At 36.9% G+C, this 60,119-nt stretch overlaps 2 protein-coding genes across 4 annotated transcripts; both read right to left on the bottom strand.

The window, feature by feature from the left end:
• Positions 1-7,495: 7,495 nt before the first annotated feature.
• On the bottom strand, positions 7,496-13,628 carry aldh8a1 (aldehyde dehydrogenase 8 family, member A1). Its single transcript, XM_067445850.1, has 7 exons — positions 13,390-13,628; positions 12,577-12,724; positions 11,188-11,343; positions 10,947-11,096; positions 10,555-10,811; positions 9,425-9,586; positions 7,496-9,237 (listed from the first exon to the last, which is right to left on the bottom strand). Exons 1-7 carry the CDS (start codon positions 13,525-13,527, stop codon positions 8,785-8,787), a joined length of 1,464 nt encoding a protein of 487 aa, XP_067301951.1. The 5' UTR covers positions 13,528-13,628; the 3' UTR covers positions 7,496-8,784.
• A 3,968-nt stretch (positions 13,629-17,596) lies between these two features.
• On the bottom strand, positions 17,597-58,915 carry hbs1l (HBS1-like translational GTPase). 3 transcript variants are annotated; one of them, XM_067445843.1, is made up of 18 exons: positions 58,735-58,907; positions 58,109-58,174; positions 57,053-57,193; positions 49,871-50,080; positions 35,449-35,557; positions 32,233-32,459; positions 31,875-32,040; positions 31,666-31,783; positions 29,775-29,921; positions 29,557-29,631; positions 25,799-25,916; positions 23,053-23,121; positions 22,619-22,723; positions 19,695-19,785; positions 19,412-19,520; positions 19,234-19,334; positions 18,595-18,739; positions 17,597-18,452 (listed from the first exon to the last, which is right to left on the bottom strand). In XM_067445843.1, the coding sequence occupies exons 1-18, from the start codon at positions 58,775-58,777 to the stop codon at positions 18,441-18,443; spliced, it is 2,052 nt and encodes a 683-aa protein (XP_067301944.1). In that variant the 5' UTR covers positions 58,778-58,907; the 3' UTR covers positions 17,597-18,440. The 3 variants fall into 3 exon arrangements, with proteins under 3 accessions (XP_067301944.1, XP_067301946.1, XP_067301945.1); XM_067445845.1 differs by lacking the exons at positions 49,871-50,080; positions 57,053-57,193; positions 58,109-58,174; positions 58,735-58,907 and adding an exon at positions 49,041-49,155; XM_067445844.1 differs by lacking the exons at positions 17,597-18,452; positions 18,595-18,739; positions 19,234-19,334; ... (9 more) ...; positions 32,233-32,459; positions 35,449-35,557 and adding an exon at positions 46,769-49,035 and having other exon boundaries at positions 58,735-58,915.
• Between the last annotated feature and the right edge of the window lie 1,204 nt (positions 58,916-60,119).

Below are 60,119 nucleotides of genomic sequence, written 5' to 3'. Positions count from 1 at the left end.
CAAAGGTCTCAAATTCAAGTAAATTCTTCACATCAATGGGATCGCCTGACAAAAAAAGTTTGGGAGTCCTTAAAGCAGATTTTATGATAGTGTTGTGAAGCATAAGAGAAGCAGTTAATGAGTCAAAAAGAGAACAAATCCAAACATTTAAAATTGGAAATGATCCATCGATCAACCACTATCTAAATATCGGCGAAACGTGTTCTTCTCCACGCAGAGGTAAAAATGTTAATAAAAGCAATGACGCACTCAGTATCGAGGACAAGGTCAGCCAGTCACTTGTGTGTTTGCAGTGGGTGGGTTTATGTGTTGGGAATGTTAAGGGAGGTGTGTCACTGTCCACCAATTCAGAGAGATCTAGCTGTCTGTCTGTATTTCTTCACAAGCATGTATTAGCTTGACCTAGAAAATCATCTTTGTGTTTATTCCATATCATCCCATTCTGTGCATCCTTTGAAGGATCAGAAACTCCTTAAAATTGCAGTAATAACTTCCCCTATCAACAATGGGAATTACGCACAAGCCTTTATCATTTCATCATAATTGCCTGTATATTGTTTACATATCCAGTACGAATATCCATTCATCACGAGAGTGTAAGTGGTCCAATAACAGAGTTTGGAATCAGTGGAGTGCATTCAGGATGCTGACAGGCCGTCTCTCTGTCTTCAGAGTGCTATGCTGATTCATTATGACGCAGGACTTTGATAGAAGCATTTAGATGTAATTTCATGTGATCGACTGTGTGCGAGTGTCGTCATGTCACATGACTAAATGTTTTGTGAAACTGGCGCTCTTGAATTGCGTGGGATATTTCTGATTGTTACATTTGATGACCCATTGAGGATGTTATCATAGTTTGGGTAAGATGGAGGTCAGTAAAATGTCTATGATGGGAACTCTCATTTGAATCTCATCGCATCTTAAATAAACTGATAGCAGGAAAATGAATGAACCGGTAATGAGTAGATAAAGCCCTGAGAAAGAAAAACCCATAGTAAAGAAAAAAAGATCTTTTTAATATCTAAAATGTTGGATATCATCAATGAGATTAAATGGTGGAAAAAGTCTGCATTTCAAACTTCAACATTTGTTATCTAATTCAAAGCCAAAAGGTCTGAGCTATAGCATCCATTTTATAGGATTATGCTCTTACTGTGTCAACATTTTTTCTCATTGGGTCATTTTTATCTTTAATTTAAGGAAAAACATCAGATGATGATGCAATCAAACTATTTAAAGAAATTGACTTTTATCATGGTTTGAGTAAGATGAAAAGCAGTAAAATGTCTATGAAGTCAACTAATCTAAACACACACACATCACGCACACACGCGCACACACACACACACACACACACACACACACACACACACACACACACACACACACACACACACACACACACACACACACACACACACACACACACACACACACACACACACACACACACACACACACACACACACACACACACACACACACACACACACACAACAAAGCGGTTTAATGAAACAACAGTGCTGAAGATCTCAACTATTTCTCCTAAATAATAGTTTTTTTTAAGTCTTCTGCTTTTCAGATTTGTCTCCTGAGAAAAAGCCCTATAATCTCACTTCTTCCACTGTAAAATCCAACAGTGATTCTAAGACATTTTAGTTAACTTCACTTAATGTCTTAATTGTAAAAATCTAGTAATCTGTACTATTCACATAGTGTTGCTCTGAAAGCCCAAGTTAAATTGATTGTTTAAGGGCCATTTTGTCAAGAAAAAAAAAGAAAAAGAAAAAAAAAGAAAAAAAACCTTACCATTATGGTGATTAGTGTTTACTTTGGATGAGCACTTGGAACATTAATATTATTAACAAGAAATTAGTTATTTTATTTCCAAGGGAGATAAGTAATAGATAAGTAAATAGATTGCTTCTAAAAGTTGACCTAGCTTCTGACTGAAAAATTAACTATAGTTAATTATTTAGTTGGAGATTAGGTCACTTTTTAAAATTAACCTATATGGAATATTTCCATAATGATCGTTTACAATTTTATTCTTAACACTTACATCATAAACACCTGTGAAACTTTTAACTGGGTGATGTAATCTCTCTATATTTGTGACTATCTTGCAGTTGATCATGCTTGTGTCACACACAGACTTCAACATTTAGCATGCAGAACACATCAGTGGTAACAACAATTGTAACTACTAAGTCAAGAGTAAAATAAAAGATCAAGTACTCTCTACAGTTCTTTTTTAGTAACTGGAACTCTTGTGTAAGTGAACTATACAAACAAAGCATTTGTTAGAAACATACTATTATAAGATTCATAATTCAATAGTAACATAACCATAATAAGATTCATAACCGCACAGTGAAAGAGCGAATTATGGACTGAAAGTTTTGAGCATGACAGTACTCCAAGCTTCTGACTGAAATTATGTTAAATTATGTTATGTTACTATTTCACTTAATTTGGATTTCATTTTCTTTTTTTTCTTTTAAGTAACTAACTAATATGATTTTACAGTGAGGAGTGTGGAGATCTAAAAAACAGCTCAAAATGTGCTTAAAATTGCCAGTACACAAATGTCTGAGATCGAAAGTCAGATATTTAAACGTGAACTCAAACATTTCAATCCAGCATTAAACTCCCAATTTCATTTTATAGTTACATTACTTTTTATTCCCTCAATGTAATGTCTATGTCTTATATTTTAGGAGAAATATCTGAGACAAAGTTCATACTGAAATTAAAAATAACTGAAAATTCCATTAAGTCTCCCAAACGATAAACCTTAGAATATTAAAACCATCATGGTGACGGGTGGTGCATGAGATTTGGGTTCCAATTCGGATTTACAGTGTTATAAGCACAAATAAAACACTTATTTTGGTATTTCAGTTAGCTTAATTTCTTTCTCACTTCCATAAAGTCCTTATGTCCTCACATTCAGTATAGATCTCTCATCTTAGAAATTCAAATCAGATACAAACAGAAGAATGCTGAGCATGATTTCATCATCATGCAAAAATGTGTCCGTGTGTATTGTCTTTTCTGTTGCTGTGTGTGTGGTGTTGTTTCCATGGAGCGAGACCATCTGGTTTTAATGGTAAAACACTAGTCAGCAGAAAGTGATCCAACACTTGGATTCATTTGAGCATCGACACCAACAGAGCATGTCACAAGACCCGTGGTCATGCTGAGAACTACGGCCCCCATATGACTGATAAATGAAGGAGGATGTCAGAACTGAGAGGTCAACCTCTCTCTTATATAAACTCAATGTGTCCTGACACAGCATTATGGGAAAATGCATTTTAATGTTTGCCCAGACAAAATCCAAATAGGTTCACAAACATGTTTAAACATACAATCATTAATGTTTGACTTGTTTGACCCAAATCTATTTTTTGGCATTTTATATGTGTCACATGGAGCTTAAATTTTAGCAATAGGCCAACAGACACAATTACATAAGTCCCGAGTCATGTGTAGGCCAGCATGGAATCAGAAGACTTTATTCACAATTTCTGTGATAATTGTAGCTTTGGAAATAATGGCGGGACGGATTTTAAATGTGTTCAAAGTTAAATCAGTAAGGGCACAACCGGTTATCATGATCAAACTAGACAAAATATCTAAAAAACAAACTGGCGAGGGACACATTTAGAATTTTTTTAAATGGAAAATACAGACACAGATATGCAGACATAGATTACATATAGGCCTAATCATGAGTCTCATAACTGCTGCTTTCAGAAAGCTGGACAGTAAATGCATGTCTATATCCCTCAAGATATGAAAACTAATATCAGACAGGCTTCAAAGGCACCATAACTTTATATCTGTTGACCTACAACAAATGAAGTGTGCTTTATGATATTTAGTGAATACAATAATTATTTTTACTGAATGAAAGCCTGTTTCCACCTCAGAGTAAAAATACTTGTAGGATAATTGTTTTAGGATATTTTTTAAAAGTCACACTGAGCAAAACAAAACCTATAAATTATGGAAAGTAGCACATTTTGGGGTATAAAGTCACAAATCCGAGATAAATTTGCAATTGTGATATTATATAAATAGAAATAAAGTCACAATTATTCATCATTACATGGGCGTAGATTACGCGGGGGACGCGGGGGACATGTCCCCCTCACTTTTAATAAAATGTATTTTCGTCCCCCGCACTTTTACTGGGTCTCACCGATCCTAGTCGACCCGCTCCGAGCGGGATTCGATCCGGCGTTACCCTGCGCGGCGACGGCCAAGTTAACAGGGACACTAAAAACAGCCTTCTCTAACCTCGGTTTATAGCGCGCTTCTTGAGGTCACGGGCAAGTGTATTTACATAGAAACCAATGTGAATACATCAAGATTTAAATTCAGAGACAAAAAATAATCTATGCATGACCTGTAATTTTTTTCGATTCCTAATATGAGGAGGGCGCTCACATAGAAAGTCCAATAGTGGATTCGTAATACCCAGTCACGCTGCTGAAGGAAAACAATCGTTATGAGAGATTAAACGTGACGACGACAATCAGACGATTGCGACAATATTATGTGTGTTTTTCAAGTCATCTCGATGTAGGCTATTTATTGACAATAAAGTAGGCTATCATGTGATTAATGTTTAGTATCTTCTGCTCACCAAGGCTGCATTTATGTAATGAAAAATAGTTAAAAAAGTAATATTTCGAAACATTATTACAAATTAAAACAGCTTTTTTCCTATGTGAATATATAGTAATTTATTCCTGTGATCAAAGCTGTATTTATCATCATTACTCCAGTCTTCAGTGTCACATGATCCTTCACTAATTATTCATATATGAGGATTTCATAATCAAGAAACATTTATGATTATTATCTGTGTTGAAAACAGTTGTGCTGCTTAAAAATGTTGTGGAAACCATGATAGCCTACATGTTATTTTTCAGGATTCTATAGAATTTTTGAATATAATTTTTTGAATAGAAAGTTCAATGGACAGCATTTATTTGCATTTATTAAATCAATTATTATCTAATTTGTAATATTAAAAATATCACTTGTGATCAATTTAATGCATGTCTGATCAATAAAAGTATTAATTTAGCTCTTTTTAAAATTTTACCACAAATGTTTAGATGGTTTCCACAAAAATTAAGCATCACCATGAGCAGCATAACTGATAATAATCATAAATGTGTGTTGATCATCAGATCCTCATATGGGAATGATTAGTGAAGGATCATGTGACACTGAAGACTGGAGTAATGATGATAAATTCAGCTTTGATCACAGGAATAAATTGCATTTTACTATATATTCACATAGAGAACAGCATGGTTTACATTAGAATACTTTTTTTTTATTTTTACATTGCATAAAATCTGCAAAGTCTTAATGCAGAAGTGTTTGTAGTATATAAACCAATCATAAAATTGGCATAAAAAAATAGGAGAATAACATAATAGATATTAATTAATGGTTATTGTTCAGCAGTGTATTTGATATCTTGCCCAATTAAAAGCAAGAGATGCGATAAATTATATTGGTCCAAAAAAAAAAAATGTCATTACGACATTTCTGTCCCCCTCACTTCTGAAAAGATGGCTACGCCCCTGCATCATTAGCAATCACCGTTTCGTTCTCCCACCCCTCTCCACGCCTCTGTTGGCAAGAAGGCTGGACTGGGTGGGTGTACTACAAAACACACACATACACGTATTCCATGCTTTTTTCTTTTGCAGAAAGTTTTACAAGCTACGTGATCTTCCGCCCTTTTCTTCCTGGGTCACGCACACCAGAGCCAAATTAATGAATGGGGAGAGATAGACTTAGAGGGCAGTTTATTTAACCTGTTTACACTTGTGATATTTCTCACAACTTGGCAATTCATCAGCGCATTAGATGCCCTCCACCCACCAAGAGCCTCAACAGAAAATTGCTGTTCTGGGTTCAAACACTTTTACACACACACACATTTGTCTGGGTATTTAATGGAAACATGTCATAGGTATAAAACAAAATTATAGACTAACCATAATACTAACACTATAAAAAAATAAAAATAAAAAACTTTGTATGCACCCCGTTAAAGGGTTATAGTTCACCCAAAAATACAAATTCTGTAATTAATTACTTACCTTCATGTTGTTGGACACCCGTAAGACCTCATCTTCCCTTGCCACCAGGTCATTTCCTCTCTCAAGACCCATAAAAGGCACTAAAGACGTTGTTAAAAGTCCATCTCACTACAGTGATTCTACAATAATTTTATGAAGCGACGAGAATAGTTTTTGTGCGCAAAAAAACCTAAATAACTGATGGGACGATTTCAAAACAAAGCTTTGAACCGTTATGAAAATCAGTCTATCATTCATGATTTGAATCGCCAGTCACGTGACGCGCTTTACACGCGATCCGAATCTTGAATCGATACGCTGATTCATAACGGTTCAAAGCTTTGGTTTAAAATCGGCCCGTCACTATAAGTCGATATTTATTTATTTTTGCACACAAAAACTAGTATGGTTGCTTCATAAACCACTGTAGTGAGATGGGCTTTGTAACGACGTCTTTAGTGCCTTTTATGGGTCTTGAGAGAGGAATGACATTAGTGTCAATGAAGGCCTTACTGAGCCTTCGGATTTCAACAAAAATATCTTCATTTGTGGATATCTTCAACACAGGTTCACCTTCGACATGAGGGTACGTAATTAATGACAGCATTTTAATTTTGGGGTGAACTAATCCTTTAAGAGCATATGAAACATTAAAAAAATGCGTCAAAACTTTTAACAGATATTGGTATGCACACACACACACATTTTATTACAGTAACCTAAGGTTTTATATTTTAACTATAGGCCACACTATGCAACGAACTGTAAAATAACTTTTGATTTAGAAAAATTACAATTTTTAATGTTTTTAAAAGAAGCCTCTTTTATGCTAATCAAGCTTGTATTTATTTGATCAAAAATACAGAACAAAAACTAATATTGTGAAATAGTATTACAATTTAAAATAATTTTTAAATATAATTTATTTCTGAATGCTGAATTTTTATCAGCCATTATTCAAATCTTCGGCGTCACATGATCCTTCAGAAATCATTCTAAAATTAATTATTTTTAATAACCTGTGAATCTTTTTTCAGGATTCTTTCATAAATAAGGTTAACAAAAACAGCTTTTTAAATTCATTTTTTAAATTTAAACTTCTGTAACACTACCGTTCAAAAGTATTTTTTTCTTTCTTTAAAAAAAGAAAAGAAATGAATACTTTCAGCATAGATGTGTTAAATAGATTGATTGATTGTATTTTTGATCAAATAAAAGCAGGCTTGATGAGCCTAAAAGACTTCTTTCAAAAACATTAAAAATAATAATGTTTCCAAACTTTTGACTGGTACTATATATGTATATAGTAAAAGTTTAAGAACCTAGGCCCATGGTTATTATGGGTTAAATGCTTTTGTGCGTGTGTGTGTGTGTGTGTGTGTGTGTGTGTGTGTGTGTGTGTGTGTGTGTGTGTGTGTGTGTGTGTGTGTGTGTGTGTGCGTATACAGGGTGGTATGGGGCATTGCCTGTGCCTTGTGGTCAAGTCAAAATAAAAGCTGCCAGTGAGGGCTCTGCCCTTTGAGCACGGATGCTATGTGAGCACGCAGAGACGTGACTGAACACATTCACATTTTTCCCTCAGTTTTTTCACACAAATGTGCACACACCCCTCATTAACTGAGAAAACTTTTCAATATAGATGCAAGATATCACTGCTGGAGCTTTCCACTTGCTTCTGTTGTGCTTTCCTGCACCACAGACACGTAGACTGTTCCTGGCATTTCTGTCTTTTTCAAACACCCATTTTAAAGAATATAATCTATAGCCAATGAAATACCTTAGAGCTGAACATACCAAGAAAACGCACCAGAACTATTTAAACGAGTCAAATTCAATGTTTTTTATTTATTTTTTATTTTTTTAAGTTTGTGTTAATTCACATGACTTTTCCTGGCCTACAAATCACATTTTTTAAGGCATTCGAGATTTACCCTGAAGAGCAGAGAGGCCCGATCAGAGATGAAAAACACAAAGATCTATCTTGTGTCCATCACTTTGCTGTTCTGACTCATATGAAACATTCTGAAGCACAGAACAGTTGTGGGATTTTGCAGAGATTAGGCCGAATTGTGTATGTGTGTGCTGTGCTATGCGTCAGATTTCCCACTTCCCACACTGGGTAAAACTCAAACACAGATAATTCTTGGAAACGGCACATTAATACATGCACCCAGCTGTGAGAAAGTAACACACAGAAGTCTGAAGACCTAATAGGATTAATCCCAATCTTTGCACACATATGGCGTCCCAATAGGATCTAAAATCCCATGTAAGATCTCTTTGATATCTCAGTTGTTTCTCCTAGAAAGCAATATGATGAAATGGAGAGCAAATGGAGCCCTCCTGCTATTCTGAACTCCAAGACGCAGTCTTCAATCAAGTCACATTCATCTAATTCAAGGGTGTCTTTTTTGTTTTTCCTAAAATATTTTAGGGAAAACTTTTAAAGCCGATAATTAAAACAGAACTGAAAACTCCAGTAAGTCTCTAAGCTATGAAACTGCAACTTCCAAACAATACAATTTAACCCTGGTTTGTCTTAAAATGATTCACCCACATTCAAACTTTATTCCCAATCATATTATGTCTGATTGCTTCCTCTACATAATATTCACACAGATTTGAAATGACTCATGAATCACAGAGTGCATTGCTTCATCCTGAGTCAGTGTTTGATGGTGATAGCTTTAACCTCTGTGAAGAAGTGATATGAGTCTTTCCCCCCCTCTCGACCAATGCCAGAGTTTTTCATGCCACCGAATGGAAGATTTAAATCTCTGACCAGCCAGCAGTTGGTCCACACCAACCCAGCCTGCAGTTTCCTAGCAACCCTGTGTACGCGCCCCACATCTTGGGACCACACAGTGGCGGATAAACCGTAACGCACTCCGTTGGCCCTTGATATCACTTCCTCCTCTTCATCGAAGGGTGTCACACAGGTTACGGGACCGAAAATCTCTTCCTGCATCAATGCGGAGGAGTCTTTTATCCCGGAAATGACGGTGGGCAACATGAAATAGCCATTCGCATTATGCTGTGGAAGGGTAAGGTTGTCCACACCCTCCCCACAATGCACCTGCGCACCTTCTGCCAGCGCCAAAGCAACATAACCTTTAACCTGTAAAAGTTAGCAGGCAATTTAGATGTTTTAAAAGCATTTTTCTGTTTGCAAACATAGAAATAGGATTTTATACGAACAGAGATAGAGAGAGAGATAAGGAATGTAGTCCCACACACACACACACACACACTTAACATTGCTGCATGTTATAACAATAAAAACATGTTTGTGATTATCATCCAACCTTCTGTAGATGCTCTTTGCTGATGAGCGCTCCATTGTCGTTGGAGGGGTCAGAGGGCACTCCAGTTTTCCACCGACGAGCCGCCTCCACGAAACGAGTGAGGAATTCTGGGTAAATGCTCCGTTCAACGAATATTCTGCTGGTACACAGACAGATCTCTCCCTGAAAAAGAAGAGGAAAAGATGCAAATAAGTTCTTAAGTAAATCTCACAATTAACACTGGGCTGTGTAAAGTAATTATATATGGACACTTTAAATATTAGCACAGCGATGATGTGTTTGTGTGAGTATGGTGTGAAGGCCTGAGAGAGAAAAAGAGATGGAGAGGGAAAGAGTGTGAGAACACAATGTTCAATGCTGTATTCTGAGCACCACAGTGTGGCAGAAAATAGAACTGCATGGCGTTACTGTTATCCCGTTAAAAAAAGGTTTGTGACAGTATAATAAACATTTCCCAATTGAGGATCAATGGAGTATCATAATTGATGTTACTGTAAACTAAAACTATTTAAAAAAAAACAACTTTTAGCTAAATTAAATAAAGCTGAAATAGAATAGAATACATTTTAGATGAAAAGCCTCAACCAAATAAGAAATGTTAAAATGCTAAAAAATGTAAAGCCAATTAAAAATATTAATAAACACTATAATGGTGCAACAATACTAAAATAACACTGGCTGTTATTATTATTACATATTATTATATATTACAATAATACATTAATAATAATATAATATAGTGTAAATAATACTAAAATAGCACTTGCTATTATTATATTATATTACAATTAATATAACAATTAAACATTTAATAAATACTAAAATAGTGCAAATAATACTAAATAACAATGGCTATTACTATATTACATTATTATATTATAGAAAAGTACCTTTTTACACCCATTAATCATACTGTATAGAAACATTTCAAACTGTTTAGTAGTATGTTATTCAGCACTAGGCTAAAGTCATTTAAAGTCAATGCCAATTGTGATATCTGCAATATTTTGATTGGATGATCTCAGTAATGGCATACTTTTTTTTTGCAAATGGACAAAAGAAAGCATTAGTGTAATTGACGAAGCTAAATGAAAATATAACCTGATTGGTCGAGCTGTGCATGAGCCTACCTGATTGGAGAAGCTAGATCGTACAGTAGTGCTGATGCATTGCTCCATGTCAGCATCAGCAAATATAACAGCTGGGTTTTTTCCACCAAGCTCCAATGAAAGCTTCTTACAATATGGCGCACTGCGTTCTGTTATTAGTCTTGCTGTAGCCGTGCTCCCTGTAAATGAGATCAACGGTACGTCAGGGTGAGACACCAGTGCATCTCCGGCTCGTGGGCCCGTACCAAAGACAATGTTGACGACACCGGGTGGAAAGCCTGGAAGACACAAACACATATTTTATAGAAACATTCACTCAATTCAGATGTAATAAGAAAAAAACAAAGCTATCAATGTACCCTGAGAAGAGCTAATTAACAAATCTGTCCCAGACACACATACAAATCACTCACCGGCTTCCTCCAATAGCTGACACATCATCCAGGCAGTGACTGAGGTCATTTCACTAGGTTTTGCAACCACAGTGTTGCCTGTAGCAACAGCTGGGGCAATCTTCCAGGTCAGGAGATACAGTGGCAGGTTCCATGGGCTAATAAGACCAGCTATAGACAGGGAATTAACTTATATTAACCATCCGAAAAGAGTGATTTACAAAAAAGAGCAATAGAACTGTATGTAGAGACTGACACATACCCACTCCTACAGGACAGCGAACTGTGTAGTTGAGACAGCCCATGTGATCCATCTGACTGCAGTCATTAGTGTGATGCAGGACAGATGAAGCAAAAAAACGAAAGTTGGACGCAGACCGAGGAATGTCCACATTTCGGGCAAAAGTTATGGTCTTCCCTGGAAAAAAAACAAAAATGAATCCATTTTCATGCTTTGAGAGCCCTACAAAGAACTGAATAAACCAAATTAAATTGTAGTGTGACACAGTGTAACAAACTGATATAATGTCCAATAATTTTTTTGTTTTGAAATATTTTAGCAATTATTGTCTAAAATACTGTTAACAAATATTCTGTTAATATTATAACTATAAATCTGTGTTAGTGAGCACTTCTCCTTTGCTGAGATAATCCATCCACCTCACAGGTGTGGCATATGATTGTTGATGATGATTATTGCACAAGTGTGCCTTAGGCTGGCCACAAAAAAGGCCACTCTAAAATCACACAGCACAATGCCACAGATGTCACAAGATTTGAGCAATTGTCATGCTGACTGCAGAAATGTCCACCAGAGCTGTTGCCTGTGAACTGATTGTTCATTTCTCTACCATAAGCCGTTTCAGAAAATTTGGCAGTACATCCCACAGGCCTCACAACTGCAGACCACGTGCAACCACAACAGCCCAGGACCTCCACATCCACCTCCAAGATCGCCTGAGACCAACCACCCAGAGAGCTTCTGCAACAATCAGTTTGCATAACCCCAAAAATTCAGCACAAACTATCAAAGTCCGTCTCAGGGAAGCTCATCTCCATGCTCGATGTCCTCATTGGGGTCTCAACCTGATTGCAGTTTGTCATTGTGTCCAACTTGAGTGGGTAAATGCTCATATTCAATGGCGTCTGGCATTGGAAAGGTGTTCTTTTCACGGATGAATGCCGATTTTCACTCTAAAGGGCAGATGTATGGCGTTGTGTGGGTGAGTGGTTTGCTGTGGTTCAAGTGGCCCATAGTGGCGGTGGGGTTATGGTATGGGGAGGCGTATGATATGGGCAATGAACAGAAATGCATTTTATTAAAGGCATTTTGAATTCACAAAGATACTGTGATGAGATCCTGAGGATCATGCTATTCATCCACAATATATATATATATATATATATATATATATATATATATATATATATATATATATATATATATATATATATATATATATATATACACACACACAGGATTTTACCGGCTACTGAAAAAAAAAAACATATCTGTTGACAGCTAAAAAAGTACATTGCTGAGTTGGTTCAATTCTGCATACCTTTGGTTCATTGTGCAGTTTGACCTTCTTTAGTCTAACCTGTTTAGTGTGTCCTTTACTATGATGCTGTAATGTTTCTAGTGCTTTACCCTGGTCTTTAGACTCAGCCTGGGCAAACTCCTCTAGTCGAGCCTCTATCAGGTCTGCCAGTTTATTCAGTACTTTGGATCTCTCTGCTGGGCTCTTAGCTGACCAATCAGGAAAGGCCTCTTTGGCTGCCCTCACTGCAGCATCCACCTATGATCAATGAGAAAAGGCTCAACTCACTTGTAAAGGTCAATCAATATATTTCACAAATGAGACCGAGGATATCTTGCTTTGTATTGGCTATTGTTAGGACATGGTGATAAAAAACAAATTAAAAAGTTATGCAAGAGAAAATTTGTCTATTTCATGCTTTGAGAGCCCTACAAAGACCTGAATGAAACCATGCTATTCTGCTATTTAAAAGCTTTATTAAAGGCATGATCATAAAATATAATATTAAAAAACAAATATAAACTTTTTTCTGTTCCACTAATCCATCTGAGTTTGTGAGCTCCAGCTTATTTGGCTTAATCATTAGACACTCTGGACCTTGAGCTTTGCCCAATTTTCTTTAATGACCAAAGTGTTTGTAGCAAGAAATATGAGGCCAAAGGTACATCACCCTGACTCAGCAAGCAACATTACTCTGAAATTACTTAGAATTTGTGTCTTCAGCCAAATAATGGTGTCAGTAGTTAAATATTTTTATAGGTAAAACTTTTGTACACTAGCCAATACAAAAAAACATGTTCAACTAGTGAAATATGCAGATGAAGGAAAGTATATCTATAGAAATGCAATTCACAATTGATATCTTAATAATAAAAATTCAACAAAACCTGAGAATAAAAGAGAAATATCAAGAAAAACCTTACCTCCTCAGGTCCACTGTCTGGAATTTTGCAGTAAATTTCTCCTGTCGATGGGTTGAAAGAGTCTATTAGCTTGGAACATGGTAAAAACTTTCCACCAATATAGTTTTCCAGAACTAGATATTCCATATCTTTTGACATTGCAGAAAAATCTGAATAAAAGTTAGCTTTGCAAACAAAAGGGTCCGAGATGTTTGGGCACCAGTCAGCACGCTGTTACACTGTAGCTACATGAGCTTTCACTGGACTCTTTTGCAATGTTTACTCAAGTAAACGAGAGGTTGTATAGGAAAATGGCTTCTCCAGCAGACACATGTGTCAACACTGATTAATTAGAGCACAATAAAAAGACCTTAACTTGCTAGAGGTTCTGAGATGATATTCGCATTTCCATGAAAAAGGAATATGCCTATGTATGCATCACACACACACAACACCCATACTAAATTGATAAACTAAATATGATGTGGCAGGAATCATCTGAAACTGACATTAATATCTGTTTTGTTTATGTGCAAACAAATATCACAATATCATCAACAGCCGGGTAAGATTTGTGTAGGCCTATTGGAATTTTGATAATTCCCACTTCTGAAGTCGATTACGAGCTTGTCACATTCAATTTTTTTAATTACCTAGGAAACCGGTATTTACGATAATTTCGCACGTGAAGGCAGCGTTAAACGCACCATATGTTCTGGCGTGTTTATTGAACCAGGTGAGATTAAATCTAGAGTTAGAGAGGATCTCATTTGAATAGCTACAAGAAGAAGATAGACCCTCCTTTCTCTTCGCGCTTGCAAATTTCAGGGAGTGAGATAATACTGTCAAAACTGTAAACACAGCTAAAGAAAGAACTGTAAATCCGTTTATTTCGAAAAATGTTTTGCCCTACGTACACAAGTCATATAGACATATGCAGCAGTACACATTTGTTTACAAGTTTGGTTTTATTAAGTCAATCTGTTTTGTGGGCTATTTGTCCATTTGAAGTTTATAACGCATTATTATACCAATCCACAACAGGGATTTTACAAACCTTCTGGCGACATGTTCAGTGTTGAGGTTAATGCAATACAGGTAACAGGTTGTGTAATCCAAGATTACTTTTTAAATGTAACTAAAGTAATAAGAGGCGGACAGACACAGCTTCATTACTCGAATAAAAGTAGCCTGCAGGCTATTCCTTGCTAAATTGTACTCAAGTAAAAGTACTACAGTCAGATATCTGCTTAAAGGGATAGTTCACTTTGAAATTAAATTTTGATATGTTTTAGCTTACCTCATGGGCATCCGAGATGTAGGAGTATTTGTTTCCCCAGTAGGCTAGTTTCAATTTTGATCATTTTAGGTCAAAGTTGCCTTAAAATTTTGAGTTCATTGAAATTAAAAATTTGAGTTGATACAATGAAGGAAATTGTTTAATAAATAGAAACTCAAAATATTATTGTATCTGAACCACATAAACATTTTGATAAATCATGAAAAAAGCACTATTTGGCATGTTTCACTGCGTCATCAGAAACAAAACACACATAATTACCCAATATGCTTACAAAATCTTTTAATAATATTTTAATAAAGGTTGATGAATCTTAAAAAAATGTTCAATGTATTAACTCAAAATTTTAATTTCAATGAACTCTAAATTTTAAGGCAACCAGGTAACTTTTTTTCTAAATATTTTTTTTTAAGTCAAGTTCTTTATGGCATAATTTTACCTTCAATGCTAATATCCTAATATAATATAAATATATTTTAAATAAAATATAAATATATGCTTATATCCTAATATAAACACAAGATGAACATTCTAAGAAATTTCTGAAGAACACGATAGTCCGACATTGAGAAATTCTAAAAAAGCCCATAAACTCCCATATTGCACAAAATTCTAAATTCCACCACATTTAAAGGGATTATTTAGCCATAAATGTTTAATATTAAAATGTTCATTTGGGGAAATGGAGTGGGTGTTTTCCTGTACAGAAAAAGCACCTAATGGTGATAATGTATTTGGGGGACATTTCTGAGGAAAGAAATTCATACCAAAATATGTACAGGTATGGAGGCTGGTAGATGTTTCACAGTATTAAAAGGGTTACACACTGAGTGTTTGTGTGCCTAAAATAACCTAGGATGCGGAGGATGAAGCAGATAGTCAGGGCACAGCTTGGTGAAATACACAATAACACAAATGATCAGAATAATCCCACCAAGTCCACAAATGCTGAAAAAATTAGCTGCATGTGAATGTTTATTTTTTACACAAGGTAAAAATACTTCGCCTGTGGTTCTTTAAAATATATTTCTAGCTATTTTTCCTCAATTGAAAGTCTGCCATCTCCTTACTTTACTGAACATGCAGTGCTAACGGTAAGTCCAATCACATTTCATTTCCTGTTCACTTTATTTACCTGCAGGTTTTCAATGCAACAAAAGCAGCATTTTTTTTAAAATAAAGATAACCGCTCAATAAAGTTAATCTTCCGAGAGACCAATAAAAGATTCTCTTGTGGGTTATTTGTCCATTTGAAGTGTGAGCATGCATTTACTAATCTTACTTGCACAAAAATAGATTCAGTATTGCTCAAAATGAATAAATACACAGAAATGCAAACTCAGAATAAACAAATATACAGTTATTAAAGGAACTTTATGTAAAAAATATATTTCAATGAATCATAAAATGATATGATCACTAGATATTAAGAAATCATGTTAATTTGAAATACGTACAGTAGTCCGTCCAGGATATTGTCATTTAAAAGTTGTTGCAGCCCTCAACTAATGTTGACATGTGTTTTGGCCTGAAGCTCCACCCTCCACCTATCGACCAATCACAAAGTCAGTAGTGTTTAGGCATACGGGTTGCCAGATCTGCTCTAGTTACCACAGGGGGAGGGGAAGAGGGGAAACACCGCCCCAAAAAGGGATTACAGTACCAGTTTTGGCCACAATCTTACATACACGTAAATTTCCCTACTGAACATGACAGTAAATTAAAATAATGAAAGGATGATAATTAAGAGAGAGAGAGGGAGAGGGAGAGGGAGAGGGAGGGGGGATGGGGGAGAGAGATTTTATAGCAAAATGATTTGATCATTTTATATTATTTTTTTTTCTTGAATAAAGCAGCATTGGACTAAATCATAGCCTTTTTATGGAGAAGAGCAAAAAGACTCAAGAGTGAGAGACTTTGCTCACTCCAAATTAAAAGACAAACCCCAGAGAAAAGTGGGAGGATGTTGAATATGCGATTCCTTAAGAAAACAACATCTATGGGAAGGGAAGTAACTAGCAGAAAAAAGACTTAATCAGAGGATCAAAGAAAACAATGAGTTGAAATTAGAGAAAGTGTCAATATGCTATTTTTAAGTAATTCATAATTACTATTTGATTTGACTATTTGATAGTTAAAAAAAACACATATATATATATATATATATATATATATATATATATATAGTGGTTCAATCAGGGTAACAATATATATATATATATATATATATATATATATATATATATATATATATATATATATATATATATATATATATATATATTGTTACCCTGATTGAACCACTCAGCAAGCTATAAAACCAGGTAACGGTCCCTAATTTCTTCCTTTTTATGGTAATGTCTTATTAACTACAATTATGTGTGGTGGATAAGGTCAAAGAAGCATATTTATAATTAAATTCAGTATATTTGCATTTCAGGGTAATCCTCTACAACCAAGAAGCAGAGACAATTTGATTAAAAACCAAGCTTTTCTAAATCAATGTGTCACCATCTTCAAGCCTTCATCTATTCTGAACAAGCTGCATTTATGAAGCCTTTTGATTTTGAGGCTGTGAAGTGGAAAATTACAGCACCACATTCAACTATGAGCTCATATAATTAGCATTTTTAGAAGTAAGCACTTTCAGGAATAAGTGGAAAATTACTTGATTTGCATAAATCATAGATTAAACTGCAATACTAAAGAGAGTTAATAAAACATGAATGCATTGGGATTCGTGTCATTCAGCATCAGGCCAAAAGGGGCTAAAAGCTCAAATAAGAATTAATAAAAATTGTAGGGCTGAAAAATAAACAACTTGCATGCAGAAAAAAATGTACATTCCTGCCCAGAGAAAATACTTTGTGTGCATTTTAGGCAGGGTCATTAAGCCAATAAGCACTTCCAATAAGCGCAAAATAAATGTGAGAATTAATAATTACTGTGTATTTATTTACTGGCCCAGTAATAAACAGACTTTTTCCACGTTTTCCACAGTGATCAATATTTTTTTATTTTTCTGATGAAGATTTCCCTGGATCGAACAACTTCAGCTTTTATACACCTGTTAGTCTACAGACACCCATTCACAACATATCCCTTTGTCCACTGGTTCTCAATCCTCCCGTTTTCTCGTCACAGACCCATTAATGATCAGCAGCTCAGATCAGAGTAGCAGCAATGGATGGGCAGGTTTCACTCACACTGTCCCGCTCATGTGAGAAACTGATGAAGGAGAGGAGAGCAGCCAGCTGTGTTGTTTATTGTCTTATATTCACCCTTTTACAAATGTACACATCCTTAATTAATCAGAATAACTAACCTTAAAAACCTTTGATTTGAACCGAGACTAAATGTCATTAGTCAAAAATAATGCCATTTACAATAATTAAAATAAAATATCACATAAAAGAAAATGAGTTCAGCTTGTTATGTAAATCAAAGAATGAAAGCAAATGACGGGTACACTTTCTGTGGCTGATCCTGTGTGTATTATTAGGAGGGCTTGAGTTGGAACTTGGGATGAATTATTAGTTCAGTTGTATTTTGCAAGCTGAAGAGCAGAACTAAGGCATTCTTCTCTTTTACACACACTTTCATGCTCACTCTAGGGCCTTTAGACAGGTGAAACGTGAAATGAACTGTAGCTAGAGTCACTGTCAGGTTGCCTGGTGGCCATCTGTGTGTATTCAATGTGTGTATGCGTTCGCTCTGCGGGGAAATTGCACTTCTCCAGAGTTATTCTGGTGGATCCAGTTCCAAATGATCCTTACTCTTTGATCTAGAACAGTATAAACATCAGCATTAACAAGCATCACATTCTCATGAAGCAAAATCAAAAAATGCTGATGAATACAATACGTATGCTTTTTGCAACAGGAATGTGTTTAGTAAGAAAAGGGTGGATATGTACTGCGGTTTACCTCTGTGACAACTCCAGCAGCAATGGTCGATCCCACATATCTCAGCATGAACCGCCCCAGTTCTTTATAGTCCTTATAGAGCTCCAGAGCCACAGGCCTCTGCGTTTGAATCTCCACCACTGCGTTCTGTCCTTTACTCAAACACCTGCAAAACATTTATACAACATGAATCCTTAGCGAATTCCCTCTTAAAACTGTCTCACATGACTGCCTTCCAAAACACCAGGAATCTAGATGCAAGATTAACATGACAGTGTTTACTGCGTTTAATCTGCGCGCTCTGAGATGCAAGCCATTTATAATGTAGGAAAAAAAGAGCCACTCTGGCTTCACCGATTGCAGCAACTTCATTTTTTTTTTTATACAGGTATTTTGTGGTAATTTCCCGGGAGGTGGTGATTTAGTTCTCTTGAACACATAGGATGGAAACAGTGCTTTATTCACAATATTTTATGTGATATTTCAATTTTGCAGTTAAATTAGATAAACATAGCTACTGATGCGGAAGTGTTAATAAGATTTCAGAGCTACTGCAGAAGGAAAGATTTTCATTAAATAATGTTAAATAACAAAAAAGCAGTCATTTGGATTCTTTTAATTCGTGTAACACATATGCTTCCATATCATCCATCCACTTACTTTGGTTTCTTCTTGAGAACTTCTCCACTGCTCTTGTGTAAGATACTGACTAACTTCCTAATAGTGGCTGGTTCGCTTACGGTTTGATAATGCAACAGCACCTGACAATCAAACACAAAACAGTGTTGGCAAATGCACTTGCACATCCCACATAAAAACATGATGTTCATTTTCTCACAGGGAAGCCTTGCGTGATGGGAAGTTCTATATTGAAGAGGAGAATTCTTGCTCTGAATCTTGTGCAGGCTCTGATGGGCTCTTTGGGATCACAGAATATACATCCAATGCTGGAGAGAAAAACATTATACATGATCATACAGAATCAAAAGCACCAAGTGAAAGTTCTCCAATCAAGTATTATTTAATCAATATTACATGATCAAAAAAATATATAACCAGAATATTACAGTATATTCTAAGGAAGGGATGCTTTCAACACCAGTGTTTCATTCCACACTCACTTTATTTTGATGATGTCCATTCCTGTTACAGTTAGACTGACATGATCACCGGCAGCTGCCCAGTCTAATGGTTCATCATGGAGAGTGATCCCTAGAGAGAAACGAGTGCATTTTAAGAATACATCAATTAAAAAAATTATAAACAATTGTGGTTTAGCAAGACAAAACAACTAAAAAATTTGGGGACGATTTTTGAAAGGAGCCTTTTATGCTCAACCAGGCTGCATTTATTTGATTAAAAATTACTGTAAAAATAGTAATATTATAAAATAATATTACAATTTAAAATAGCTATTTTCTATTTTAATATTTTAAAAAGAGACTTTTTCCATTTTAAGAAATTGATTTTGTTGATGGCAAACCTGAACTTTCAGCCTCTCTCATGTGACAATTAAGACTTGTGATCCTTCAGAAATCATTCTAATATGCTGATTAGGTGCTCAAGAAACATTATCATTATTGTCAATAAGTCATTATATTAACACAAATATAGTTGGCCATAAAGCTTATCAAGACTGTGTCATCACACTAGTCTCACTGGGACAGATATACAATTCAGTTAGAAAAGAGAGGTAGTTTGAACGTTGTAAAACACAAACTGCATGCATTTTGCAGAAGAAGAAATTTTTGGTTGTGCTTCGGATCTGCGTGACTGTGCGGATGAACATGGTTATCCTACTGCTCATAAAACATTTACTACAAGCCTTACGAGATATAACCAGTTTTGATGGAAAGATCTTAAGTAGTTATACCCATCTATATACCTTCCTTGAAAATAAATTCCAGCAAGCATTACAACCATAATGAATGAATTCACAATAAATAATTATTTACAATGAACTCACGCAGAAATCTAACATCATTTCATATTATTGCATACTGCATATGTATATATTGCATTTTACATTATTATTGTTTATTACCATGTATTGTTACTAGGACTGTCAAGTGATTACAATCTTTTATCTAATTGATTACACAATGTGGCGATTAATGGTGATTAATATGGCAAATTAGTAACAGAAATTTGGTGACTACAAAAAAGATAACTTATTGTGTTAAATTAGAAAAGCACCAAAAAGATATTACAAAAAGTAGCTTTAGAAAGAAAATATTATATCCGATTCAATCTAGAATTTATTCCACATACACTTTTAGGCTACAAGAGCCATGCGAGTGAGTAAATGACAGAATGACAAAAATGACATTAATGTGTTTACATTTACAAAAAGAAGAGAAATAATATTCGAAATAAGAAAGTAAAACTGCCCGTAGGTGGCGGTAAAGGTCTAAATGAGTAAGTCACTGAGTCATTTGTTCCTTTGATTTGTTCAAATGGCTGACTCATTCAGGAATTAAGTAATGGCCCTCTTTAAGAATGGGCTTTTGAATCATCGGTTCACCCGTTTGATGTGAATTCAATCAGAAACACAGCTGTGTTTTCTGAGAGGCAAAATAATTCTGCTGTGGCTTTATATGTAATATTTTATAAAAATAAAATAAAAATCAATATTACATTTGCACTTGTGATATTGTGCTCATTGCTTGTGTAATATTGCTAAACTTTATAATATGATAAATATGAGACGCAATCTTATTTGGCTTTTTCGCACAAATATACAGAATTTTAGTATATAACTGCATTCTAAAGTTGTTGCACTGCATCATTAACCTGGCTCTGCGCTCCTACGTACTTCCGCTCAATTTAATCTTCCTTCAGTACTATATCTGGGACAGTGGTGTATTCTTAGGTTTTCTCCGAACAAATTTTTACCGGTCCAATCAGCGAACAGATGGAGTGGCTGAGACAATGACGTTGATGTCATGCGCTAGTTTGAGTTGTAGGTCAGTAATGGCGGCGGAGAAAGATGTGAATGAAACCATTCATTCCGTTGTGGCACGGTGCCGAATATCCAGAAGTTAAAGCCGGAGAAATAACAATCTTTGCTGGGGTTTGTTGGTGGCCATGATGTTGTGGCCCTCATTCCCAACAGGGTGAATTCGGGAAAAGTTTGATTTTTCAGCTTGCTCCGTTAGTGGTGAAGGAGTTGAAGCCCTATTCGGACGATAATTGTTTCTTGTGGGGTCGGAGTATTGCCATCATTTACAGGGGCTAGTCAGTGATTTTATTGCCGTCCCTCTCCCACCACCCGCATAAAAATCCCCGGCAGAGTTACCTACTGCTTTTGACAAACACCAGGGTCGTGTGGTGATGTAATTGCTGTCCGAATCCACATCTCTGAGTTTTCAAGAATATATCACTTTAAAGTGCACTGTTTATAATCATTTTTGACCACTGCAGAGCACCATACGGTTGCTTTGCTGTTATTTGGATGCATTTCTAAACTGGCAAGTATTTACAAGAGCAATATATTTAATCACCGCTCAAACAAATTAAAATAAAAGCACGTAAACATTTGAACTGTTCCGTTATTTATAGCAGCATATATCATCATACCAAGCATTTGACATTTTATTTATAGCATACAATCATATTACGGACCACGTGAGCAGCCTGTGCTGCCTGTGCCGCCACGGTGGACGGGAATGAATCACAATTCGAATGCACAACCTTTAGGTTATGACTGAGGTGGCCTACACATTTATTTTGACAGATTTCCATGTGTGAAACAGGCAAAGGGCGTATGACACGTCACGACCAAACGTTAGCGATTGGTTATAGCAGATCCAATAGTTTTAAACTTCAACAGAGTACCCGCCTTCGCGGAAGTAAACGCTTGTCAATGAAAAGTGACCAGACTCTATGTACAAATGAAATGTACGAGAGTCATGTTAAGACCAGGCTACTGCATCATGTGTCAGATTACCTGCTTTATGAAAACACCAGAAGAGGATGCTGTTGCATTTTCACCATGTTGAGCATTGCATGTCTCTTTAAGTTTATAAAGCTTCTGTCTGTTTACCTTTAACAGTGCAGGTCTCATTAGGGGGCATGGCCAGCATTTTATCTCCTGTTTGAATAAAGCCAGCCTCGACCTTCCCCGTCACACAGAATCCAGAGCCCTGATCTGAAAACAGTGAAAATCAGAGGTTCTCAAACTTTTTTGGTCACACCCCCCCATTAAACATTTTTTTTTTAAACTAGCGTGCTACTGACTAATAATTACAAGAAAAGAAAAGATTTTTCTATATTTCTATAATTACAAAAACAAGCTGACCTCTCACGCCCCACACTTCAAGAACCACTTAAGGTGAACATAAAAAATATATATATTATAACCGTCTCTAAGAGAATAAGGGTTTGTTTGATTTTAAACAAAGAAGTATATGCATAGAATCCAAAATTTGTGCATTTAGATTTTGTACATTTTGCTTTTAGGTCAGTTCCCATGCTGACCTTTGAAGACGTCTGAGACGCAAAGCCTGAACGGCTTCTCCACTGACCTCTGGGGAGGTTTAAACGCATCTGCAGAGAGACAGAAGGTGAGAGATGAGGAAAGATGGAGTAGCCTGAAGGTTTTCTGTATGTCTCATCAAGCTGATGAGTCAGAGTAAAACTGCTGAGGATTCTCACAGCTCAGCCACCAATCAGATCAGCATTATGACACAAGAACTTCTGTGAAAGCACTCTACATGACATGCACACTTATACACTCAGCCACAGATTAGAGATTTTTAACTTCCACATTTTTTTATGTTTGTTAATTAATTTACATGATTATTGAGGGGGGAAACACTGCAGAAATGATTGGGTCATTTTAGATGCAGTTGCAGTTTCTATAGACCATTTGATCATTATTTTCTCACTCTCACATTGCACAAAACATTTTCCCCAGCAAAAAAAGAAAAAGGATGATCAAAATGTAAAAGTACTCGATTCAACATTTTCCTGGTTTAAAAATAATAATAAAACAACTATTACATTATACTGTATTTTTATTATATTTTTCCTTACATTCTAATATATTATACACTGATGAGCCAAAACATTATGACCAGTCCCAGGTGAATTAATCTAATAATAATAATAATAAAAATAATAATAATAATAATGTGTTCGATTTATATAGCGCTTTTCAAGGCACTCAAAGCGCTTTACATTGAAGGAGGGAATCTCCTCAACCACCACCAATGTGCAGCATCCACCTGGATGATGCGACGGCAGCCATTTTGCGCCAGAACACTCACCACACCAGCTGATTGGTGGAGAGGAGACCGAGTGATGAAGCCAATCAGGAGAGGGGGATGATTAGGAGGCCATGAAGGACAGAGGCCAATGGGCAAATTTGGCCAGGATGCCGGGGTTACACCCCTACTCTTTTTCCGAAGGACATCCTGAGATTTTTAACGACCACAGAGAGTCAGGACCTCGGTTTAACGTCTCATCCGAAAGACGGTGCTCTTCTTCAGTATAGTGTCCCCATCGCTATACTGGGGTGTTAGGACCCACACAGACCACAGGGTGAGCACCCCCTGCTGGCCTCACTAACACCTCTACCAGCAGCTACCTGGTTTTCCCAGTTGGTCTCCCATCCAGGTACTGACCAGGCTCAGCCCTGCTTAGCTTCAGTGGGAAACCATTATATAATTATCTCCTAACAAGACCACAACAAACAGTTTAACATTTAAATCAGTGACAATCATCTATGCACGAGGGCAACGAAGGTCGCAGTTCGGTCTGGCCTTGCTCCATAGAGGAGAAATTATCCCCAAACAGAAACTGTTCGGACCAATGAAATCATCAGGGCGGGCTTTAGACGATGATGGACAGATGATCAACAGTAACGTAATCATGCATGTCATCAAAGGGGCTAGGATTATATTTGTTCGAATCCTAAACGGAGAGCTTGTTTGTATATGCATTCACCTTCACAATTTCTCTCAGAAATTATGATCATGTTGGGTAAGTACTCTGTGTATCATTAAATTATTTTATTTTTTTACAACACCAGCAAAGATCGGGTATTCCAGCCTGATTCCAGCGCGCGTGCAGACAAGGTTGCCAAGTTTTTACAACAAAACCCGCCAACTACTAGCCCTAAACACTAGCTTCTCGGGGGGTTCTCTGGGGGAAAATGGCGTTTGGGGGGTAAAATGTGTGTTATTTTGGCAAGATTGCCTGCTAAAATTCACACTCATGGGTCTATATATCACATAATAGTCGCTTCAACCCGCTGACATAGAAAACAACCCGCGGGGAAAAAAACGCGGACTTGGCAACACAGTGCAGTTGAACTCTGTTGACATTTGACAATGCGTCGCTTCGTTGCTCTGATTGGTTGTATGTCTATCCAATTGATGTCTTTCCTGGTTCAGTTGAAACACGCCCCATAATCACAGCCCAATGGAGCAGTTTCAGACTCATATTCTGACTAGAATCGAGTATGACCACGTCAGGCTAGAAGGAATGTGCCACAACACACATAGTGCATCACACTCTGCTATGGGGCTGCGTAGCTGCAGACTGGTCAGAGTGCTTATGATGAACCCTGTCCATCACAATAAGTGCCTACAATGGGCACAAAAGTGTCAGAACTGGAACTTGGTGTAATGGAAGAAGGTCACCTGGTCTGATGAGTCTCTTTTTACATCATGTGAACATCCGTGTACATGTGTGCTATTTACCGGTCTCTTGGCAATGTTCTGCTGGGAAATCTTAGGTCCGGCCTTTCATGTGTAAGTAAAGTTGACATGTGCCCCCACCTAAATATTGTTGCAGATTAGGTACACCCCTTCAGGGCAATAGTGTTCCCTGGTAGAAGTAGTCTCTTTTAGTAGAATAATTCACCCTGATATACTGCACACATTGTTCAGAATCAAGATGTTGGCCTGGCTTCCAAATTCCCCAGATCTCAATCCAATTGAGCATCTGTGTGCTGGACCAACAAGTTCAATCCGTAACGGATCCACCTCGCAACCTACAGGACCTGAAGGATCAGCTTCTAACGTCTTGGTGCCACACACCTTCAGGAGTCTCGTACAAAACCATGACCGCAGAGGACCAACAGCATCATAATGTTTTGGCTCGTCGGTGTATACTTATTATTTGGAAATTATTCCTTTGCTTGAAAAAACTCTGAAGTACATACTCAAAACATGCAAATAGAAATTTACCACTTTGTCCACATAAAACACACACACACCTATCTGTTCCAGTAGGCATGGTCCAGTGTACCAGGCTGTAAGGTCTGCTACTTTGCTCCTAGTGGTCAGATTCTCTCCTGATAGGCCACTGGTAGGGATGTAATACACATCAGAATCCTGCAAAGACAAACACATTAGTAACACATGGTCTAATTGAAGCAGCGGGTCCTAATCATTAGAGAGCCAGAGACTGGTTAGATTCTCAGTACCAGCAAGAAATGGCTGAGGTGGCCTTAAGCAAGGCACCTAACCCCAAACTCTCCCTGGGCGGCACAGCAAAAATGGCTCTGAATGTGTGCGTCCATGGTATGCAGTGTGTGTGTGGGTGTTTGTGTGTGTTCACTACTCCTAATGTGTGTGCATTAACTTGGATGGGTTAAATGCACAGGGCAAATTCTGAGTACGGGTTACCATACTTGGCCTTGATGTCACTTTTACTTGTGCTGTTGAGTGATCAAACAAACGTAATGGTTAAAATGAGCCATGAATTTTTGCTCTAAATTTCCAAACCATTTATAACCCATGTTTTACAGGCCACAGAATGGAAACACTGGATGTTTCCAATTAAACCTTGTGATTAGTACATCAGTAATGAACTCTAGATCCACAAAATGTACCAAAGATAAGCTGTAAGATAAAATATAACAGATGTATTCATTGTAACTGTATTCATTGTTGTGATAGCAAAGCTGTCAATGGCAGATCCTGGCATAGACTATATAGGCAGCTACCTAGGGGTGGTAACAGGGTGAGGGGCGGCATGGGGCACCGGCCACACCTTTCAGACACAACTTAATGACGTTAAGTGCTTATTATAACTGGTAGGGCTGTGAATTTTTGGGTAGGCAGCAGGCAGCGAATCGATTCGATTCACGTTTTCGATTCAATTAAAGAATGATTTTTGAAAATTCACAACGATTCAATTCGAGATGATTCACATTGAAATTCGATACGATTCGATTAATTCGATTCGATTATGCACTCTCATATGCATTCATAGGATTATTAAAATGCTTCCCCTAATGTGTCTTAATCAGTGTGTGTATTACACAGCGGCCCTCAGATGTCAGAGAGTGGGCAACAAACCCGATAACACTTTACAATAAGGTTTATTAGTTAACATTAAATAATAATAAACTGCACTTATAAATAATTACTTTTTCTTTGCTATTTTACCATTTAATGTACTATTCAAATTTTGATAACATTAGTTATTGCCCATATGAACTAACATGAACAAACCATGAACAGCTAGATTTTTATTAAATAATGTTAACAAAGATGAACTAATACTGAACAGAGGTGTTGTTCATGGTTACACTTTACAATAAGGTTTCATTAGTTACCATTAGTTAATGTATTAACTAACATGAACTTACCATAAGCAGTTCATTTGTTACTGTAATTGTTAATCTTTGTTAATGTTAGTTAATAAAATACAGCTGTTCGTGGTTTGTTCACATTAGTTCACAGTGCATTAACTATGTTAACAATATTTTAATAATGCATTAGTAAATGTTAACATTAACATTAACAAAAATTAATAAATGCTTCATAAGTACAGTTCATTATTAATTTCTAACTAACGTTAACTAATTAACCTTTCTGTAAAGTGTTGCCAAAAAAAAAAAAACTTTTGTCTATTGTTAATGTTAGTTCATATTATTAATTTATTGTTTGATTATTATTACACACTTTACTTTAATAGCCTATATAAAATGGCATTTGTAGAAATTTACATAAGCCAAAATTTAATAAGGCTTTAAAAGTATTGTTAGTTAATGCAGACTATTGTGTGTGATAGTGTTAATGGCTACACAACCTCATTAAAGTGTTCCAGGCATTACACATGCAATGCTTCCATGGAGAGAAAATATCAGGCACTTTTCCAGCTAATCCTAAACTAACTGTTCTTCACGGAATAGATAGAAAAGCCTTCATTTTCTTTTTATACAGAACATTTGAATTATGTTGATGATTCTGAAGTAAACGCGCCGATGTTACTAGAATAGGACACAACTAAAGGCACATCTGATTGATATATAAACCGCACGCTCTTATTTCAGTGTTGTTGTTGTTGTAGTTACTTTAGCAGTTACCTTCGTATATTCAGTTAAACGACATTAAGTTAAATGTCATGTATCATATTCATCAGAACTGTGCTTATGCATTTTTATACACTTACTGCTCCGCAAATGCAGTAAATGTGCATTCTTGAATAAGCGGGGTTGTATTTAAAATTCTTAGGTATGACCCTTTTCCCTAAAACGTCAGTATTTTATTTTATTTTATATAAATGAGCTATGGACGGAGCGCAAGTGCAATCCAGTGAAAGCGGTAAAGAGAGCATGCATGTCTGTGAAGGAGATCAGCTGTGAGGGCGCGGATGACGCAGCACAACATCTCTATTAATTCACGCATGTAGTATATATATAATCAAATGTTTATTTGAAAGCACTGAATCATTACTGAATCACGATTCATCCAATCCTTAGCATTTAAAATCGACGAAATTAACGATTCAAAAAACATGATCGATGCATATGGATCGAGAAAAGAGTGAATCGTTACACCTCTAATAATTGGCCATTTTTACATTTTAAATATATTATTTTACATTTTATTTAGTATTAATATTTGCATTTTGTGTGTATAGTTCCTCAATAAAAGTGCACGAAAACAGCCACAGCCACTACCGAGTGCTGTATGTCATAAAATTCTTTTAGGTTAGGAAACTTATGTCAGCAAAAAATAGCAAATTGCACTCATAACATTTTAGAAACTAGACATTCTTGAAATAAGTTGAGCAAAGCTGAAACTAGTAAAAAAAATGAGCCCTGCAGTGAGTTTCTCTTCCGTAGCCCATATTTCATTATTACAATAAAAGGATATTCTCTTCTCTTATAAACATAAACAATATTTATACAAATTAAAATGTCTGTCATTTTTCACTCAACCTCAGTTATAAAATGTGTTTATTAAAAATGGATTTGAATGAGGATGAAATGAGGATGAATAAAAAAATAATAAAAAAAGACTTGATATCATTTTTATATCAGCTCAATCCAAACTGAGATATTTTGTATTTTAAAACATCAATAAAATATGAATTAAACATTTTAATACAAGTTATTTATCTTTTATATGACTTGCGCAATAGTTATTCGATAGTGTTGTATGAGAAACAAACCAAAATATGTTCCCATCCACATTAGTGCGTAAATCTCATTTTTATAATATCAATAATTAAATATTATATTATTATATATTTGTGCTTGTCAACTAATATATAATGGCATGTCCAAGTACAATACAAATAGGTTTAATGTCAAATCTGCTTCACACACAAAGCATAAAAAAACAACACACTGGACTTACACAAAAATATTTTAACTCGAGTTCCACAAAACATTTAAAAATAATGTTTTGTTTTCTTTTATATGCATTTGCAGCACACAAAAATGCACAAAATGACTAACAAAAATCTAAAAAGTGCAGAAAAGACTAACAAGCATAAGCATGTAAGCTGATATTGTGTTAGATTCAATTAGAACACACAAAACATTTTTTAGGTTTGAATTGTAGTTTCTGGATGCGTCATTGATCAGATAAACATTCACTTCATCCTGAAGCACCAACAGAAAACTCATGCGCTTAAATGAGAGTGACATAAAACCATTTGGGGGAAAGTTACTAAAGTACAAAAAGCACGGTGGAAAAATATATAAACATCCCCCATGTGTACGGACTGCATTACCTTAAAGCCAGCCTGCTTCAGAAAGTGACCGAGCTTAGAAATGATTTCCTGGAATCTCTCCTGCTGCCAGTTAACCTGCAAACACACATACACACACCATGATGTGATGAGCACAAGTGGTGGGAGAGGGATTGAAGTTGAGTTCTCAGGCATAAATAAAATCATATTTGATACTGCCGTGGTTACTGTATGCTGTTGTGGTCCAAATGGTTACCCACCTGGTCCATCTTGTTGACAGCAACAGCAAGCTGCGTAACTCCGAGGGATCGAACCAGCAGGCCGTGCTCGCGGGTCTGCCCCCCTGCCTCAAACCCGGCCTCAAACTCCCCACGGCTGGCATCTACGACTAACACAGCCACATCTGCCTGCAAGACACACACATATAGTCCACCTCAAATACTCTGCATCTGTTTTAATAGTAGTGTAATATCATTGCTGTGTTCATCTTGTGCTCCTCTTTTCTACACTGAAAACACTATAAATGTAAAACACTTTTCTACACTGTAAATGGATAAGATAATAAACATTTAAAATATCAAATCATTATCTCTTGTCCACATAATTACTTTTTAAGACCAATGATTGGACCCACTCACTTTTATCGTCTCTAATTCAGCACGTCTGTTTACCTACCCTTAACCTAGAAACACTTATTTAACACGTTAGTCACTTTATTTCCCCTTTTCTAATATTTTTAAAAATTTTATTGAAAATAAATGCCTTTCCCATCTTATATGTAATGGGAAAAAGGAGTAGAGCGAGTGTGGCAAAAGTCGGATTCGAACCTCTGATCGATTTGCGTCAAAACTTGATTACCTGCGTATTACCCCTACTCTATAGCTACGGTTAATATTTTATAATTTCTGCAATTTTGTCTGGCCTAATCAATCGCTTAATAAACAGCACTTTTTCTATCTGGACACGGAGCATAATCATTATCTGTGAAACTGTTGACTTCTGTGGCAGTTAAATTGATATAATTTGGTGGGGGGTCACAAAACATTAAAAGATCCCCTAATCGATATTGCTTTGTCATGTCAACTTCCGAAATCATACAGAAATAGTCTAGACCCAATACACACCCACCCGCAATACACACACACACACACCCACTTGCCCCCAAAATCCCTTTCTCAGCAGACTGACAGGAGGAAGTGAGTAAATTCGGCCTGCACAATCTGACTAATTTCATTCATTGCATTTGTAAGTATCAGCCAAATCCAAACATGTACTCATATACAGAGTATAGATTGTGGTGGCACACAAATCCAAAGTACAAGTTTCATTGAGACTTTACTGTGCACAAGAAATTATGCACAGACTTCGGTTGTCCTCTTGTCAACTCGCGTGCAGGCAAAAAACGAATAAGCAAAAGAAGAACACCCAGAAAGAGGACTTCATCTGAAAGGATGTTTTCAAACAGAAATAAGAATTTAGTCAATTACTCACTGTATTAACCTGTATGACTTACTGAGAAAGGCCCATGTTTTTAATGCAATTACAATGAACAGGAGCTTTCAAGTTTAAAAAAAAAAAACATGAAAGCATCATTAAAGTTGTACATATGACTTGTGCATATAACTTCTAAAGTTATTCAATAGCTTTGTGTAAGAAACAGATCAAAATTGCATCCTTATACAATGGTAATTCTCCCCTTTAGTGAGATGTTAACCACTGTGGCCAGACCACTGAGTCTGGGAACTGAATCAGTCTGATTGTGAATTATTCATTCAGACCTTTTTATTACCCATATAAACTGCTTCATTAAAGATAGAACTTAACAGATTGATTAATCAATGAATCAGAAAATGCTACCCAGCTTCTCTGATGAACAGAAGATTTTCAGTCAACCGGAACAGGAATTTTTATCATCTGATTTGCTCGCAAAGCTATCATATGGCTTCATAAAACTTGGAATATGGTGTATGGGACTTTTTTTGAAAATGTTGTGTCCTTTTTGTTGTCTGAAATCTTCCTTTGCCGCTTCAACATCTCTCTTTGAGTGTTAAAGGGAAAGATTGAGACGACATGTTGGTCAAGGTGAGAAATCGATGACCATTTTAATATTTAAGTGCATTTATCTGAGCCTAAAAAAGCACATGAAATTACCTGTGCCGCCCCTGTGATCATGTTCGGAATGAAGTCTTTGTGTCCTGGTGCGTCCATCAGAGTAACAACCTTCGAGTTCGTCTCAAACTTTGTCATGCCCACATCCATGGTCACTCCTCTGTGAGAGAGCAGACGATGAACAAATGAAACTTGGTTTGGATCACATTTTTCAAAAATGGAAATTACACCTCAATGTCTATTAAACCAACCTGTCTCTTTCCTCTCCTGTCTCGTCCAGTACCCACGCATAAGCGAATGAGGCCTTGCCAGCTTTCTTGGCCTCCTGCTCATATTTATGCATGGTTCTCTTATTAACGTTCCCCAGCAGATATAACAGATGACCCATGAGAGTGCTCTTACCAGCATCTACATGACCTAAACACACAAACAAAGTTCAAGTCCCATATTCATTACATTACATTACAATGGTTTCATACATGTGGCAAAAGTGTTTGAGGGCCACCTCATAGTCTCAATCAAGAAATTCTTTTTAATCAAAAGAACCAAATGAATTTAAATGTGACCAAAAAATTAACTGGATGGATAGTGGTAGAGAGGATATCGTGCCTATGACCACCAGATTGAGTAACAGTTTTCCGCCTTGTCTTTTCTCTAGTTCGGCACGGATGTTGAGCTGCTGTTTGCTCTTTCCAGCTGGTCGAGATGGGGTCGGGGCATTAGAGTCTTCACTCATAGCCCCGAGTTTGGATGGGGTATCTGTTGTTAGTGCAGCGGTGACCTCTGGACTTGGCCCTCTGCGAACCGATGAGGCAACAACACCATTTTCTTCCGCACTATAAAGAGACACAAAAGAAATATGTCACCTCAGGATGGTTTGTTGAGAATTATTTTTTATTTTAAAGTCAATTAAACCTCATTCTGTTCATTTGATGCACACAAAAATAAGGCTGAGATAGACGTAATTAATTCAGTATTTTCCACAGTGTCTAATTTTCACAAACCCATGTTTTTTAATTTTTGTCTACTGGAAATCTGTAGAAAAGTAACACAGCTGTTGAAAAGTTAGGGGTCAGGGGGTTGGATTTTTTCTTAAAGAAGCTTTGTTTAAGAAAGACAGAGATGGACAGTAACTAAGTACATTTACTTGAGTACTATACTTAAGTACACTTTTTGAGTACCTGTACTTTACTTGAGTATTATTTTTCCTGGAAACTTATGACTTTAAGGAAGTTTGAAAGACAAATATCATACTTTTTACTACACTACATTTCTATTAAGTTCCTAAGAGTAAAAAGATGTTTCTGTAGCAGCTTTGAAAGTCAGTGGATGATTTTTTCTTTTCTTTAAAAGGTGTTTGGGTTTTTGCAGAAAGCCTATCAGGAATCACTCTTGTAGGGTCACGTAAAGTTCAATGATTTTCCCAGCCTTTTTTAACACTGATTTATAGTTTATAGTAAAATGGAAGAAGACTGGTGTCAAAATGCTCATTTTGTCGAGTATTCACATAAACAAAGTTGATGATGTCTTAAGTGAAGGTGAGAATATCAGAGAATAACAGTTGGAGAATATCAGATGTGTATCAGTGTATTGGATCCGTCCATTCTGCCTGACAGCAGCTTTGTAAAGAACTTGGTAACATACACAAGTATTTGAATTCATTTAAGTTAGTCGTATGCTAGTATGTCGGATGGATCATCACTGACGAGCTTAAACCATGACGGCATAATGTGCATTTATACAACAACAATAATAAAATAATGCACTGACCTAAAAAAGGAAATTTACTTTTGATACTTAAGAACTTTTGAAAACACTACTTCTGTACTTTCACTTAAGTAAAAACCTGTTTTTGCAACTTTCACTTGCAACAGAGTAATATTTGACCACAAGTACTTCTACTCAAGTAATGAAGTTGTGTTCTTTATCCACCTCTGGCCTTTTTTTTGATCAAAAATGAAGTAAAAACAGGAACATTATGAAATATTACAATTTAACAATTATTTCAATTTGAAAATATTTGAATATGAATCGTTACTCCAGTTTTTAGTGTCACATGGTCCTTCGATCAGAAATCATTCTAATACACTGATTTGGTGCTCAAAAAAACAGTTCTTATTATCGAAGTTGAAAACAGTTGTTGTGCTTAATATTTTTGTGGAATTATTTTCAGGGTTATTTGATGAATAGAAAGTTAAAAAAGAACAGCATTTGTCTGAAACAAATATGTTGTAGCATTAGAAACTTCTTTATAATGCCTGCATTAATTAATACATGTATTAATTTATATTTCAAATAAAAAAAAATCTTTCTGACCCCAAACTTTTCAACAGAAGTGTATGTTTTTGTATTTTGTGGACTGTACAATCTATACACAACTTTTTAAACTTAAAATATACATTTATTTTGAAAAAAGAAAGACTGTGTGGAAACTTTAGTACGGGTCCTCTAATAGTTACTTTAACTTAACCTATTAAATGAATGTACATTGTCTGCTCCACCTGCAGAAACCCCTACTACACCCTTCTTCTTGAGCTTGACGGGTGTGGTCTGTGGCTGAAGTGATAGGCTGTGGGTTCATGTTTGTGTGTGTGAGATTAATCTCCAGGCACCAGCCATCTATGTGGTTTTCTGCCATCTTAGAATGCAATGCAGGTAGACAGACTTGGACTGGTTCAGAGAATAAATTCTGTACTATTAAGGACTGTAACTGTAAGAGTGATAACAGAGGATAGCTTACTACAGCAGTTCCGAAATGTTCTGTATATTTCAAAAGCATGTTAACAAAAGTATCCTTCATTAAATATATGTATTTCCAAAAGCAATCCATGCAATGTATATATTTAGGTAACATGGTTCACCCTAAAAATGTCATTAATTACTAATACATTAATTACTAATTAAATACATTAACTACCCACATGTCATTCCATAACCGTAGGACATTTCTGATGAAATCAGAGGAAAGACATGCACGTTCTTAAGCTGATTATGCCTAATAAGCAGACAAAGAACATGGTCATGTAAACACGGTAACCTGTTTTTTTTTTTTAAAAATCGGAGTAAGGTCATAAACGGCATAAGCATAAACGGCATTACCTCGATATCGCGCTGCATGTAAACGCATTAACCTGCTTTCTGTCGGCTTATCAAAGTGCGCATGTGTGATAGGCGACACAAACGAAAACTTAGAGCAGATTTAAATGCATCCAGACAGAGCGAGCTAGCGTTTTGCATTAAATAAGGAAATATCACAAACACACTCTTTTAAGACCCAGAAAATTGTAAACATGTTTTCTTCTCATGCAGCAGAACTAGAAGAGGTTCAGTCAAAACGCTGCGTCTGTAACTGCATGAGAGATAATATGAGCCGTAAATCTCCCACTGATATGGTGCACGCTTTAACATCACAACTGACATAGTCAGATACATAGACATTATTTTTGACGTCACTACAAGTAAATAAGTTTATTAATAAAGTCATGTAAACGGGTGAACTATTGGGTGAACTAACCCTTTAAACTAAATAACATCCAATATGATCAAATATCTCATGAACGACTGTGTCACTAAAGTTCAGTCTGATCTGAAAAATCACTGAAACCGAGACAATCATGTCTAATTAGGACATGCAGTGCAGTGCGCATATTACAGGGACAGTCCCTGTGAAGCGAGCTGTGGTTAAATGCTTTGTTTAATGGTGAAAGATCACATAAGTTCATAAAGCAACCCTTATAAGGTTTGAACCTACAATGTTTGGGTTAGCAGGGCACAAATATTTAAACCACTTCCATGTTACCTTCCATGTTACCTCGACTGGCTTACCTTCGCACATCAAAGCCCATGGTCTGCTTCTTGCCAGACACAGTCATCCGGGCAACCTTAGGGACAACCTCTGCTTCAACACGACTCTCTGGAACATCCCGTACTTTTGCTAGGATGTAGAAAACAACATTACACTAAATTTACACTAAATTTACGATATTTTAATAATATTCATATTATTGATTTTTTAAAATTAGCTTTAATATTAAGAAAGGTTGTCCATTTAGATTTATGTTAATCTATTTCTTTCTTAGCACAAAGCATGCATTTTTTCCACTATGATATTTTTACATGCCATTCAGAAATGTATGACATTGTACATTTTATGAAAGTTGAGTTTCCTGTTTGGTACAGTATAAAGGGTTACTCATTTTCAGACGAGCAGATGTATGTGTCAGTGCACTCAGCATGCGCTCAGCCTCATTTTCTCTCTATCTTACTGAAATTCATGAGTCAACTCCTCCGTGCTGCACCAAAACAGGCTCTCAGAGCCAGTGGGGGGGAAGGGATGAACGAAAATGAGGATGAGAGAGAGAGCATTTTTCTGTCCCTGTAAGGTAAATGGCTGAAATGTGTGCAAGGTGTCTCGTCATAGCAATAGAGCCGTTTTCTTTAGAAACGGCCACAGCCAGTCATCTCGCTCTGAGCAGAGAACGCTCTGGCCAGGAAAGGGTTAACTCCGGCACGTCACTTGTACTCCCACACTGACTGTGCACTTCCAGCACACAGGGGGTTAATGTGCAAAAATAATAACCTCTAACCTCCAAGAACAAAAAAGATGAGAAGACAAGTCAACAAAGGAAAAAGTTTCAAGGGAAGAAAAAAAAAACACTATGAACTATGAGAATTTGTGAGACGTCTGACTCACCTTGTTGGGGGGAAAACCGTTGATCGTGATCAATTTAAAATGATCATAAGTTATAACATGAGAATGTTTGTGTATTTGCCTTTTTATATATTAAACTATGTTAATTTTATACAGATAAACGAGTCCCCAGATGTGTTTGAGGATGGAATGGCCACACCACAAGGACCCTTTATGCACACAAATCTCAAGATGACAACACAAACACAAACACTCACACACACACACACACACACACACACACACACACACACACACCTGCTACAGGGACAGGAAGTGCTGGGGAATGTAGATAGCAGTTCACCTGCTTACACCACACACACACACACACACACACACTCGGGCCACACCCACAAATATCTCCCATCTGAACACACACACATTTAGCAACACTTCACACACAAACCACACCCACACAACATATCTCTACACACAGCCGCCAGAAAGTTATGCGCTGCCAAATTCAACACGTTTCTGACAAAGAGCTCCAATGCTATGTATTTGCAAAGTTAAAATAGCAAAAATAAAAACTGAAAATACAAAAACAATGTCTGGCTTTTTTGGAACAAGGAAATGTGGGACATTAAGTAACAGCTTGTCAACATATTAATATGCATCAACACTGCATTCAGTATTTATTTTCAAATACCACATTTAATATTTAATTTCACTCCTACTGACTTCCATTAAATTTCACCTTACTGAGCATCTGTTTAGTTTATTTCAGCACTATTAATACTTTACATGCTTTGGCGATACTGTAAGAATTAGCTATAAAGCAAAAAAGCATTGTTGACTCTGTTTTTCAAAAGAGCATTACTCAACTATGATGACAATACAAACAGGTAGAAAAATACATGTCTACATGTAACACAAAAAAACAGACATACACACCCTTCAGGATATGTAAATGTGCTCTTCCTAGAAAAACGGATCTAGGCCTATTTAAACACCAGTGAGACATGATCCTACCTGATTATCTACCATCTTCTTTACTAGCTGACAATGACTGTACACACATCTGTCACTCTGTCTTTATACCATCTTTCTAGATCTGCATATGACCTGCTAGCCCTTGTTTGCTATATATTATTAATCAAATTTAATGGTGTAACAGTGATCGAATCACTGTTACAGAAAGCAATAAAAGATAACCAAAATAAAATAAAATGTACAAAAAATAAGTTACTTCCATCTTAAGACACACTAAACAGTCTGGAAAGTCAAATGTGTTGGACATATTTTTGCTCCAGTAGGGGGCACTAGTGTAACAAGTCCTGGAAAGAAACAAAATAAACCCTTACAAAAACCCAAGAAGGAACAGCATTCTTTCCAAAACACTTCAAGCATACATTATCTTCTCTCCAACTTATCTTTCATCCCCTTCTTTTCCATAACAGTTATTTTTATTGGGTTGAGTGTAGCACAGACGTCCCATAACTATGGGAAATCCCCGTACACTCACCTTAAGACTGCCATTCAGATATGCTCAATTCACAATGAGTGGACTATTACACTCATGAGGTGCATCTGATGCACTATTATAGATTTCGTCACTTGCGGCCTTGCCCTTACGGTGCACACCTGCTGAAAACAATACTTGAACAAGACAGATGCATTCACACACTGTACTTATTTAATCTCTTTCATAAACAAGGATCGGCAAAGGTTGACAAAGGCCTAAAAGTTTATATGAATGGGACGTTCTCCTCAATACCTCTATCTATACAATATTAATTAAAACTAGAGTTTAAGATAACATTTGCAAAACCTTAGAAAACCCTAACAACTGCATGGCAACATTCTAAAATCCCTCAGATTCAGAACACCTTAGCAATCCCCTAGCAACACTCTTGTGAACACTCAGAACACACAAGCAGCTGCAGAATAGCCAACCAGATTCAGAACAACTCTAGCAGCCACCTACGCTGCATCCGATATCAAATTCTTCCCTACTATATAGTATGCGAAAAACAGTATCCCGACAGAGTAGTATGTCCGGATACATATCATTTGAAAAGGTGAAGTGGCCCTGGATGACCTACTGCTTTTGGCGAGATTCTGAAGCGTGTATTCGATGAACACTTTACTATCCCATGAGGCAATAGAGCTGAAGGGATGCGGGTAGCAAGGTTATTATAGTTTTGCTTTTTTAAATTAGTTTTTATTTTATTATCGTTTTCAATTTTGCTACAAATTTCAGTTTAGTTTTAGTTAGTTTTACAAATGGTTTTGCTAGTTTTAGTTTAGTTTTTATTTTGCAAATACATTTCTATTTAGTTTTTATTTATTTAGTTTCAGTTTTAGTTTTAGTAATTATAGTTTAGCAGAGTTACCATAATGAAGTGTAGAGACCAAATCAAGGTTTTTAATTTCAGCAAAGTTTAATTAACAGATTAGAGTTTAATCTTACTACACATCCTTAAGTGAAATAACTTGATAAACGAGCATTATTGTTTAAACCCAGGACAGTCTTACAAAACATGCATAAAGTTGGGTCTTCACCTTTGAGCAAAAAAGCTTGAGTCAAACTATGACCTATACAGGATCTATCTTTAAGAACAAAATAGATGCAACGTAAAATATAAAAGTAAAAATGATAAATTCCAGACAAACTCACTCATAACAGATGAAATATTGTTAAACAATTAAAAGCTTATTTTAATTTCTTCAGTAGTACAATGTAGGCTAGCAGTGTCTGCACACTGTTTTGCTCTGTGTGTGTGTGTGTGTGTGTGTGTGTGTGTGTGTGTGTGTGTGTGTGTGTGTGTGTGTGTGTGTGTGAAAAACATGTGTGTACATGTTTTTCTAGCCTGGTGAGGACTTCAAACTGAATGCACACAGACTCATGGGGACTCGTGTCACCGTGGGGACCTAAATTGAGGTCCCCATGGGTACAAAAGCTTATAAATCATACCTAATGAGTTCTTTTGAAAATGTAAAAATGTAGAAAGTTTCCTGTGATGGGTAGGTTTAGGGGCAGGGGCAGTGTAGGGGGATAGAATATATGGTTTGTATGGTATAAAAACCGTCTATATGGCAAGTCCCCACAAAGATAGCGCACCAGACATGTGTGTGTGCGTGTGTGTGTGTGTGTGTGTGTGTGTGTGTGTGTGTGTGTGTGTGTGTGTGTTTGTTGTGCTATAATTGTAAAGGGGACCAATGTCCTCACTTATCTAGTAAAATATTATGATAACTGACTAATAAGGACATTTGACTGGTCCTCAATAGTTAAAAAGGCTTATAAATCGGCCAAAACATGTTTTTATTTAAATCTATTGTTTTGCACGTTCTTGGGATGGGTAGGTTTAGGGATAGGAATTGAGTTAGGAGATATAAAATATCATTAACCTGATATAAAATCAATGGAAGTCCATGCAGTGTCCTCACTTATAAAGTGAAACAAACCTGTGTGTGTGTGTGTGTCCTGGTATTCCCTACTTTGTGGGGAAATGTCTCCACACAGATAATAATATTATTAGTAGTAAATGATTATGATAACACCTTTGAGCCTGTCAATATTATGCAAACATGAAATCTCAAACGCACAGTAGGCTAGTAACGTTATTTGCTAATATAGTTGCTGACTTTTGCGCCTGCGTCTCTCGTCACGTAAGAAACGGCATTCTAAAACAGTGAGCTTAAAAGAAGTTCAACGTGCATCTCATTACCTTGTGTTATTTCCCCTTTCACTGCCACGGACGCATTGATTCTTTGTGAACTCCCGTTTAGGACTGGCGATGTGTTGCCTGTCTGCACCAAGCCTTTTTTTTTACGGTCTATGGTCTGCACGCGTCCGTCACAGGACAGCGGTTAATCTCCTCAGCTCACTTGACGCGCAGTAGCGCAATAGACACTCCCTCAACCGCCACAGTCAGATTTTCCACCACATTAAAGAGAGCTTATTAACAACGAAAACGAATATTTATTTTTGCTAATTATTATTTTATTTCAGTTAGTTTTTTAGTAAGAGTAGTTAGTTTCGTTTAGTTTTAGTTTTTTATTTATTCAGATTTTTAAATTTTATTTCAGTTTACGAAAATGTTTTTTGACCAATAGTTTTAGTCTTAGTTTCAGTTTTCGTTTACGAAAATAACCTTGGCGGGTAGGTCACATGATGATGACAATATGGCATTTGTAGTATGTCTGGATTACATTCATACTACACACATTCAGTACTAAAATTTTTTTTCTAACTTTCCATTAGGGATGAGCGATACCGCTTATTTAGTTTTTGATATGATACCGATACCAATTTCAAGGCCAGTATCACTGAAATCGATACAATACTTTTAAACTGTTTAAAATTATTACATGTATTAAATTATGAAAATGACAGAGTAAAATATGTAAAGATACCCACATAACACTATATTTTAAAGACATTTTAACATTCATTATGCCTTAATTGAAGCTTATTAGATCACTTTTTTTTTGTATACACATGGTTAAAATATTTAGTTGTAGCGGAAACCATGGAAAAAAACTGTACTTAAAATAAACCATGGTTCGTTTTCTTAAGGGACTGCCAGTGATAAAATGTTGCACCCATAAAATGCAACCTTTTTATTCTGATAGTGTATGAGTGTAATTGCCCTACGTAGGCTACAATTTCTATTTGTTTATTGTGAAGTAACTCAAACATGTTTTTCTGTCTTCTGATGAGCATTATTGTGGGCTGTTTGTTCAAAAGCATAAATGGTTTCTTATTATATTTTTTGGAAACGCAGTTCTGTTTGAATACTGTGTCAGCAGTGAGCAAATACTCCTGTGATTGGCTGTGTCTTGCAGCGTTTGCGTGCTTTCAGATCATGGTTCAGATGAGCAGGAAAATAGTCCTATACTACACAATTATTCGTTTTGTAGGCATAAAAGAATCTTTTAAAATAAACAATTTTAAAAATGTTACATAAAAGAAGCTCCACCATGCAGCTGACTCTTAAGATTTGATTGGTCACATCAATCACAATACCGATTGCCACCAAACACTGATCCCTAAACGTACCCCTCTGTAACCTTAAAGGGGTACTTCAGCGCTGGAAAGATGAATCTGTATTATATACGAATCTGTAGTAGAAATGTGAAATTATTTTTGAATTTGGTGCCTCTTAGACTGAGAAAAGACAGAAAATGTATTTTTGTCTCATGGGGATGAAAGACTACAATTCCCAGAATGCTTTGCTACCCTGTGAGGCCATTCCCAAAGCCACCGCTACTGGATTACTGTGACTGAGTTGGAGAAAAGACACTACAATTAAATACTGAACGTGTCTGTTCAATATAATGATTGAGTCGCCACGTGTCTCACAGCACTAACGTTGCAGGAGTCAGATTACATTTTAAAGGGGGGGTGAAATGCTGTTTCATGCATACTAAGCTTTTTACACTGTTAAAGACTTGGATTCCCATCCTAAACATAGACAAAGTTTCAAAAACTAATGTTGGACGTTTGATGTAGTATTTCTGTGTCAAAAATACTCCTTCTGGTTTCTCACAAGTTTCAGAAAGTTTTTTTCAAGTATGGGTCGGCTTGACGTTAATAAGAGCCGAAGGTCCTTGTATGGGCCGTACGGCTCTTCTTCCAGTAGGGTGCGCGCGTGCGTGACTAGAGCGAGAGAGGAAATGCACGACTATAAACACTCCGTGCCGTGCTCCACTTTATTCCTATGGGTGACATCAAGCGACTTCAACGCTTCAGCACAGCATTCCGGGAAGGCAGTGCTGCATTTGAACCGATTTGAACGCAGAAATGACGGGAAGCTTCACAACATCGCTTCAGTCGCGTCGCAAAAGTGAATTTCCACGGCCACTGCTGTCACAGGACTTCACCAAATCATACCAAAGAAGTGTGTTTTTGACGGAGCGGTCACAGCGATAAAGGTTTGGTCCTGCTTTGGAAGCAGCCAGTGAGTAAAACTGCTTCAAATGTCTTTGCTGTTGGCTACCGTCGCGTGAGTAAACATCAGTAAACGACAGGATCGCGTGCTTCGTCATTCAAATGCGCTTACGTTACTCCATTGTTGTTCTATGTATAACGTTACACTAGTCTGACGTGCAAAACCATTTTGCTTGCTACTGCTAAGGTTTAGTCGCATACAATAGTCCATAAACCGAATCATGTCCTCATAAACTGCGAGTAAACAAGCACAAATGTTGACAGGCCACTAAATACAGTACATACCCCAGAGACGGACGTCCTGCTGTTGCTGTTTCTCCTGTTCAATTTATTTCAGCCTCAGATTTGATTCTGGATCATATATCTATTAGCTGAGATCGATAGCGATGGGTTTCTCCACGCTTGAGGACGTCACCGCTTTGTTTGCGATCGTCATTCTTTAGCTCCGCCCACACGATACGCCTCCAGGCACTCTGTTTTTTCCGGAAAGACTCGGTACAGCCCATATTTCTTTTATAAATATAATAAAGCTAAAGACTTTTCGGAGATATGAAGGATGCAATATTACTGTATAGGTACTCAAGATTGACATGAGATGTTTCACTGAAACTGAGTGTTTCACCCCCCCTTTAACGTCATAAATGAGCTGAATGAGCTCTTGTGATGAGAGCTGAGGTAATCGCGACCATACTCGCGGCATACATTCACAATGCGTGTTCAGTCTGGTGCGTTTTCAGTTCATGCCTTTGGAAGCTTAACTTTGCCAAAGCAGTCATATCACCCTGTAGCCCAAGACTGGTTTCCCACTGAATCTAAGCAGGGCTGAGCCCGGGTCAGTACCTGGATGGGAGACCAACTGGGAAAACCAGGTAGCTGCTGGTAGAGGTGTTAGTGAGGCCAGCAGGGGGTGCTCACCCTGTGGTCTGTGTGGGTCCTAACACCCCAGTATAGCGATGGGGACACTATACTGTCAAAGAGCACCGTCCTTCGGATGAGACGTTAAACTGAGGTCCTGACTCTCTGTGGTCATTAAAAATCCAATGGCACTTCTCGTAAAAGAGTAGGGGGGTAACCCTGGTGTCCTGGCCGAATTCCCTCGATTGGCCCTTACCAACCATGGCCTCCTAATAATCCCCATCCACTGAATTGGCTGTATAACCCTCTCTCCTCTCCACCTATCGCTGGTGTGTGGTGAGCACATTGGCGCCGTTGTACTGTGGCTGCCGTCGCATCATCCAAGTGGATGCTGCACACTGGCGGTGGTTGAGGAGAGACCCCTGACATAAGTGTAAAATGCTTTGGGTGTACAGTAGTACATATGAAAGCGCTATATAAATGCCTCATTCATTCATTCATTCATTAACTTAATAGAAAGTAATTTGAGTTTGTTAATTTGATTAAGTTAAAACATTTAAGTTGCTCAGCATCCGTTTAAATGAATGCCTGCAGAGGCGAGCTGTGCTGTGAGTCTGATCTCCATCCCCCATGCGCGGGTTGAAAACATGTGGAAATAGCTCCCTATGCTGGTTGTAGTCTTTAGCCTTTGGCCAAACATACAGGAATTTTTCCAGAAATAAAATGCATTAATCTCTTATCTCAAGGAGAATGAGGGGGAAAGCACAATCATTTGAATATACTCCAGGGTTTCTACTGATACAAAGCCATATGCTAATCGCTGAAGTAACCCTTTAACTAATGAAATTAGCTGCAGAGCGGGATTTTTGGTGAAGTGATTCATACTATGAATTTGGACATACTACTTGGCTCGCATACTGTTTTTTGCATACTTTAAAGTATGGAAGTAAGTATTCAGACATACTACTTGTTTGGAGACCTCGCATACTAAATAAAAGGGAAAATATTTAATTTTGGAAGAAGTGATAGTTGTTTTTAGCTTGTTGTTATGTTGTATCTAGGGTATTCTAAGACATTGCAAAGGTGTTTCTATGTAGGTGGTCGGAATCCAAGCAGTTTTAGGATATTGCTACACAGTGTTTTACTTTACCAAGTAAAAACCAGCCATGACTTTGATATTCAGTACCCTAGATATGCATCGTCCATTTTATTGTCCACAGGTGGACAAAAAGCATGCAAGTCCAATCATTCAGAAAAGTAATAGCACCATTTTCAGAAACAAACCACAAGATTTGAGGCATTCATTTCAGTAGCACAAACTGTTGAGGACAAGTTGCATGGCAAGTATGATGCTTAACTTAGCAAACACCAATAATAAACCTAATCAACAATTCTTGTTCCTACTTAAACCTAATTAGGTATGTAGACTACTGTGTACGAAGTCTGTACAAGTTTACTCTAAAGGAGTACAATCATCTAGCTCTACTGACAGCAGAATGAGAAAACAAGAAACAGTCTGACAGAGGAGGAGAAAACTAGCTACAGATGATCTTTATTCACACTCAAATAGGGTCAATAACCTTTCTCTAGCTCTCTGACCAATCTATGTAGTGCTGCGCGACTCGCAGCACAGACACAATGACATATCACCATTTCTGCAAAAGCCACAAAGTGCAAAAAAGGGAGAAAACGTCAAAGAGCAGTAACAGGGCCAGCTGTAAACTAGTCACTTTTTCCTGTGTGGGCGGCAAAAGAAGGCAGAGAAAACAGAGAGGGGGGAAAAAGGGATAGATGACTTGAGGTGGTCAGATGGCAAAGAGATAGATTTTATAAAAAGGAGTTAAAGACTGCAAATGTGAAAGGTGAGCTGCAGCATGCTTTTGAAAAGCAGGCCTTCACCCACGCGTGGCTCGGCAAACAGAGAGTTAACAAGAACACATGCGAGAAGTGAAGATACAAAGTGTGTGCAGTCAAAGCATCCTAACAGTAAAAAAAAAAAGCTTTTACATTTTATGAAGACTGGATGTTTGCCTATGCAGAACCCCAAATCATGGAGCTAGGATAATCCAGGTGGTTGCCAGGGTATTGCTATGCTGATTCTAAGTGTGTTCTAATGGGTTTTAAGGTAGATGTTTACGGTTCATGTCAAAAAGAGCTCATCAGCATGATAGTCTGCTCTCTAGATATGGACGTGTATATGGGATTTTTTTCTGCCAGCTTATTGTCCACCAGATACAAAATCATAAGTCTGATTTCTTAAAAATGCAAAAATTAATCTCTGACCTCAAATGGCACGATTTTAAAGTTTATTCTCAGAAAAATGTTAATTCTCAGTTGTTGTTTTTTTGTTTATACAATGAAAATCAGTGGGGTCCAATGTTGTTTGACCCTGTTGACTTTCAATGTATGGACAAAAAAACTTTCAAAATATCTTCTTTTGTATTCCACAGAGATGGAATTTTTGCATGACATGAGGGTGCAATAAATATTGACGATTTTAATTATAGAATCTTTAGGATTAGCAGTTTATTCAAAGATCTAACTCTAAGGGCCATATTTACTAATAGTGTGCACCAAAGAAAAGTCCCGTACACACCGGAATGAATATTGCATGCTTATCGCAGTAGTCTTTTAACATCAAAACAAGGGTTTTTTTTGGCATACAAAAACTACTATGAGGATTTACCAAGCCACGCAGTAAAACATTTGCACTGAAATGGCACAAAGGACAGAGTGGACAAAGTTATTTTTGTGACTTTTTACTAAATAAGATATACTAAGGTTTGTGCTAGTCAATTTACTGGTATTTGCACCATTATTTACAGCCCCCCAAAAAAGCATTTATTAAACCAGACAACAATTTGCACAGCTCGTAGTAGATTGCGTCAGTCATTGCAAATTAACTTGGTGCATCTGTGTTCATTAATTTGCACGTCGTCAGTATAACTTTTCAGTCCCACTTGCTCTTTTCTTGAATTGCATGCTAATTCGCCCTGTTTAGTAAATCTGGCCCCAAGTATAAACAATAGTAACAACTACTTATTGCACCTCCAGTAATTCTGGCCGCATTATCAATGAAGAAATTCAGTGAACATTTAAACCCAACAAGAACTGTGCAATGGCCAGAACATTTAGTCTCTTAATTAAATATTTTAGTTAATTTAAGCTTAACTAAGTCTAATTCACCAACAATCCTAAATAACACACTTTTCAAGTGATTAACAGGATTATACTGTTTAAGTAAAGACACTAGGTCAGTGTGCAATGAAGAAATAAAATCTAAACATGCACATGCAGGTGTGTGTGTGTGTGTTTCAGACCATCTTCAGATCTGTGCATGTGTGTGCATCATCTCCCAAGGTGGATGGTCTACCACAATAAAAGCAAAGACTTTGTAAAATCTCTTCCAATATGCTCTGGGCGTGTTAACACCTATATGTGGCCACAAAGAGACTCTTGTTTTATATGTGCATATGCACGCGCACGCGCACACACACACACACACACACACACACACACACACACACACACACACACACACACACACACACACACACACACACACACACACACACACACACGTAAGTGATAAACACCGCAAGCTAACACACCCTTTAAGGGAAGCAAAAAAACAAGCTCAGCCTCAAAACATACATAAAGTTCCCCTCCACCCCCACATATTTTGCACACTCCTCCAACATCAATCTCAGAAATGAAACTGGAAAATCTTTATTTCAGAATATATACAAAACGTCAGGCCCATGGCCACATCAGTGTACATCAGTGCTTTAAAACAATTTAAAAATGCAGCAGAAAAAAAACAAATAACAAAATGTCTATTACACATTAATTATCATCAATAAAACACACTTTTACAGTGTTGGGTTTCAAAACACAACAAGGAAAACTCCAGGTGTCCCCCAAACCCAAGCACCATCCCTCTTTCTGTGTTTGTGGTAAACCAGAGCTGCACCTCATTTCAAATGGCAGCAAAACAGCTGTAGAGAGAATCTGCTGTTGTTTTCCTTTATCTTTTGCACTCTATCTGCTCCTACTCTGTATTTTCTTTTCCTTATGTAGAGTGACTCTAGAATTTAATCAATCGTTTGTCGTAAAATTACATAATCAAGTACAAAAATATATACTCAGCCTAATGAACTATTTTTAAAAATGGAAATATGACAAATCTAAATGAAAAAAATAAAATATGAAGACTTTAAAAGTAATACTAAATTACAATCTGAGGTTTTAATCGTTTAGAACAAAAGTCCTTTATAACTTTCCAGTGTAATGGTTAGTTGTAAATAAATACAAAGAAAATATAAAAGTATAGAAAATACAAAAGTATAAAGAATTATATGGGCAAATGGTATAATAATTTCAGGGTTCAAATGTACAACCATTTGAGTGCTGCCCTATGATTAACATTTGAAAGTTCAAATTTTCCTAAATGTATTAATTTTAACCTATGCATTTCATTCTATAAACTATTGTTTTGCATTCAGTCTGACAACTAGATGAAGCCCTGGTTCTTTAGATTATGGGCTAAGCAGTAACATCATAATCTTGTGTAAAAATTAACCTGAGCCTCAAAACTGTTTTATATAGAGAGAATACAGTTTAGGAGGTTTTTTAAAATGTACTGAAAAAGGGAAAAAAAGTTAGTCTCGAGTAAAAGCTTTTCTCTGATTTGCTTTGACTATGTCATCCGGAGAGGGCGTGTTGAAAGAAAACGGGGAGATGTGATGGAGCGGAAGACACTGCACTCGTTCCTTCACTCTCTCCATCTGTCTGCTGTATAAGAAAGCATTAGGCGTCGGTTCACTGTGCTGACTCTTCTTGCTTCTCACTGGCACGCACAACGCGAACGCAAAAATTGACGGTTTCGCAAACACACGTTTTTTCTGACTAGCAGAGGCGTGGGTAAAACTCAAAAGGGTTGGAGAGCGACTGTCAGGAGATGTTTGGGAGATAAGTGCGCTAAGATCGACGCTCCGGTTAAAGCTTAGTGAGAGGGGCTTAGGTAATGCTTTTGCAGATTTGTTCGATGCTTGATGATTAGACCCATTTTCACTCTTGAGAGATGCAGTGCATGCAAGTGACGATTGATGTCCGGACATGAGTTCGGACAAGGAAGGTGCTTCTGAAAAGCCCGGAGGAGCATTTGCAGATGATGTTTGGAAAGGCTTTTGGATGTGTGTATTGTTTTGTGTACCAGTAATACGTGAATTTTGGGTGTCTTGAAGTCCTGGTAAATTGTCATAGAGTTTGGGACTGCTGTCCTGGTGCTCTTGAATTAGCTCAGCCAATGAAAGGCTTCCAGAGCTCTTTCCTTGCCCAGGTACTCCTAAAGGCCCACTGCTTTGTATGACAGAACTCAAACTTCCTAAGGAGACAGGAAGAGGGACGGACCGCTGGGAATCCTGTAGTGCTAGGCTACTGAGAGAGCAGGTTAGAAGAGATGAGGAGGATGTCACACCCAGACCAGCTGGGACAGAGGTTCCCAAAGAGAAACCAGCAGAGAGAGATGCCCCAGAGCCAACAGACAAACCGGAAGACGGTAGGATACTTTGACCCTGAGATAGAACTGCAGAAAGTGGGGCGGTAGGACCAAGAAAAGAACCAAAAGGACTGGTAGTAAGAGGAACTGTGTAATCCAATGAGACCCCAGTGGAGGCAACTAAAGGAGGAATGTTTGTACGCTTCTGTTCATGATGAGCTATTACTTCGGCAAGTGAACTTTGTCCTAAAGTACCATCATTATGGCTTGAAACCTCTTTTAAATTAGCTTTTGCCAAGCTTCCCAGACCAGGGGGAGGATTCAGTGCAGTGGGTTTGATCATGTTTGGTTCAGGCATGGCTAAGAGATCACTGAGGTTGTAAGACTGACCACTGTCTCGTTTCAGGGGTTTGGATGAATGTGCACTTGATACAGTCTTAATACTATTGTGTGATGGAGAAAATAAGGCTCCTTACCTTACGAGGGCCAATTGTAGTCAGAGAGTGCAACCAAGAGGTTGAAGAAGGAGATCAATGGTTAGCCGAGACCACAGAGAGAGCAAGAAAAAGGCAATACGTTATACACGGTAAAATTAAGGATATCAAAGATAAATAAAAACAAATAAAAAAATCAGTCTGATTGCCTGTTTTAATAATGTTAGCAGTTGAAGCCTATAAATTTGTATATTACGTTTTTATATTGTTTGGTTGTTTATTAATTGTTTAACACCATGTTCAATATAACAATTATATAATATAATTATATAACATTTAACATTTAAACTTGACATTTTAGATAAGATCTAAAATACATTTAGGTGACACGTTCCAAAATATTCCAGGTAAATGTTTTTCAGTCCAACAGAATGTTTTAAACATAAATTGTAAAGGTAAAGTAGTAAATTGTTTGTTTTTAAAATATATGAAATATGACAAATAATAATAATAGTTCATTATAAACATCAGTATTAGCAGTAGTACTTTTATAAATAACTGTTAATGTTGTATTATTTGTATTTATTTATAGCCTCGGTTACTGAAACGCAACAAAAAAAAAGGGTTCTCCCCAGTTTTGGAAAAACCCTGGAATTTAACATTTTCCCCTGAGACCTCATGCCAACTTTGTGTGTTTTAACTATCTGTGGTCTTGGTGAAGTGGTTTTCATTTTCATTTTGGATTAAAATACATAAAAGGGCACATTCTTTAAGTGGAAGTGACACATAGGTGTTTTGAGTAGTTAATATGCTAAAAATGGTGCAGGGTTTTTTGTTTGGTGTGTTCTGATTGTCGGTGGAAGGGTGTGTACCTTTCTGTGGTGCAGCTGTGGTGGTAGGCTCAGGCTGTGCGCTGGTTCTGGCTGTATGGGCGTGTGTATTGGTGTTCTCCCCAGTTAGAATGAAATCAAGGGCTCGGTGAGGGTCACAGTCATATTTAAGAGCTGCCTGAGTCAGTGTGGAGTCTGGAATTGAGTCTCCTAGCACTGCCCTCATCTGATCCAAACAGGAATACAACTGACCTGTCCAAACATGAACATATTAATGTGAAATAAGGACAACTGATCCAATAATTCCACTTGGAATTAAAACTGAATCTGGATTTTTTTGAAAGGCACAAATTATTGGATCAATAATATCACCAGTACAAAAACACCATTGTTTAAGTTTAAACATTTACTACCTTTTAAAGGATTGGGGCCAATAAGATTTTTCTTAAAAGAAATGCATACTTTTATTCAGCAAAGATGCATGTAGCATCGTTTCCACAAAAATAAGCAGCAGTAATTGTTTTTAACACTGATAGTGATTATAAATATTTCTTGAACACCAAATTAGCATACTGGAAAGATTTCTGAAGGATCATGTGATCAAGACAGGAGGAATGGTTAAAGTATTTTTTTATTTCTAATAATATTTCAGTTATTATTAATTATATTGTATCACAATATTACTGTATTTTTATCGAAACAATTACTGTATTTTTATTTGAAAGTGGTGAGCACAAGATACTTCTTTCAAAAACATTTACAATTTTACTAACCCCAAACTTTGGATAGGTAGAGTACATATTCTAAAATTCCACTAATTGTTGGGTTGTCTAAACAAGTAGCAGGTAAGTCTGTCTTAAGGAAGCTGATTAGGCTGATTTAGGCTGATTTTAGATTCAAAACCTAATCAGACATTTCTTAGAGCTACAACACTGCAACACATAGGGTGTGTTTAGTTTAGTTTTTTTTATAGACCACATTTCTACTGCCTCAGGTGCAGCCTAAAGTGTTGTACAAAGCAATCAATAAAACCAAACAAAGAAAATACAAAAACGCCACAACATACAATTAATATTTAGTTCTCTCCTGTGTCAGAGTCAAACTTTATTCCATAGCCTAGGATAGGTCGCATTTTTGCTTTAGTCAGGATCGTGGTACATGGAGCAATAATTTATATGCCGATCTCAGATTATTTACTGGCCGGTGCGGAATAATAAGATCTGACAAAGAGGGCACAAGACCATTTAAAATCTTAAGGGATGAAGTATGATAAAATCTGGGTGATTCAGTCCCTCTTTCTTATACCAGTCAATAGTCCAGCATCGGCATCTTGAACCAGCTGCAATCGATTCACCAGTGACACCAAAGAGTCCTATATACACAATATTACAATAGCCCAGTCTAGTCTGGATGTCAACGATTAATCGATGATCGATTAATTGTCGAAAAGACATTTGATCGATAAGACTTATCGATCATCGATTAAGCAGGGTCATGCAGGGTGGATGCGTGAGAAAACGGGAGGAAAAATGATACGAGCACGCCCGAGTTCTATTTGGAACCATTTTACAGCTGGAGTTACACCTTCATCATGACTGCAAGCTTGCATGTGCATTCGCAGCCTTTTGTTTTGTGCAAATGTAAGTTGTAATATTGTGTTTATTTTGTGCAGGCCTATCTTTAGCTGATTTATCTCATAAGGATGCATTTGGTTAATAATTAACGTTAGAGGTGAGCGGTAGTAAAAGCGTGGCGGTGATCAGCTTCAGCGTGCAGCTCCAACAGCACTAATAATGACTGAATGAATAATGATTGGGACTATCATATTACACAACATTAATGAGAACACTATTGTAATAAAACATTGTGATTGTTAATTATTTGGGTTTATTTGCCGTGTGTTTCATTGCGTTGATCCAGGAAGAGCGCATGCACAACATGAGTCACGCATTCTGACTCGCGCATGTAACTTAGTTCAAGTTCACTTCTGCATTCGCATCAGATTGTGCTGAAGTAATTTGTAATATTACATTTATTTTGTAACGTTATATTATGTGATCAATCATATAGGATGCGTTTCTTTCAGCGAAATAAAACGCACTAACAAATTGCTTCAGTCAGTGATGGCTACCGGTTTTTATTCAGTGCTTCGGCTTTAGCGCATACAGAGCAATGCATAATAACGATGACTGGGACTGTCATATTATATAACAGAAATGAGAACACTATTTTAATAAATGGTTGTAAAGTCATTGGGTTTAGGTGCCGTGTTCAGAGCGTTGTTCCTAGAGCGCGTGAACACGCGTCTCCCATTCTGAATATGAATATCAGCAACTCAATTAAAGTTCACTTGTCCATTCGCATCATTTTGTGAAGATATATAATTTGTAATATTTTGTTAACTTTATATAAATCTGATTAATCTCATATAGGAAGCTTTTTGTTGAGTTAAATAACGTGCTAGCAAAGTTTCAGTGTAACTTACCAGTGTTGATTCAGCACATTCAGCTTCAGCTCGTGCAGTTCAAACAGCAACGCACGACTAATAATAACTATGATTGGGACTGTCACATTACATAACATTAATGAAAACAATATTTTAATAAATCGTTTTGAATTATCTGGTTTTAGGTGACGTTTCAGCACGTTGCTCTTGCAAGTCCACAAATTCTGAATAATAGATCTGAGGCGGCTTTCTTGTTGTATTACATGTTATATTTGGTTATTAAATAAGTAATTTAATTTAATTATAAATAACATAGACTAATTTTACAATCCCATAGCCCTTTGTTTAGATAAAATCCTTCTCATTCATTTGGTGACGAACATGGCGTTTTGAGCAGCATTGCACATCCAGTCATGCTGTCGGCTATAAGCCACTGCTAGACGCATATTTCAGTATTATGGTTAACGATTAATCGTTTAATTGATCGTTAATTTAAACGACGATCGATCATGGGAATTTGTGAAAATTGACATCCCTAGTCTGGATGATATAAAAGCATGGATGGTCGCCTCTAGATCTCTAGATAAGAGCATTTGTTTCATTTTAGCTATTAATCTTAAGAAGTAGAAACTAGTTTTCACCACAGCACTAACTTGTTTAGCAAAATTCAGCCGAGTCAAGAAATACAGCCAGATTTTTTGCGTACAGATGAGCATTTCTAGAAAGTAGCCCTAGGTCGCTAGATATAAATGGGGAAGAGCTAAGAAGGAAAAAAAAAACAACAGTTTTGCTCTTATTTAAGTAAAGGAAATTCTTAGCCATCCAGCCTTTTACTTTCTCCAGAAACTTAGCAATGTTGGAACAGGACATATAGCATGGATGTAGTGGAATGTACAATTAAGTGTTATCGGCACATATTTCCTTAAAATAAACCCCAAAGGTAAAATATACAAAGAAAATAAGATGGGCCTATATATGGACCCTTTTGGGAGCCCACATGATAGAGGAACTGAAGGCAATGAATGATTACAAATTTTAAATGAAACCAAAACAAAAAAAACATTTAGTATTGTTCTACTAAGCGTTCCTAAAAACACAGGGATATGTTCACAACCTGATTGGTCGGCTTTTATTACGTATATTTCGTGACAGAACTTACCGAACATCCCCAAAAATGCTGTTTGCTAGGCTAAATGCACTTGTTGTATGTGCGTAGCCTACAAATTATGGTATTTTGACCAGCTGAGAATTCGAACGCGATTGATGCCTTCACGACTATGACATGAAAAAACAGGTATGCTTGAGGATTCAGTCCTATTTAGGGTCCCATCTTGTGACATCATGTCCTGTTTTTGAATCGTTAAACGTGTCTTTGGTCTGTGTTGCGTTCATATTTCATTTAAAGCACACCAGGGTTCATTTGGAAGCAGACAGAGATCCATCTTTAGAGCCCTGCATTTCAGCCCAAACCCAACAGGCCCTGATTTATTTATGCCCCTCGGGCCGGGCTTCGGGCATCGATTATCACAACATACAAATGAGTAAAGCAGGCCAAACTGCGTTCAGTGAAACTGAAAGTAGGCCTCAGATTCTCAAAAACACAATCATCTAATGGTGTAACGGATCCCAAAACTCATGATTCGGTTCACATTACGGATCACGAGTCACAGATCGGATAATTTTTCGGATCAGGAAAAAAGGGGGAGGAAATATTTTTATTTGCTTTCCATTTATTAAATTAAAACTTTGGTGTTAACTAGTGGTGGGCCGTTATCGGTGTTAACGTGCTGCGTTAACGTGAGACTCTTATCAGGCGATAAAAAAATAACGCCATTAGTCTATTCTCAAAGTTGGGTTGGGAGCTGGGTCTATACCAGCGTTTCCCAACCGGGGTGCCGTCTGACGTGAGCAGGGGTGCCGTGTAAAAGGTGCCGGCATGCACTTGCCCCGCGGTTCATCTCACAACTGATGACGCATCTTTAATATGGGTTAACTTGAAAATAATGCTTTATATGTTTCTGTTGATGGATACACCTGCTGGCTTCTCAGTGATACATTACAACAACAGCGATAATAAAAGAAAAACGGTTTCTCTTTGTAAACTGTCCATGCATGCGAGTTCTGTCGTACGTTCGGATGTGAACAGTTATTTCTCCGTCATCACCTGCGTGTAGTGCCAGAAGACGCAAATGAGAACTTGCACGCTCTGTAAGAAGGTTTATCTCTGTACACTCATTCGTGAGCGCGCAAAAATATTTTGCATCATCAGCAAATATTGAGTTATCTTTCAAGTCTTGAGCTTGAACGGACAAACTCACACAAAAAGTATGTCATCAACATGTCTATCTTGATGAGTATCCAAGCAGACATAGTCTGAATATGCCTTAAGTGAACTTTATATAGTCGAGAAAGACGATGCATAGCCTTGCATTAGGTCTTAAAGGGGCAGCAGCCTTTACTGCTGTCTGTGTAATGTCAAATAAAAGATAAGGATAGCTGATTGAATAGCTTGTGTAAGTTTAATACGGATTAATCTTTAATTTAAACAGTGAAATATGGAACTATTTTACATTTGATTACTTTATTCAATTTCTCTACCTAAAAACTAATGTTAGACCTACCTGAAAAACCTGAAAAGCATTGTTTATTTTTTTAGTATCTTGGCTCAATAGTGTTTATTTGTGCTGCTGCTTGTATATAATTATTTTAGCCTAGTACCTACTTTAGAAACAACTATAGACCATGTTAAAAAAAAACATTTTAAATTATAACTTACAATAGACAAAACCAGCCGACTCTCTTATTTTCTTTTGTTTTTACAGAAAACTCTTCTTTATTTTCATTTTGCTCTTCTCGTTTACCTAATTGGGTTTTTATTGATTTACTCGAGGAAAAAGGCCATGTGTTGATGTTGAAACTGAGTAGACTTTATGCATTTGTGGTGGAATTACTAGATATTCGCATCAATACATGTTTGTTTTAATGCGGATAATGCGCTGTCCCTTTAATTCAGCACGTCCAACGCAGCAAAAAATAGACTCGGTGCGGAACCGTTTGCTGACCTACTGTAGACGCACCACACCTGGAACGACTGAGGGACCAATACAACTTGCAGTGTGAAAGCTGTAATCTGTTAACATGGGTACGGAAGCAAAATACGCACCGCAAACGCAATGCAAACGAAGTATGTGTGAAACGGCGTTAGCATGTGTCAAATGCGTAGCCATGATCCTGTATTGCCACTTTCATACGGCTCTCTCATGCCACAGTACCTACATACTGTTACAGTTGTTACCTACATACATCTTCATTAAAACACCCTGCATGTTTTTTATTTGTATTTTGTTTATTAATAGATTGTGTAGCCCGTTTCGTTTGCAAGCACCGTTTCGTTTGAGAGTGCCGTTGCGAGGAGCGGCAGCCTGCCTCAATTTGTGCCTTTTTACTGTGGTGGTGAACTTTTAAACTAACATTGTAATATGCTTTATATCTATGGATTGAAGTGTTGAAGTGTTTTATATCTATGGATTTCATCATAGGCAAGACAAGTCAAGTGTTGATTTGAGAGGGTAAACTTATCAAACATGTGGTTAACTCACTGTCGGCCACTGGTCGTCACTTTAAAAAACAAAAACTGTTCCAAACATTTTTCTAAATGAACTTTATAAAGAAACGGAACTAAATATAACTACTTTGACATTAAAAACCAATGTGAACAATTTTAAAGGTAAGGATAGGGAGGATTAAAAAAACAAAAACATTCGGGCCGAGAATTTTGATAAGCTTTTGGAAATGGGCCAGGCTAGGACCTGAGCGTCTCGGGCCGGGGCCGGGCTAGGGCCTAGATTGGAGGTCAGCGCAGGGCTCTACCCATCTTTTCTTTTGTTTGGTGTGCACCAGGGTTGGATTGCAGAGTTCACACTCATTCAAATGAACTGCACTAACAGAGCAATCAGCAGGGGTTGTTTTAATCGACCCTCAAACATGCCAAGTGTGAACACACCCTTAGTAGAATAGTTCTTACTATTAGACTGTAAGACCTTTGAAATCCTATGAGAATTTGCGTCTTTATTAGGGCTGAATGATTAATTGTATTTGCGATAATATTGCAATATGATAAAACAAGATTTTTTTTATCCACAAAGGCTGCATTTACACTGAGGTCACGTGACATGCTACACATATATGCCTGGCCTACAGAAAAGAAGAGTTTGTTTTAGCTATCTAATAGTGTGTTACTGGTTCATTCTATACAATAAACTTGGGAGAAAAGATTCTCTCACCAACAATTCTGATTCTGAGCCTAGTTTTCAACCTCAACGTGCGATGCCGCTGCGTTCGTTTTAGAAACACCCTTTTTCTGCTTGCTTCCAATTCATCACAAACACACACCATTCGAACCTAAATCATAAAATAATCTCTCAAAGTTTGAAAAGGTTGAAGAAAAATACAATGACATTGCACAGGAAGCACTTTGCTTGATGTTACGCTGTTACTTGTCTAGCCCACCGGTATTTTCCTTACAAATGCTCTAGGAAGGCATAATTTATGTAGTTTGGAAATCAGCGGGCTAAAATATTAAAAATATGAAACTCACTGACAAGATTGCTTTTCAGAAGATGGCTGTCACAAAATTAGATTACTTTGGACCTAATCTCTATATTAATCCCCTTCACTGCCATTAAAAAAAATTAAGCATAAATTTGAAAAATCTACTAGCCAGCAAGTTGACTAATCATTGACATAAGTGACCAGGTTAACCAGTCAAGTCAGTGTACCTTGCTGTAGTGGGTCTAATGTGCTTGTGATGGATGGAGAGGTTGGCATCTCCTCTTCTTCCTCTTCATATTCTGCCTCCTCCACGGTCTCTACATGTCGAGCCTGCCTAGAGTCTTGACGCGAGTAGATAAACTGTGCGGCTATGGAAACATGAATTTACAAACATCTTCATAAAAGACAAAAATGAACATCAATATCATACAGTTAAAGAGTCAGTTCTGTCATCAATTACTCACACATTAATCTTGTTTAAAAAACATAAGGCTTTCACTCATCTTTGAAACACAAATTAAATTATTTTTAATTAAATCTTTGAGATTTCTGTTTTGTCCCTCCACTAAGTCTATTCATCTATGCATCTAAATGTTCATAGTCAGTCATAAATGTTTATTCTCGTGTCGCACAGCACGTTTGAGCTTCCATTTACCACATTTAAGTACTCCATGTATGTTTAATCTTAACATGTGAATAAAATTAAAGTTACTGAATTCAATCAGTTCATCATATAAAGTGATCGTGTGTGTTTTAACAGACTTGAACTGTCATTTTGATGAAAATTTGTTAAATGACTTTCAATGGAGGGACAGATTTAAATTTCTCAGATTGCATTAAAAATATCATAATTTGCTTTTTACAAATGAAAGATGAAGTCTCATGGGTTTGGAATGATATGACAGAGAGCAACTGATGACAGAACTTTCATTTTTGGGTGAACTATCCCATGATTCAAATTCAATGTGTGAATGCGTGCAAGCATAGGTTATTTTGGGGGGAAATGAGAAATGGGGAAATGGCACTGCACTGGGTCATATAAGAAAGTTAATAAAAAATACATAGGTTACTGGGTTCAACCCTAATCTTATTAATTTAATCCAGCATATATGGCCAAAAATGAAATGTAAATAATAATTAAATATACAATCTTCAAATAAAAATACATAAATAAGTAACAATGGAAACATTTTGCAATTATGATGTATGACTGATCTAAATGATTGACATCCTCCAAATAAGGAATTTACACAATTACATACAACTTTAATGAAAACACAAACCAGTGGCAGGAGAGATGCAGTAGTCATCCTCCACCGACTGCCCGTACATGTCATCATCCTCAAAGTCTATGAATACAGGGAAAAATGTAGACAAATCTGTTTTACTCCAAACCACAAAAGCTAGTTTTAGTTAAAGCAATTCCACAACATCAACGAACAGAAAAGCATTGCTGGGGGCAAAAGGGCTTTGCTAAGTCAGCTAACGTTACACCACCTGAAGCAATGCAACACAAGTTATTAACCAAAGTGACAGTTAAATAGTCACTAAAACTGGGAAGAAATAGAGTGAATTTATTCATCTTAACAAGAAAAAGAATCCAGTTGTTACTTTTGTCTTACATAAACTAGACGGCTGATTTGTGATCATCAAAATAGACCGAATTATGAAGGAAACATGTAAGTACATTTTAGTTATGTTTTCAAATACTAAGTACAAATGTTTGAGTTTAAAATCACAGAACTCGTTACCAGGCACACAGTCCAGCTGTTACCATCTGAAACAGTGACACGACAGCAGTCTTGTCATAATCTGCAGCACTGAACTCTGTATAAATAACATAGCTAACTGGCAATCACATAGGCCTCTTTACATAAAAGCGGTTAAATATCATATTCCCCGTATATACCTTCGTCGTAGTTATAACCTCGGACATTCCTGTGGCGAGACATTTTTTGTTCGACGGCTTTCTTTCACGTAAACAAAGTACGCGAGGCAAAATACCAATTGTCAGAGCAAAGTTTAGACATGCGTCTCAGTCCACAGCCGCCATGTTGACGGCCATCAGAACAAGTGGGAAGCGCATGCGCAGTGAGAATTACTCTGTGTACAAATTTAGATTCTGAAAGTCAACTCTACGAAGGCGATGTCAGATTAAACAATTATGTTTTTAGTATCTACAAACTGGAATCTAAACAGAGATTGTAGTTAACACGGTAAGTTTTGTAAAGGATGAACATACATTTTGTGTACGTGTCAGTATGAAAATGTTTACTTGTGTATCAGAAAGACATAGCTTACAAAATAATATAAAATGTATAATGTTTTATTTTATAAATACTGTATAATTTCTGTTGTAGAACAAAAGATCTCTTTTTATGCTTCTCAAGAGACCTTTTGTTCTACAATAGCCTACAAATTATACAGTAGGCGTATTTATAAATCAAACATTAACATAAAACACTCAGACATATGACATCATGTAGTTTATGTCAAAATAAATTTATGACAAGATTAATTTGATTAATACAGTTGCATGACAGTTGGGGAACCACTAACAATGGGTTTTCCAACTATCTATAATGTGTATATTTTTCACTTATTGTCATCTGTTTAATTGATCTTTTGACCTCTATCGCAGCCCAAGAGGAGAAAAAAAAATCCCCTGTAAGGTTTATCTCTCCTTGGAACACAAGACTCTGCAGCTGTGAAACCTACTCCTGGAAAACACCTTTAATCTCTCCCCTCCTCTCTGCTATATCAGATTTTTTAGGATCTTGATCTTTCGGTTTCAATACTTTCAATAAATCGATGGCCCTACACTGTGGAATCATTTAGGAGATATGAACAGGGAACTAGGCTTATTGCTTAGTTCCCTGTTTATATCTAAATGAGCCATTCAGTCTGGGCTGTAATTTTAATCAAAAATTTAAAGGGGAGGACAAGAGTTTAAGTGAATTTTGTATTAATTTGATTGCTATTGTGATGTCTATAAGTCAGGAATAGAGAGGTAATGTATAAATGAAGTTGTTCTGTACACCAGGTAGGCAAATAGATAATGTGAGAGATTTACCACAGTCACTAATCTGAAACCAAATAGGTTTCATTCACATCTGCATGACATTTAAACTTTGACAATGAGAACATGTCTAAATTTAACTTAAAACACACTCAGTACTGCATATATACAGATGCTTCATTGCTTCATGCTTAGAGTGACCCAGTTATATAAAGTCTACAGAGTAGGTTACAAAGACACTGGTGGGAGGGGTTCTTTCCATATGCAGAAAAAGC

The sequence above is a fragment of the Pseudorasbora parva genome, chromosome 6 (assembly GCF_024679245.1).
Source record: "Pseudorasbora parva isolate DD20220531a chromosome 6, ASM2467924v1, whole genome shotgun sequence".
NCBI classification, from domain to species: Eukaryota; Metazoa; Chordata; class Actinopteri; order Cypriniformes; family Gobionidae; genus Pseudorasbora; species Pseudorasbora parva.
The sequence above is the reverse complement of the archived record's forward strand: the minus strand, read 5'-3'. Positions and strand labels throughout refer to the sequence as shown.

What these genes read in the sequence shown, in the direction of transcription:
- aldh8a1 (XM_067445850.1), bottom strand. Translation starts at nt 13,527, where the DNA reads ATGTCAAAAGATATGGAATATCTAGTTCTGGAAAACTATATTGGTGGA. An exon ending in GATCTAGCTTCTCCAATCAG is followed by an intron (nt 9,587 to 10,554) that starts GTAGGCTCATGC and finishes CTTCTTTTTCAG; the next exon opens with GGAGAGATCTGTCTGTGTAC. An exon ending in GCAAAGAGCATCTACAGAAG is followed by an intron (nt 9,238 to 9,424) that starts GTTGGATGATAA and finishes TAACTTTTACAG; the next exon opens with GTTAAAGGTTATGTTGCTTT.
- hbs1l (XM_067445843.1), bottom strand. Translation starts at nt 58,777, where the DNA reads ATGTCTCGCCACAGGAATGTCCGAGGTTATAACTACGACGAAG. An exon ending in AGGTTATAACTACGACGAAG is followed by an intron (nt 58,175 to 58,734) that starts GTATATACGGGG and finishes CTGTATTCATAG; the next exon opens with ACTTTGAGGATGATGACATG. An exon ending in CTGTCAACAAGATGGACCAG is followed by an intron (nt 29,632 to 29,774) that starts GTGGGTAACCAT and finishes GTGTGTTTGCAG; the next exon opens with GTTAACTGGCAGCAGGAGAG.